At 39.6% G+C, this 72,089-nt stretch overlaps 1 protein-coding gene across 1 annotated transcript; it reads right to left on the bottom strand.

Annotated features, from left to right (window-relative positions):
* Positions 1-54,745: 54,745 nt before the first annotated feature.
* On the bottom strand, positions 54,746-55,953 carry LOC135715460 (uncharacterized). Its single transcript, XM_065238731.1, has 2 exons — positions 55,203-55,953; positions 54,746-55,131 (listed from the first exon to the last, which is right to left on the bottom strand). Exons 1-2 carry the CDS (start codon positions 55,951-55,953, stop codon positions 54,845-54,847), a joined length of 1,038 nt encoding a protein of 345 aa, XP_065094803.1. The 3' UTR covers positions 54,746-54,844.
* Between the last annotated feature and the right edge of the window lie 16,136 nt (positions 55,954-72,089).

Below are 72,089 nucleotides of genomic sequence, written 5' to 3'. Positions count from 1 at the left end.
TTTGATTATTAGATCCTACGTTTGGTATCATCACGGTATTCTATCGCTAGGACAGCCATGTTGCTGACTTTTTATGAAGGAATTTGGAGAAACCTGTGATCATTGCTATAAAAAAGGCAATGGATTATATCCTAAACAACATTGACCGATTGTCTTAGTCGATTTTCTCTTTGCATGCTTATGGCGATGTAAAAAAAAATGTCAGGTTTTTTCAGCACACAGTCGATGAAGAGAATCAATCAATGTTAGTTAGGATCTAACTTATTTTTCGGCTTGAATTGACACTTTCACAACCCAAGCAACACGGCTTGTCATAAAGAAGTTAAAAATACTTTTTAATGACTTACGTAAAGAATCAATAATACTGTAATATACGTCATTTAATACATTTATATAACCTAAAAAGCGCAAGACGCGGAGCTTATACAACTAAATACTGGTACTTAAAACATGTTTTGGAAACATCATAAAAACCAGCGGCAAAAAAAAACAATAAAAAAAAACTTGAGCATGGGATTCGATCACTGATCCTTGGCGTGGTAGACCTTTTACTTCCTGACTAGACCAACTCCGCTTGATGAGAGGTTTGCTATAAGTATCTATCATGTTCTTGCCAATGGCATGAAAATTATATTCTCGTTCAACACGCTTTCGATCCGTCATAAAGATGGTAGATGTTTTAAAGTATTTTCAACTCCTTATAAGTCAACCTGCACATTTTCAGTTATATTAATTTATGAGATGTCATAAACAAGTGTTTTCCACTTTCTTTATAACAAACCTCCGAATACCTCATAAGAAACTGTCAATCACTGCGTGAAGAGACAGTCCGGCTCAATGGCGCCGTCAATGTTTACGTCAATCTGGAAAGTTCAGAATCTCTTCAAGAACTTTATAATTTCAACTAAGATAAAGTTTGTATACGGCAAGTTTTATAGTGGTATTAAAACAGTAGGATGCACGTTTAAATAACATTTAAAGATAAAAACAAAAGAAAACTATTTTGGAAAATGTTGAATCTAGGAAGTATGAAGAAAACATCTATAAACCTCATATATAACGTGGGATGTTTTCTGCATCACTTATAATACATTTATATAACAAGCCGTTCTAATTATTTTTCAAAAAGATGTTTTATGTGTTACTTGAGAAGTGACAGTTTTTCTAACAGAGCAATACTTGGTCGATCCTGTTGGGTCGCTTTCGAGTACCATTTTCACTGGGTTATCGTGCGGCATTCTTACGTGCCCAGCTCACCGTAATCGCCCATTTTTTGCATTGTAGACGATTAATGGTTCTCCCAGCAGCTGGTGCAATTCTTTCATCTGCACTCCACCGGAGATGGCCCACAACACCTTCCGTTAAAAATCACCAAGGGCTCGTTGGTCCTCCATGAGCATAGTCCAGGTCTCGAGGCCATAGAGGAAAACCGGTCTAATCAGCGTCTTGTAGATAGTCAATTTTGTCCCTCGGCAAATTTTATTCCAAGTCGGCGCCGGTGGTGTAGTGGTAAGCGTGACTACTTTCTAACACCTCGATGGGTCTGGGTTCAATCCCAGCCGAGGTCGGTGTGATTTTTCTGAGGCATAAAAATCTCTGGTCACGTCTTCCTTCGGAAGGGAAGTAAAGCCGTTGGTCCCGACCCATGTGTGTTTGAATGGGTGTGTTATCCTACGCCGGTGTGGAAGCTGCCTTCCTGCACATTCGATTGTCGTCAATGGATGGCAATCGATGTCCGTCGGTGATTGGAACTAGATTACGGAACAGAGACCAACGTTAAATAAAGGAAAGAAGAAAAAAAGAAGAAATTTTATTCCAAAGTAGGCACGATTCCATACCATAATACGTCTATGAATTTCTCTGCTGGTATGATTTTTGGCGGTCACTATTGGGCCCAAATACACGATCTCTTCGACCACCTCGATTTCGTCACCGTCAATCTGAACTCGGGTGGGAGGCTAACATTGTCTTCCCTAGAATCTCTTCCTTTCATATATTTCGTCTTCAATGCGTTGATGGCATGTCCAATCCGCCTAGATTCAGCCTTCAGTCGCATGTACGTCTGCGCCATCGTCTCAAATTTCGGTGTCATAATGTCGATGTCATCGGTGAAGCCAAGAAGCTGGATGAATTTCCTGAAGCCCGTGCCACTCGTGTTTATCCCACCTCTTCTGATCACACCTTCTAACATTATATTAAATAACAGACACGAAAGTCCATCACCTTACCGTAAGGTTCAAAGGGACTCGAGAGTGTCCCCGTTACTCAAACAAATGCACATCCATCGGTTTTACTCTTCCGTTTTTGACAACATTTGAAAGAGTAAAGGAACCAAACAAGTCAAAAGTAGGTAAAATTGAACTGCCCACAGGGTACTTTTTTCTTACTGTGATAATGTCTTACATGTTGTGACCTCCCGGATCTTCCACCCTCTGAACTGCCATCACTGGTAGAACGACAATTTACACTCTCGGGATTGCTTGATTTGTTGTTCTGCCTTGGCTCTAACTTGTCAACTCTTTTGTGAGAGTGGAATTTTGCCCGGAGATGTTTTGGTCTTCTTTTAGTTTTTGTGCACACGTGAAAAATCAAACGGATGCATTTCAATTTAATCGAATGAGATTAGATACTACAGAATTAGTACATTTTGCATTTTAAAATATAATAATTCGTAGTTTTTTTTTATATAGGGGATTTTACGTATTCTCGGCAGTCTAAGCTGCGTTCGCACTTCTATTAGAAATTTTTCAGCGTCACGCACACATATGTGTTTGATTGTTTGTTTACATTTATCTGCTGCTTGCTATTCTATCCATTACAATCGACAGAATTGTCCAAAATCGTTTGAAAACGTTTTTACAACGCTCCAAACTTCTCAGGTGAGTGTGACTATTGTCGGCAGCCTCTTTTTCTTCGGCAACCTTTCAATTTGAGCTGTGTGTTAACCAACTGTTGTATTATCGGCAACTCGAAATCAACCGTATTTTTTAAAGCGTATATTTCATTTGAAGAAAAATCTGACATAACAGCTTTGCTCAGTCGTAAAAATGTAATCAGATTGAAGATGAAAGACTAAGGAATCGTTTAAATACATTCAGTGAAGTGGTTTGGCAAGCAAATACAGCCACATTAACATTTAAATTGTGATTGCCGAAAACTGTCAATGGGTGCCGAAGACATAATTTACCCTATATGTAGAAAAAAATACTGTTTCCTTTTTCTGGTTCTTTGTGCAAGTGCATTAGCTCTGTTCAATCACAGAGGAGCAGCTAAAAATGCATGGTATTTTTTTAGAGATTAAATATAGATAAAAAAGATAAAAAAGAGTCACTTTAAACCCAGTTGAGACACCATTCGTTACTTAATTGTATAACTTTCACATTTGGTATAACGGTTTAAATCCAATGCCGTTTTTAACTCCTGATGTTAGTTTACGTGGACGAGTTTGCTAGTTTCTTCAAATTGACGTTTGATGCAATTGTTTATAAAAGTTCTAACGATTGTTTGAATATTCATCCTTGATTTGTTTATTTCAAAACAGTTGATTTTATAGTAAGGTATCGTCACTATTACCCCCCTCGTAAGTTAATTCTCAAAGAATCAAGAACTAGTTTGTAGCATGAGTGTACATAATGTTTCAGAGCATCGTTTAGTCAAAATTGAGCGCTCTAGGATTTTGTTTACCCCTGGCAAGAAACACTAAGTTCTATAGCAGTTTATATATTTGGTTGCTTATCCAATTTTGACTGAGGGTGTTTAAACACTCCGAAGGGTATAAATAGCGGGACCTTTCAATTAGAGTACGATCCTTGCAATAAATGCAAGAATGGCAACTCTTAAAATAATCAATTACTTCATCATTTCTCAACAGTGATGGAGAAATACAACATGCACTAAACTAAGGACACGGGATATACTACCATAGATCAAATTACTGGTCACAGTGGTGTTAGGTCCCGAACAGAAAAAAAACAATGTTGGTTTAATTAGGGGTCTGTAGACCATGATTTAGACTTGTTGAATGCATTAAAACCAGGATAAAACTTGCAATTACTTGGGTAATACAACCCGGAGGAGTTATTTATGCCGCGATTCAATACATTTACGAGCACTGTGGGCACCTGGCATCCTGTAAACGATTTCTTTGTTGTCAGTCCAGACGAAGGGCAAATATTTACCCAACAAAAGAGCAAATTCGCAACAAAAATGTCGTTCTATTATTTCCGTTTCAATAGAAGAATCGTAGTGCTACGGAGTAAGGAAGGAATTATTTTCTCAAACGACCCTTCGGCCTCCTCGTTGCCGATCCCAGGAATGAAGGTGGGCGCCTACACCGTAGGGGAGGAGTCAGGGACAAACATCAAAAAGCAGTTTACACCTAAGGAAAGAAAACTCGTGGCTCAATCGTAGCCCCAACCCCGATGTGAACTTGTTGCGGCAAAGAAGGTCAATGGACGCGCACTGTGTGGAGCAAAATTTAATTATTTTTTGCCACTTTGAGGCAAGCTTAGAAATTGGAAATTAATTACAATTCACAGCTTCACTGCCTCTGCTTTTCGAGGGTACTTCATAATGAAATGTAAACAGCCGGGCTATGATAATGGTATATTACAGTAATGATTCGATTTTGTCAGCCTACCTTTTCGAAATTCTGATCTAATCTGCCCATAATTGAGGAATTGGCTAATATGCCATTTATGTTAAAATCGAGAAAATGGTGTTACTTGATAGATGGCACTCTTGTCAAGTTCTCACTGCACAAAATTTCCAAATCAAAATAATTTACGAGGATAACGACTTGAAAAACTAGATGGCTAATGTGCAATTTAAATAATAAATTGTCTAATGTGCATGATGAGCCTGAAACCGAGCGCAGCAACCATTGTGTTTTAATAGGGAATTTTATGAGCATCAAGTAAGACGGTCTTATAGTCAAATGGTCAGAGGCATCAGTTTGTGAATGATTTAAGTTTAAAAACATGTTAAACTTTTATAATTATTTTTTTTTAAATCGATGTGAAAGGTTCAGATATTTTTCACAAGAGTTTTTATTGAAGTGTATCATGGAATTGATATTTTCATTTATTTATAACAGATTTATTCAGGCATAATAAATGGAAAGTGGAAGGGAAATGTAAATGGTAAACATTTCAAAAATAAACATATAAATATCAATTTTATGATTCTTCATCAGATTTTTCATAGTGGGTTGTAAGATTATATCAGTACATTTTTCGCGGGAGGCAACAACGGTACAATTTTCTTTAATTATACCTTGTTTACGTGTAAGCTTGATTCCTTTTGTTAACAGTGTAGCACAAACGTTCTGCGATCTTTCAGATGGTATCTGAACACTTTCACTTGTGGTTCCGTATTGTTAATTTAAAGCCATATATAGCAGGAATTCACATCGCGATACATGAGAACGTATACACGTTACACAAACAGATGACCATTTGACAAATTTCCTCGGCTTTGTAAATGAAAAAATGGCTACTGTGATTAAACATAAGCATTTAAGGTAATTGGCTCAATTTTTCATCGTTTTTATTCAACGGCATGCTTCCGGCATAGGAAAATATACTTATGAACATTTCAAAAGCTAATTCTATCTAGTAAACCTTATTCAACCCACAAAAATGTTATAGTTGCATTTTTCTCGATTTCGTGTTTCAGACACATTAGCCAATTCCTCATTTATGGGCAGTAATGCTTTCCAAAACTCATACGCTTTTTTAGCGATCTTAAAAGCTGTTCATAAACTACGTGGACTGTTTTTGAGAGGTTTTAGAATCCCCTCTCCCTGAATCGTAGACAACCGCAGAAACCCCCCCCCCCCCTCATCTTACCCAGGGTTGCCAAAAGTTAATCTGTGTTTTTGCACAAAAAAATCTTTGCATCTTAGTTTTTGTCCAGAAAATTTGTGATGATAATTTAAAAAATTGATTTGAAAAGTGATTGACCTCTGACAATTCCCATTATCCTTTTTAATACCGCAAAAAAAGCGTGATAAGTGAATAAGTGAACACAATGTTTTGTTTTTGATCATCTTAAGTTTATTTTTTTTAAATGTTTGATCATATTTTAAAAATCTGTGTGAACTGTTTAAATCCTAAAAATCTGTAATCTGCGAAATCAGATTCTTGGTTTTAAAAACTCTTAAAAATCTGTTGAAATACAGAATTATCTGTAGTTTTGGTAACCCTGCCCTTACCTTATCTTGAAGATGAATGAAATACAGATAAATGTCTGATGTTCGAAGGGGCTGCCAAATAGGGTAATTACTGTATAAACGCCTAAGATTTGATACTCGGGGACTCTGCAAATTAATTGGATTTTGCCAGGATAGCTGTAGGTAAACACTATCAATGATTTAACGTGAAAGCTTTGATTCAGATGAATCATTAAAAGTGTACTTTCAGATTCAATTTCCAAGAGAACTTTTGAGAAAATTAGTGACAGGCCTGAGAACAAGAGTAAATGACAATGAATGAAGCAAATTTATGATAGGGGCAATTACAGGCCCATAAGGACCAACCCTATCGATTATTATATGAAAATGTGATTATGCTAAACTACAATTCCATTCAAGAAACATACTGTTAACTTACAGTTCGCTTTCAGTTGTTGTCGAAACTGCCAGCAGCAGTTACACCTCTCGGATTTCGTTATTTATTCAGCTTCAAAAACATTCCCTGTTGTTTTTTATTGTTAAGGCGAATGAGAACGACCGAAATTTGAGTTTAGTTAACTCATAAATCACATAAAGTACAGGAATTCAGCGATGAGTAATTTTTCTTCATGTTTTCCAGGTTTTTCCAGGTTTGTCCAGGAAAACCTTCCAGAATATGTGAAAAGAAAAGATTGGATTCACTCAGTCTATTCGTACTACTCCTAGACTGAGTAAAATTTTCGTCAATTTTCCTCGTTTGCCGGCAGATTTTTGAGATTTTCCTCAGAAAAACATAAGGCAAATTTACTCATCGCTGAGTACCTGCACTTTTAGCGATTCTGAGTGAACTAAACTCAAATATGGGACGTTCTCTTTCGCCGTGTAGGTAAGAACTTTTTCTATCTAACTGCAACATGAGCATGATTGACAGCCCGTGGATGCTATTCCGTTATTGCCAGATCAGCTATAATTACACAAAGAACACAACAGATGATGCTTGGGACGAGCAATATTCCGCAATTCCAGTGCCGGCCGTGTCCGAATGCAGGTTAAGAAAGAATTGGGTAGGAATGTTTTGACGTGATACTTGCTTTGTTGGATGTCGAGAAATCCTCTGCACTTGCCCGAGAAATCACTGGGATGTAGAATAAAAGGGTTGGGTATGCAGCAAGGTTTGTTTTGGCAAATGGTTTGTTGAATTACAGAGATGTGTTCGATTTTAATTATTCAATAATTCAACTTTTATGCAATGTTCATTATTTTAGTTAGTATACGTAACATGGGAACACAATATAAAGTCTTCATTTTTTTTCCTTTGGTTTGTTTTCCGTCGATCTTGTTTTCCGTGCTGAGCACCAATGCTACCGACGCCAGGAAGGCAGCTCCCACACCTGGACTCTACCTATCGACCCATCACAACTCATGAACCGGGGACCAACGGCTTTACTTCCCTTGATCAGAGATGTTATGCCTCAGAACATCCCGGCCGCGCCGACTGGGATTGAACCCAGGCCTGCTGGGGTGAGAGGTAATCACGCTTACCACTACACCACCGGCGCCGCTGCTGTAAAGTCTTCACATTTTTCGCAACGAATAAAAATAGAAACAACTTTACTTTCATTTGATCTAGAAACGAACCTTGCGAAACATGTTTTCCAGAATTCCAAATTATGTTTCAAAATGAGCAAAAGCTAAACTTAAGGTACAAAAAGAACGCGCGAAAAGTTTACAAGAATGTTTTTCAAATGGAACAAACTCACCACACACTTTGAACTCATTTGATTCAGAAATTGTAGGAATTGAGCCAGAACCCGTTCAACATATACCAAATGTATACATTTTGTATAAGGAAAACCAATGTCAGTGAATAGATCTGGCAAACTCATTGCCCCCCCCCCCCCCCCCCGAAATCCCCCCTGCTCCCATGCAACGACGAGTTTAACATCACAAAAAAGCGGGAGAACTAAATAGACGACACGCACGGCCGGACCCGCTCTCCAAGACTCTGAATGCAAACGGGCCTCGAATCATCCTCCACGTTAACCACCGCCAAACTGACATGAGTAATCATCATTTCGCACACACTTTCTTCTATTCAATGCCGCATTGTCGCACAATGATTAACTTCCATACCGTTTCATTTTTTCTTTGCTGGCACTTTCACTCCGATCAACCAAAGGCCAAGCAAGGGCATGATCGAACCATCGCAAAAAGCGAACAATAAATCATCGTAGCCAAACTCGTACCGGGTAACAAAGGGAAGCGAGAGCACACCAAGCACCTCAGCAACAAAATAAAACCTATTTTCAAAAACTTATTAAATCAAACCAAATGATCGCGTACGCGACTAAAAACTAACACAATGTGACCATCACCAAACAAAACCCATTCCAAAAATTAAAAGCAACTCGATCAGATACGACCAACCCCTTTTCCATATCACTCCACTTATTCCCGGCCGGCACCCTCATAACCATCGCTCGCTCCAACCAGCCAAGAGCCAAGTCCAAACACTGCATGACCGAACGGGTACGCTCCATGCTTCTCAAGCACATACCACACTACCATGAAAACAACATCGACTCATCACACAAATGAAACACACTCGCAGCAGCAATTCAAGAACAAATTCGTTTGCAAATACCCAATTCCATAAGATCAAACCATCACCACGGGGCTTGCAGCTAATAAAACCGTTCCACAAAAAACTCATAGCTCATTCAAGAACAAAATGTAGCGAAAAACTAATTTAACTTAACTAAGCACGCATCAGACCCGGAGCTATTTCAAAACACGACCGATCACTACGGCTTTACCCACAGCGCCTTCAGAACTTTTTTTTTTATCTAACTACGAGACAAAAATAGCAACAAATGTGTTTGCATAGCCATGGGTAGCAAAAGAGAAAGTTGATGAAGACCAAAATCGGATAGGACCTTTTGTAAGTTCATCGATTTAGTCTAAAGACGCTATTGTTCTGGTGCTTTATTGCCTGCAGCTCGGTCGGCATTTTTGTCATTGCCGTTGGAAGACAAAGGATATTATGATGACTGTTGATCTGAACAATTTATTTGTTTCGACTTTACCAAATGGAAGCGTGTGACCTGGGGCCATATTTCCAATTACGGAAAAGCACTGGATGCGAATGCAATTGGTAACGGAACAACTAATCAGATATCGGAGTATATTTCACCTTTCTTAAAGTTCAACTTGGAATGGAGCATGTTTCATTATATATTTAGAAACAACTCTGAATGGTAAATATTCTAATAATAAATTACATTTTATGTTGCTTTTTTTTTATGTGATTACCTGCCACCAAGCAATAATTCCTGAAATACAATTTCAAAATTGTCATATGTTCAATATGCATGTTTAATTTAGGTGCCATTTGTTTGTATGATAACTTTTATTTTTTAAACTTATTGCATCAAAAATTGGTTTCATTTGGTATCGTAGGAGAATACATACGACCGTGCAACTTTGATGTTAAGTGCATACATTTTTAAATCCAATGAGAAGCAGCAAAATGTTACCACAAGCTTCACGGTTTATATAATCATCATTTACATCGTGGCCAAGAAAATGATGCGTTACAAAATTCGTCAAGATACTTTCCTTTATTTAACATCGGTCTCTGTTCCGCAATCTAGTGCCAATCACCGACGGACATCGATTGCCATCCATTGACGGCAATCGAATGTGCAGGAAGGCAGCTTCCACACCTGCGTAGGATATCGCACCCATTCACAACACACATGGGCCGGGACCAACGGCTTTACTTCCCTTCCGAAGGAAGACGTGACCAGAGATTTTTATGCCTCAGAAAAATCTCACCGACCTCGGCTGGGATTGAACCCAGACCCATTGCGGTGTTAAAAAGCAGTCACACTTACCACTACACCACCGCCGCCGGCTAGTCGTCAAGATACGTAAATTGTCAATTCATACAAATATCACTGGATAACTGTCCAATATACAGTTTTAACGTGTGAAATGCAGTGTCTCTTGAATTATGTAAGTGTTGCTAGACGTTTGTAATCCCATCAAATTTAAAACATTTATTCCTTGAAAATATAATTAATTTTGTGAAGCACATTTTAAGAAATATGGTGTTCTTATTTCATCCGCGTAAATATCGAAGCAGCAAACCGTTAACTACTTTAGAAACTAACACCATACTCAAATATACAATTCTTTGCTTCAACGATAACCACTCTAAGGCATCCAGCATCAAAACTGAGAAAGCGAATTTACTACTTCTCAACATCTAACGCATTATTTAACTCTGCAAGTGCTGTAATCTTGATATTTGTGTTGCATTGGCCAAAAATAAAATAGAAGGGCAAAAGTCTAGATGAGGATAGATGATTGATTTGCATAGCTGTATTTTACTGGCAATTGTTAAATCGTTTTTCAATCGACATAGAATTCCATACTTCTTGGCAATTTTCTTGATGACATTGTCAATGTGAGAGTTGAACTTAAGTTTGTCATCAATAATCACGCTATATAAAATATCGAATCTAACGAACACGATCAATATTTAGTCTCACCTTCAATTACAACAGAGACGTTCTCATTTACTCGATTGCGTGAAATTACCATAAATTTAGTTTTACTTGAATTCAATTTCAACTGCTTATACTTCAACCATCTACTTAGAGAGCTCAAATTTTCTTTCAAGTACAACACCAATCGTACACTGGCAACACTGTCCAACACCACTCTTTGTTTGTTGTCGTCGCAGATTTTAATTCGCCGTTTTTCGTTGTTTTTTTCGCGCTGTTTACTATCGGACGCGCTCGTTAGTGCAATATTTGGTCAAAGCATATCGGAATCTAGTGTTGCTTACCTAGTTGTGCCACAGTGTTTTATGCAATTGTGTTTTTGTGAAATACGCATTGTATCATCGTAATCGCTCATACCTACTTACTCGCTGTCTCTCTTCCGAAGCGCCATCTACCAGTAAACTTTGGAAGCTAGCACATCTCAGTAACCTGAGCGTTGCATACATCTAGGCGCTTTCATTCTTACTTGGATCACCGTAATATTGCGCTGCATTAAACAACGGGAAGAGATTTCTCATCGTCATAAGCGCTTGTAATACTTGTTCGGAGCCTATTGACGGTAATGACAAATACGTTCTCTGCAGTGGAGTCTGCAACAGACTGTTCCACTTCAATTGTGCTGGGCTCAACGTTACCAACTTCAAGGCATGGTCATCCAATGTCGGTCTACTGTGGTTTTGCTATGCTTGCAGAGCTAACTTTAACCCAACAATCGTTGATCGTGAATCGCACATACTCAGAGCACTGCGTGATCTCTCAATACGAGTAGACTCTATTGACCTTCGGATTGGACAGTATGCTGAAAATTTGAAGACCATGGACAGCTTGTTATCATTTCCACACCTGAGAAGGGAATCGAATGTCGATTTGAGATTCCATCAGCATCCAGCTGGTGCTCCCACTGATTTTTACCACAGCATAGATCGGTTAAATCTGAATAGTTCGTTGCATTCTAGGCTAGGGAATATTTTCGGTGAACATGACGAACCCATAACTTCAGAAACCAGCGCTGCTTCTGTTGTAAGGCGTACTGCTGCTCTCACCACCACCACGACCGCCATTCCAACTGCTATCCTTGCCACAACTGTCACTAGATCGAATGAGAATGTCACTTCTGTTGCTACCACTAACAGCTCTACTGCTACATGCACCGTCGCCTCTACAATAACCATGAACACCGCTGCCAAGAACTGCACAACTGTCGCATCAATCACCGCACCTGGAACTCGAACCACGGTTACCTCAACAGCTACCTTGACAAATAACCGAGGGCCTCACGGACAATCTAACCGCTTAAGGGTTGTTATGAGAAACGAACGTCGAAGGCAGCAAAGCAATACCGACACAACCGAAGTGTTGAAACCATTCTACATTACCCCTTTCCACGTCGAGCAGACTGAAGAAGATGTTCTGGAATACCTCCGCGAAACCTTCAACATCGAAAATTCTACGGTGCGCTGTGTGAAGCTGGTACCTAGAGGCAAACAAGTCAACGAGCTAACCTACAATCTTCCTCATCTGCAATGGTGCTTCAATGAGGACGTTAATGGGTTTATACCTTCGAACGCTTCCAGTGAACAAGAATTCAATCTCACCGAATCCATCTCTGCGTCGATTCTTATTACGAATTCTTATACGAACCCGAACGGTAGACTACTAGATCTAGCAATCACGAATTCTCCAGATGTCATTGAAGAACTGCGGCCACCACTTCCACTCTTATCCACCGACGCCCATCACCCACCGTTTATTTTACTAGTGGATGTGCACAGCGTCACCATAAACCACCAAATCGACGCGGATTCGGATGCAATTGACCCAGATTTCAGGCAATGCAACTTTGATTCACTTTATGCCGCGTTTTCGTCGATCGACTGGCAGCTTCTTCTACATGAACACACTGTTGATGCAAACGTTATCTTGTTTTATGACAAGCTGTATGAGATTATTCACTCAATTGTTCCTCGTCGCCGTCGTATTTCAAGTTGCGTCAACAGGAAGCCTTGGTGGACGGCTGAATTGCGAAATCAGCGTAATAGACTGAGGAAAGCACGCAAACGATATTTCGTTGAAAAATCGAACGAGAACAGAGATTTCCTTCATCTAATTGAATCATCCTATAATGAACTTCTCTCTTCAAGCTACCAAGTATACATGCGCAAACTTGAATCCAACCTAAAACAAAATCCGTCGATGTTCTGGAGGTATGTTAAAAAGCAAAAGGCTAGCAATCGTGCACCGAATAACGTTATCTACGGTGATTCCAAGGCAAGCACACCTGAAGATGCTGCCAATCTTTTTTCGTATTTTTTTCAAAGTGTGTTCTGTTCAACTTCTCCTGTACCTCGCCCGGATTGTTTCCAACACGGGCCATCTTATGATATCCACCTTCCAATCTTCAGTTTTTTTTTGTGACGAAGTGTTAAGTACGTTGGCTAAATTAGACAAGGTTGCAAAGACTCATTTCAGCTAAAACAATGTTTTTCTAAATTATGAAATAATTAGATGCCATGATCAAATTTTGAATTGGTAGGATACAAGAAGAGGTTGCAAAGAATATGTTTGACATATTAAACCTGTTTATTTCACTTCATGAGAGTCACAATCAGCGATTTTTCACAAACTCACTCACTCACTCACTCACTCACTCAGCGATCAGCAAATCGCTGATTGTGACTCATAGAAAGCAAAATTTACAGGTTTTATGTTTCCAACGCATACTTTGTAACCTCTTCTTGTAAGTTACAAGTAAAACATGCCATCATACCATCTTTTGGTTTTATTATTCCGAAAAACATTATTTTAGCTGAAATGAGTCTTTGCAACCTTGAAATTAGATGCTTCGAAAGGAGCGGGAGTCGATGGTCTGCCACCAATATTAGTGAAGAACTGCGCTGCATCTCTGGTTGAACCATTGACGTTACTGTTTAAGTGTTCGTTAGAACAAAAAACGTTCCCAAGTTTATGGAAAACCGCGTCAATGATTCCTGTACACAAATCATGCAGTTTTAACAATGTGGTAAACTATCGAGGGATTTCTATTCTCTGCTGTCTGGGAAAGGTTCTCGAATCACTAGTGCATAAGGTCGTGCTGAATGCAGCGAAACCGATTATCTCTGAGTATCAGCCCGGATTCATACCACACCGGTCTACTACAACCAACTTACTGTGCTATACCAACGTACTGTTCCGTGAGATAGAACGTCGCAACCAGGTGGACTCTATTTACATCGACTTTTCGAAAGCGTTCGACACCGTCCCGCATGCCTATGCCACAGAAAAACTGAAACACATGGGATTTCCGGATTGGATTGCGGACTGGATAAGCTCATATCTAACGGGTCGAAAGGCATTTGTGCAAGTGAACTCGTCTCGTCCCAATACGTTCGACATACCATCTGGCGTACCACAGGGTAGCGTGTTAGGACCTTTGCTTTTTGTCATCCATATTAACGACCTGTGCCTTCGAATATCCTCTGGAAAGCTCCTTTATGCTGATGACCTCCAAATCTTCAGAATTATCGCGTCTGTACTCGATTGTATTGTACTGCAGGCTCACATCGACGTAGTGTCAATCTGGTGCAAAGAGCAAAATGCAAAACGATCACATTTAGTCGCTGTTTGTCAACGCTCACTCACCAATATCAAATTGACACTACTCCGCTAGAACGTGTGCAATTTATTCGCGACTTGAGAGTTATAATTGACTCTAAACTTAGATTCAGCGAACATGTTTCCACCATGACAGCAAAAGCTTGCTCCGTACTCGGGTTTATTCGTCGTAATTCTTCTTAACTAACCGATGTGTACGCATTGAAATCACTCTTTTGTGCTTTAGTGCGCAGCATTCTGGAATACGCTGCCCCGGTTTGGGCACCATATCACACGTCCCAGGTGATCCGCATTGAACGTATACAAAAATTGTTCATACGATTTGCACTCTGGAACCTACCGTGGAATGATCCCGTGAATCTTCCTGATTACCAACAAAGGTGCCGTTTAATCAACTTAGAGTTGCTATCAGTGAGACGGCTGAGATTGCAACAGTTGGTTGTATTCGACATCCTGATGAACAACACCGACTGTCCAAATCTTCTACAGGAAGTTATGCTTAACGCACCTCAGCGCCATTTACGAAACTCTGCCCTTATTGTCATTCCCAGTCACAGGACTAGTTATGGGTTTAATAGTCCGCTAAGTTCCTGTCTTAGAGCTTTTAATGCTGTTTGTGATGACTTCGATTTTAATTTAACTAGGCTCTGTTTCTATTGCTGTATCGTTTTCTCTATAATCGACACGTGAGATGCACGTAAGCGAACCTTCGCACGAATTCGAAAAGTTTTTGGTCGTTTGTCAACTCCAAACGGAAGGAATCCGGGTTGCCTTATTCCATTTTTTTTTTTTTTTTTTTTTTTTTTTTTTTTTTTTTAACTCTTTATTTGTTCCAAATTCAAAATAAATTACATTTCATTTTAACCTAGGTGCTCCAGTTACTGCAGTAACGTACCAGCCTTAATTGTTATGATATATATCTAAGTGTTTTTACATTGTTCATGTCTTGGCAATTCAGTATTTTAAACAGGTTTTTTAACCTGCATGTCAGTATAACAATTGATATCTTAAAACTAAAAACTAAAACTAAATCTTATCTAAGTATAAAGGGAATTAATCGTTGCAATTGAGGATTGCAACGATTTTTGCCTGAAATTATTAATTATTTTGTTGGACATTTGTGCTAAAGTCTCAACATTCGAAATTCTATGTACTTCGGTAGTACTGTACCAGGGAGGCAACTTCAAAATCATCTTCAGAATTTTGTTCTGAATCCTTTGAAGTGCTTTTTTCCTGGTAGTGCAACAACTAGACCATATTGGCACAGCGTAAAGCATGGCCGGTCTAAAAACTTGTTTAAATATTAGAAGTTTATTCGTCAGGCAAAGTTTGGATTTCCTGTTTATAAGAGGATTTTGCCTTATTCCATGTTTCTCGGGAATGACTCGGCTAATAGCTAAAGAGCTTTCTCAAACAACTCGGGAGTTCCGCAAAGCAGTAACCGCTACTGTTTTCGATTTTTTTAAATGACGTCGCCTTTCTGATACCATCAGGATGCGAAGACAGTAGGATTTATGCCAGGCTACTATTGTAGAAAATCGTAATTGATGATTATTGGGCGGAACGCGTCGGAATGTTTAGAAAAATAGGGTGCACGCTTGATCCAGTTTGGGATACATTGTTGACTGCTTTCGGGAACGTGATTTAACTTGTTTAACCAGGGCTTAACAATCGTCACATCGGTCATAGCTTGTTATGATAGCCTGAACAAATGATAAGACAATCTTATTCAAATGTCGTAATTATACCTCCGACCAAGGCAAAATGATTTATATGGTTTTTATAAAACTTGACGATACCAATACTAATAAGGAAAGGAATTTCACATTTCCTTTTTCCAAGTCCTTTTCCTCTCCTTCCCTTCCCTTCTTCTCTTTTCAGAAAGCGAGTAGTGGCGCTATAACCATATGCCATATAGGGCTAGGACAAGAGTTAGTGCTCAGGTCCCAACCGCTAGAAGAAAATGGAGCATCACTTAACCTTTTTAGACTAGATGCTCCCAACGACAAATGATTTATAAATAACAATACAACGGAACGTACGGTACGAGAGGTCCACGTTTCTTCCATTTATTGGATTCTGAAGCATCGTGTTTAAATCTTGGCTCTAGCTCCTGCGTTTTTTTTTTTTTTCCTTTGGTTTGTTTTTTTCCGTCGATCTTGTTTTCCGTGCTGAGCACCAATGCTACCGACGTGTCAGGAAGGCAGCTCCCACACCTGGACCCTACCTATCGACCCATCAACTCATGAACCGGGGACCAACGGCTTTACTTCCCATCCGAAGGAAGGCGTGATCAGAGATGTTATGCCTTAGAACATCCCGGCGGCGCCGACTGGGATTGAACCCAGGCCTGTTGGGGTGAGAGGTAATCACGCTTACCACTACACCACCGGCGCCGTTGATTGGCTCTAGCTGGATCACTAGAATTGAATCCGTTCAACGCAAGTTTGTCCAACGGCGCCGGTGGTGTAGTGGTAAGCGTGATTACCTCTCACCCCAGCAGGCCTGGGTTCAATCCCAATCGGCGCCGCCGGGATGTTCTGAGGCATAACATCTCTGATCACGCCTTCCTTCGGTCCCCGCGGTCGCCGTTGGTCCCCGGTTCATGAGTTGATGGGTCGATAGGTAGGGTCCAGGTGTGGGAGCTGCCTTCCTGACACGTCGGTAGCATTGGTGCTCAGCACGGAAAACAAGATCGACGGAAAAAACAAACCAAAGGAAAAAAAAAAAAAAACGCAAGTTTGTGAGATATGCTCTTCGTTTCCTCAACTGGCGTGACCCAAAAACCTTGCCACCGTACGAGGAGCGTTGCCGTCTGCTGGGAATCGAACTATTAGAGGTGAGACGGACGGTCGCTCAAGCTATGTTCGCTGGAAAGCTGCTTACAGGTGACATTGACTGTCCAACACTGCTGTCACAGCTAAATATGTATGCCCCTGAGAGGCCTCTTCGTCAACGCGACTTTCTGTTTTTGGAACCACGGCCCTGAAATTATACACAACACGAGCCAATTCGAGCAATAAGCCGACAATTCAACAACTTCTTTTATATGTTCGACTTCAATGTATCAGTTGACTTGTTTCATCATCGGTTACTTGGCCTTGACCGTAAATATTTAGTTTAAGTTTTATTCATTTAGACAATAATTGACAGTTGAATTTTTCAATATACAAATAAACAAATAAACAATACATTCTGATTGTCACACCTTTGATCTGACAGACAATTACTTTACTGTAATAGAACATTTGCATTATCCGTGATAAGCTTAGATTAAGTAAGTATAGTGCAATTGCAATACAATACACGAGCACACTTACCTACACAGAAAACCGGTAAATCGCCTACCACAAATCCCATATTTCATGACCCACACTCTCTTATATCTACCTGCCTATACAAATAAACGGTGACTTTGTATGCAACACTACAGAGAAACAAATAAAAATGAACGAAAGCAATGTCACAGATAACTAGACAATCCCACTAGCATGCCGGGCGAAGGAATCGCAAATTAAACGAGATCCAGCTGCAGTAGTAACTGTTATCCACTAAATGATCAATTAGGAACAATTCTACTATCAGTTCAGCTTCGAACCTGTTCGGATACGGTTGTGTATAAGTTTATTTCTGTTTTGTGCGTGCGTTCGCTGATTTTGCCAGAATAGCGCTGGCACTCTGCCTCCCGGACGGTTATACGTGTGTGATTGGTGGTTTTCTCGCTTTCCGAGAAGTTTTGGAATCGAAAAAGAAAACGTGTTGCATCATGTTTGCAGGCATCAGAAGAAGTGTCGCTATCTGCGTTGTTTGTTTTTTTTCTTCGCTTGTGCTCCCGGTACAGAAATTTGTGGCGTCGCGTGTGATAGTTTTTGATTTCAGTTTGTTTACGCGTTGTATGATTTTGTGAGCGGTCGCTTCGTGTTCGCGTCATGAAGCAATCGACTACATTCAACCAAAGGATTGATCCCCGTAGGGCGGGTCTATGATCGGAGCTACTACACCAAGCGTGACATAGCTGCTTGCAAGGGATTCAGTTGGACTGATTTGGTGAGATTGTTCCATTTTTCTACTTTTGTCTATTTAAACTTAATTTCTATGAATGCGTATCGTTTGGAATCATTTGATTCGGATGAGACTCTTAACTTTTATTTGTTTACATTGTGTTTCAATTGGTATTCTTAAGAACTTCTCAAAATAAGGTTTCAATATATAAATTGAGCAGATCGACTAGCCTGGTGGCTGCCGCTTTTGCTTACTGAAAAGAAGACCGTCGGGGATCCACATTGTAAAGATTCCCTATTTTCAGCTTTTTTACAGGCTGGAGTTGTTGTTTGAACCATTTTGTTTATCAATTTAATTTATCTGTATAACAATTATTCACAAGCATTCTTCCAGGTCAATTCAAGAATAGTTTGATGATGATAAATCTTCCTAATATTCACATTACAGTTATGACCCGATCCTGTCAATCTCTCCGCGCATCAGACTGTTATTTTTCAATAATTCCACATAATTGTAATTTCATACCTTCCTCCTTCAAGATGAATGTTTAAGATACACATACTTTGCTAGCTGACAAAATTTGGTCATTGCTGTATAATTATTCTCTTTTTGCAGCCTTCATTCAGACTGGATCTATTGATTTAAATTATTTGAGTTTTCTTCCAGCTCTTTGATGACGGAACATCACTAGATTTATACTGTAATGATTCACTCTTACAGCTTTCACCCTGGTTTTGTCTGTTGATTTGATTTGTTTGAATTGGTTTTCAGCTCTTTGGTGTTGGCAGTCGCGGGCGATCAATTTTGCTCATGCTCATGCTCTAAGTTCATTTTCAGCATTTCGATGATGGAACGTCTTCAGATTTATATTATAATGGGGCTTATTACGGATGTCACATCACGGTGAAAAGTTGTCACTTGTCGTCACGGTGAAGTGATTCCCATTTGATTTGTACGGTAATCACGGCTCTTATTCTGAGTATCACTTTCTTATCACCGTGTAGTGACACCCGTAATAAGGCCCAATGATACACCATTTGGTTTTGGCTTCGGGCAAATCCAAGTATAATGCATGATAACACTGATTCATTTAAAACCATGGTCGCATCACTTATCAAGGTGAATCATGATCCAACAAACCCAACTTACTAACAAAATCTCCTTTTCTGTGTCTTTTGTTGGGGTGCAGAGGTAAACACGGCCCACAAACAACAAAGGTCACTCTAATATTCCTTCCCTACTCCCACCTGATTGCAAGGACGTGGCCGGCGCCGTTATTGATCTACAACATATAGAGTCACTGAAACTTGTACAATGAGAATGGACGGTCACTCCCAGCCCCATTCAGTTGATTCATTGTACAATTTCACTGATTCTGATCAATCACGGAGTGCAGTCAATCTAAGCTAAGCTAGCTATTGGTTTTCCTATTTGTATAGTGTTTATAGTACTACATATCTTTCATTATTGACTTTACATAATTTAATATTATTGTAAATTACATTTTATTATACTTAATTCTTAATGTTAGCTATTATGAGCGGCTCCAGGGAAGCATAGTGTCAGCTTGAAAAGAAATCTGAATCGTTCATTATCTGTTTTGTAAAAATCTTGTGTTTATTGTATCTTGTTACATGGCATTATAAAGCATTTTCAATATTACATTACATTTAAATAAGTATTAACCCGGTTACACACATTTCAGGTCATCCAGGTCTTAAATAAGATGGGATCCGTTCCTTTTATCAACAGTTGTGATATTGCATCATATGCTGAAAATATATGAATTATCGCGTATTTCTGTTGTTCATTACATACCAGGTGAGGGCTTAATCATGTTTTGCCATCTAGTGTTTTGGTTTTGAGATGCTCGATAACCTTAGAGGGATCGGTTTTGCTTAATGAGCAGAACATCATGGGTTTAATCCCAAGCTCTCCCACAACATAACACAACACAAACATATCAAGTATCATTCTAGCTAAAAATATTTATTTGCATAATATAACCTGGAAATTTCAGGGTTACATCTTCCTTATTGGGAGCTGAGGAGACATAGAGCTGCATCATATTGTATGTAAAATAATTATTATTTTCATTGCGGAATACCAGTTTTTTTTATCCATATAAATGTATTTTCATTATTACGTATTTTAATGTTCTGATATATTTCATTTCTCCATTACATATGTTTACTATATATATAAATAAATACTGGGTTGGGAGGGAGCATCAGGGTATCAATTGACCTGAAATTGGACGATGGAGTGGTATGACAACCGGAGTCTAGAAGGGAATAAACACTATCATTTTCTTTATCCTACCGATTCGATTGTGGTGGTGTGAATTCTATTTCAACAGTTTCAGTGAGATTGACGCACCCTTCTTAACAAACCATCCTGTAGGAAGCTTAATAAGTATTGCGAATTGCGTTATTCGATTTGTTGGATCGTATCGTTGGAAGGAGATTCTTAAATTCCCGTGGATTTCGCGTAAGTGCCTCTGCTTACGGGTCCACACCACCGTTTTTGGCCCTTCATACAGCGATATTGTGAATTCAGTTCGGTAGCTCAAATTGATCTTGCTATTAAGTGGAGCTGCATACAAGACAAGATCTTCGAAGGGATGGTGGCTACCTTACATACATACATACATACAATTAGGAACAATTCTACTATGACCCACATCACAATTTCACACTAGATTATAGATTATTTATCACAGCACTGCAAAATAAACTACAACGTTCACCATTACACACAGAGATGTATAAGATCAGTATTCTTTCTACCAAAGATTAGGTAGTTATGAACTGGGAAAAATGAATACCGGCTTAATCTTCATCTGCAATGGTACCTCTCTGTAAATGAAATCGAGCGCTTAGGAGTTCAACGGTTCTCTTCAATTCACTTGCGTCGTCACCTAGCGCAAAGTCAGCGTCCTTTTAGTATTTAACTCAAAATGAAGAGAGCTTTTTGTAATCTGAAATAAATCGTCGAAAAAAACTGCGATTGAATTTTCGGTCTCTGCTACTCAATATAGTGCCATTCAAAGGCCAGGAATGCAGTTTCCACATCTGGGTAGATATTGCATCCATCAACACATGGGTGGCGATCAATAGGTTTACTTGCCTTCAGTAGGAAAGCATGACCAGAGATTTCTAGCCTCAGAAAAACCTCAACTACCTCGGCTGGGATTTAAACCAGACACACTGAAGTGAGAAAGCACCACCGTTTATCACGCTTACCACTACACCACCGGCGCTGTATTACGAAGTTCGAATGTCGCTGTTTTTGCTCGTCTGTATTTAAGTGTTCATTACACCTCCTACGCTGAAAAAATTAGGTACTGCATATATTAAGCAGAACACATTATTTTCATGAAATGCTTTAAAGACGTACGTCATAGAATTCATAAATCAACTCTCCAGCCGCCTCACTCCGTGAATTTGAGACATCGATCTCACTAGGCGGTAAAATCTATAAACTTCTGAAAATGTTTACTTCTGCGGAGCAAACAATCGACTCAAGTTTCAGATTCGTATGTTCGCAGAAATCAAAATATTTTAAGTTGTGAAACTGTGAACTGATACATATGAAAAGTATCACATGAAGCACCATCTTACGATCACAGCAACGTTCGCTTGGGAAATCGTGGGAGAATGACAGTATTTATCTTCGAAAACTTCTTGTGGAAGTTAACATTATTCCACCACGGTGCCAGGATGTTGCGTTCCCCGTAAATCAACCGTCTTCAACTACATAAACTGCTGTCGACCATTCACCCACCCACCCACTTAACATCTGTCAATCAGTTATTTAATTTTCGTCGGAACCACTCGTTGATGTTTACCTTTCGATAATAACCACGACGCCAACGAGAAGCTAGCCATAGTGTATGAAGCCACCTTGTACCACCCAGACGAGTTGCTTTTTGATGTTTCGTAATTTTTAATTAGCAATTTTAATTAACATTTTAATGGGTCCATCCATTGCACTAAAGTTAAAAAAAAATCATCAAAAGAAGTGGCAAATAAAGTTCCAACGATTTCGCTACTCTGTTTCAGTAGCTGTGGTAGCATGCCGGCATGGCCCTACGAGAATCAGTACAGGTGAACACGGGAACTGTATCTTTTGCCATCAAAAGTTTAATTTTGCCTTCACAAGTCATAAGTACATGCACTTGAAGGTTTTTGATTTAAGTATATTGGGTTTATTTTTGTTTATATCAGTACGTCCGCGGATGGGGCCTAAGATGGTCTTAGCGTAAATGGCAAGGTAAGGTACCTGTAAATTTATGTTCAGACGCTCTACTGTGCTCGTAAGTTGACGGATGCCACACGGACATTCTCTGCTCAGAAAACCACATGAGCGTGGCCGGCGCCGTTGTTGACCTTGCAAGTACTGATTCCCCGGAGTTTGCTAACCTCAAGACCAATTAATTTGGTTCTTTGTGCACATTTAGCTGGAACGAGTAAATCCCGGAGAAGCAACTACATACTACGGTCTTTTAAGATCATGTACTGGAAATTTCGACTGTTTGTAGGTAGAATAATTAGGTGTAATTAATTTATTTGGTTGAGGCTGACCAGCCATTCCTCGAATTTCCGAGTTATTGTCCATTGTCAAGTGTTAAATGTTCAGTTTGTAGAACCTCTGGTTGGATGCTGGGTAATTAGGCCGAAGGTCATCAGGCCGAATGATCACTACATCGAATGGTCACTATGCCGAATGGGTACTAGGCCGATCTGGTTGACTAGAAAAAGATTACAAACAACAAATAACTAAAGGGTTGGTTGGAAATGCTAACATGAAGCTTTAGTGTGATGATTTATTAGCTAGAGAATGATCTTTAGAAGAGGGTAGGTGGATAGTTCCGTTAGAGTACGGCAGTATGAGTAATAACTAAACTCAAAGCACCAATATAAATTCCAACGTGTGTTCGACTGATACTTTACTTATATTAAAAAAAATCTAAAGCAGATTTATATACTTCTTCTTCTTTTTATTCTTCTTCTTTTTTAATCCTCCTGATATGAGTCGGAACAAGTTGTGGTCTGCGGAGACGTACCAGTCCACGGCTAAAAGTCTCCTTAATAAAGATATAGGGGAAATGGATGTAATGTAGGCCTAAATGCCCCAGCTGGTTGTAAGGTGCGATCAAATTAGGGACTTAGGAGTAATTCTTGACTCGAAGTTGACATTTGTAGGTCATGTGAATACCACAATCCACAAAGCAAATAATATGTTGGGATTCATAAAAAGATTTAGTTATCATTTTAAAGACCCATATGTATGTAAGTAGCCACCATCCTAGCTTGGGTCTTGCCCTGCATGCGGCTCCACTCAACAGCAAGATCAAATTCCGTCATCATTCTGAATTCAACATACTGCTGTATGAAGGGCCAAAAAGGGTTGGACGGGCCCATAAGCAGAGGCACTTACGCGAAACCCGCGGGAATAAGAGAATCTCCTTCCAACAATATGATCCAACAAAATGAATAACGAAATTCGCAATACATGTTAAGCTTTCCACGGGATGGTTTGTTAAAGAAGAGCGCGTCAAATTCATTGCAACTGTTGGAGTGAAATGTAACTATCTAAAATGACAGTACACATTCCCTCCTAGACTCCGGTTGGCACTCCACTCCATTGTCCAGTTACAACTTCAATGATGCCCTGATGCTCCCTAAAAAATATAATATAATAAAATATATAGTAGAATGAAAAATATAATAAAAAATAAAGATGTTTTATTAAATACAAATAACCTAGATTATTGGGTCCTATACACACACTTTTTGTTTTATGTGCCATGAAATGACATAATGCATAATTGTATGTTTTGAAAATATAACACTGAAGTATTGAATCAATAGACCGAAAATCGAGGTTATTTGGACATGAGATATTATATTTAAAAGGATACTACCAAACCGACTATCAAACGCACTGCCCACAAAAGCAGACACGTCCCCTCGAAAATGCAATCGAGGAATGTACAAGAACAATCCTCAACTGGAACGTACTCACCAAATCAATATATCAGGGAGCGCATTCCCGATGTCGTCAAACGGCAAAAAAAGGGAACTCGGTGAGAAAATTTGTTATACGGAATTTTCACTGAAAACAACCGCGAATTTCACCATCTAACTGCGAAACACGTTCAGAAGCACTTTTGGTACACTTTCGATATCAATTTCTTTCGAAAAAACTTAATTATTTGTTTTTTTTTGCAAAAATAGTTACAAGTGAACCAACATCAACACCGATCGTGCCAAGCTCTTTCACGCACCTTGCAGCGCGTACATAAACTGAAATGAAACATTATCACTCGCGATGTCGCGATGCCACAAATATCTGGTCCGAGAAAAAAAATCAAACAACACAGAAAGCGCCAAATCTTCTGATGCTTGCAAACATGATGAATCACGTTTTCTTTCTCGATTCTTAAACTTCCCAGAAAGCGAGAAAACCACCAATCACACACGTATAGCCGTCCGGGAGGCAGAGTGCCAGCGCTAAGCCCGCAAATGCAACCGAAACTATGAAAGCGAACGCACGCACAAAACAGAGAACAAACACAACCATATCCAAATGGGTTCCGTGCGCGACTGAGTTATCATTTTAAAGTCCCATATACCATCAAAACACTTTATATAGCTTACGTGAGATCAATTCTCGAATATTGCAGTGTGTTTTGGGCTCCATACCATGAAACTTATATAAATCGTATAGAATCAGTTCAAAAACAGTTTTTGTTATTTGCTCTTAGGAAACTAGGCTGGACTTCTTTTCCCCTTCCTTCTTATGAGTCCCGTTGCATGTTGATAAACATTGAAACACTTAAGAAACGAAGAGAAATTTCCATGATTGCCTTTGTTAATGATATTATCTTACAACGCGTAAATTCAGAAAAAAATATTAGCAAGCTTAAATTTTTACGTACCATCACGCATGTTAAGAACTCGAAATATATTTCAACTGTCACCTCACAGAACGAATTATGATAAAAATGGACCAATCAACAGAAAGATGAGAGTTTATAATAATTATTGTATGCGTATGGATCTAACGATGTCCAAAGATACAGTAAGGAGAACACTAAATGCTAGGCTTTCATCTCGTTAAGTTTAAAACAATTTTTATTTTTTAGATATTTGTATATGTAATTTACATTTATTGACAATTTCAAATAAAACGTTTGAATTTAAATAGCATGTAAGGCAACAGAACTATTGTAAAACGGTCTACACTGATTGACGACAAATAAATTATTTGGGTCCACACATAAATTCAGCAATCGAAAAATGATAAGAGATGAACTAGCCTATGGCTAAAAATCTCTTATATAAAGTTTAAAAAAAAAGCAATCGACAAAATTTTCAATGGCAACCAAAAATATCCATTAGTACCGTCCCTATGACAGGTTTATCAAGATAAAATTGATAAATAGAAGATTTTTAGCGATGGGCCCATATAAGATCCGTAGGCCAACATTAGAGCCATTTCCCCTATATATAAAAAAATAGTGGTACATTTAGTACCGATAGAATATATTACAACCTACCGATTCGAGTCTCATCATCGCCTACTGGTCACCATAGCTGGTCGAACGCCAGACGAATCTAGAACCACACTAACGTTGATACTGGCGACAACGCTCTGATGAGACAACGAAACCCAACCCTCAAGCTCCTCCCGTGATCCTATCCTTAAACAATGTACCTCTCTAACCTCGGGTAAGCCGCGAGTATTCGACGCAACTTCTACTAGACGTAGAAATAAGTGAATTTAGCTACAAACAATGAACAATGGATGATCGGCTTAAAAATGGAATCGATCAATGTTACTTAGGACCTAATGCAATGTTCAGCTTGAATACACATCCTTGAAATGTTTGCCGAATCGGAAAATTAATTTCAATTGTGATGAGGTTTTTGAAACGACGTATTGATCTTTTAACAACAGTGAAGAGTCATGAAGTACTCCAAGATCTTTCACAGTGCTCTCACGTTTTAGATAGGTACCACTTAAAACGTAGTCGTGGAGGGTCAGTAGTTGTTTACGCCCAAAGGAAATAACAGAGCATTTAGAAGCATTTAAGACCATACTATTCGTCTTGCCCCAAGCTTCGAAGGCCTCTAGTTGTTCTTGAAGAAAGAAAGCGTCACTTGGTTTGTTGATAGCATAATATAGCTTGAGATCGTCAGCGTAACATTTTTTGGGGCATTTAAGGACGTTGTTAACATCACTCATGTATAGCAGGAAAAAGAATGTTTCAAGATGACTGCCTTGTGATACTCCGTATTTAATTAGAAACGAAGACAAAACATGATCACCAAGTTTTGCGGACATTTTCCGTCCAGTAAGGTACGAGCGCAGCCAACAGTGAAGGTTTCGTCAATTCCTAATCTGTCAAACTTGGCCAGGGCAATTTCATGATCCATTTAATCGAAAAGCCGACAGATCTGTATAAATCGCATTTAATTGCAACCCTTTCTCCATTTGGCGAATGACGAAAGAAATTAATATCACAAGGTTGGTGGTATTCGACCGTTTGGGAACAAATCCATGATGATCTGATGAGATATATTGTGAGCATTTCTGTCATAAGAAGTCCAGGACAATCATTTCAACAAGTTTTGACGAAGTACACAAAGCGGCAATACCTCGATAGTTGGAAACAGTATGCTTGCAACCCCTTTTATGAACCGGGAAAACGATTAAGTTTTTCCAGCAGCTAGGAAAAACACCAGAAGCCAACGAAGAATTAAATATTGATGCTCGCGGAGATGCACCTGCATGGATGAAATTTTAAGAACAATGACTGGAATGCCATCGGGGCCAACAAAATTGGTTGTTATCGAATGGTGAGGACCAATGGCAGGTAAAAGAGGTACATTTACAGTACATTCAGTTTTTTATATACCAGTGGCTCTTAGGTAACGGGCTTTCGACGGCGCAGTTTTTACTTTGCTGAATGTTTTCAATGCTTGCCTTTTAACGAAGACATCATATCAAGAAGACTGGCAACTTTGCCAGAATACAAGCGACAGATACAGTAGCGCTGCGCTTGAGTGAAGGTAGAAGCAACGCATAGAAAAATGAGCAAATACACAAACCTTTCTTCTGAGGATGTAATCTTTGCTATCAAATTCGTTCGAAGCATTTACCTTTGACGGGCACATGACGCGATTGTACCTGTCTCATAGCGTTTGAATGGGAAAATGGAAGAGTTGCCAGTCTCCTTGATATGTTGTCTTCGCTTTTCAAATATCTTTGAAAAATAAAGTTGTTAGATAGTTAAAAACTGAAGTTTTCAATTAGTTGTTTTGGTTTATTGTTTGATATTGCTTCTCTTGGTTGGTCTATGGACTAAATTCATTATAATCTCCTGCTACTGCAAGGGCTCGTTCCGCTGGATCGTTAACAACACAAAAGCAATCACATCTTGTTTTCGCAGCAAGAAAATTAAACCTGCTGTTCCAGTTCGTGTGATCTTCCTCATACAGGAAACTACAATCAAGGCGCAAAATTTTTAAGAACTGCAACGAATTCTCTGTGACGTAATATTCCAATCCTTTTCCAGTCGTAATTTTTGACGTAGGACTACGTCTTTGATTTCTATATGGGGGTACACTTTGTGAAAACCGAAAATGGAACATGTAACAAATGAAGAAATATTTTGAACGTTAATAAATCAGCTGCCCCTGGTCCAATTTCAATAATTTTATCACCAATCGATCAGAAATATGGCTACGCATCGATAACAATGCTTTCGAATGTTGATTTTTAACAAGAAACTATTGAAAAACTGGTAAATGTCCAGCATTGTCCAAAAGCGACGAATTAACTAATAAATCCACCAATTACCTAAATGCATATGCTGCTTCCCCTGCACATTCGTCAGAGAGTAGTAAGTAGACGAAACAAGTCGAAGTGGCATTCGCCTCCGATCCTCGGACACGTGCGAATAGGGAGGATGGAATTGCGTAATATTTTGAAGACTCATCGCCATATTCAGAACCAAAAGCAAATTCTTCGAGATAACCACCATCCGTCGTCTGGCTCGCCGTGGCGGTGTCTGACGTATCTCCGGTCTGATTTACGAGGTGTGCTGAAGGTGTTCCTGAAAAATGAGATCCGTGATGCTGTCACCTACACTAAACACGCCAAGCGTAAGTGGCCATCGATGTCATCTACGTTTTGTGACTTTGACAACAAAACGGCTCTTTTCAGGGCCACCAAGCTTATTACAGTAAAGAGTAGGAATAGAATTCATCTGCCTGTTTGTCCGTATTCAGAACCAACGACCGCACAAAATGCTCATGTAATCAAACTGGAAGCAGGGGTACACATTATTTTGATCAACCTTGATCAACTTTGAATCGCCATGGCCGGATATTTTCGATGGAAGAAGCAACAATCTAGCATCTAATTTGACGAAGACGGCAGGAAGCATTTGTGAAGCCGAGTTATTTACGAAAGAGAGTGTCGATGAAGAGAATCGATCAATGTAGATAGGACCTATTGAAAAGTGACGCGAGACTTGTTTTCCGTACTGAGCTCCAATTCTACCGACGCCAGGGAGGCAGCTCTCACACCTGGACCCTACATATCGACCCATCAACTCATGAACAGGGGACCAACGGCTTTACTTCCCTTTTTCCTGTGAATTATTATTAAACAAGCTTCAATTAAATAAAAAAAAGGTTTTTTTCTCATACATTTTTTAACCGCTTTACTACCAGTCCCCAGAGAGAGAAAAAATTCAAATTAGAGAAAGAAAATTCTCTCTCACGAGCTAATCTCTCAACATGCCATGTATTTTGATGACACTCGATTTGTGATTTCCCTTTCACAGATTACAAAATAGAGTAACTGACACTACAAAACATGTTTGGTACCTCTATATATGCATTTAGATGAACATTCTAAGTCCCTCCTTTTTTACATATTCTGCACAAAAGAAACTTTCGGCCCCGCCCCATTCATAAAAATCAGCGGGAAATCCTGTGAGGGGTGAGCTGTTTTGTGTGCAGAATGTGTAAAAAAGGATGGACTTCGGATGTTAATTACAAAGGTACCAGAAACGTTTTGCGCTGCACTGTCCTCTGTGAAAAATTAACGGAAAACAGATTATGTGTTGTTTCCGATAGATGTCACCGCCAACAACAACAGTGACGTCTGATGGAAAATGAATGCAGAAGCTTGACAAAATGATTAATTCAGCGCCAACGTTCTCGTTCGTAGCTCTTCTTCGATGTGGTTCACGCTTATGTAGAAGAAATAACTCAACCAGATCTTGCACATTTTCGACGGTTCTAAGTTTTTTCCTCTTGTAGCGTTCGTGTGGCGTTGCCATGTTCAATGAGCTTGGAAACACTCCTAACAACGTTCCGTTTGAGCTGGTGCGGAAGACCGGAATGATTCCAAATCGCAACAACCTCGATAGCCACAAATTGAATGCTTTGTCCGTTTGAAAGTTGTTGCTTTTCATGCTGGAATCGAAAGTAGATGGGCAGATGCTTCCTCGCAATACCGGTGATGATATCCGACTTGAGCTTGGTTTTTGGGGACACGATTTTTCTTTTTGAGTTATGCTGGCTACGACAATCAAGAGAAACTAATAAAATGCTTGATTCCTTTCCGCTTATATGTCCTCCGATTGAATTCTAGAAACTTCAAAACAAATGTTACCAGCACGATTCAGCATGTCAAAAATTAGTGTGGCACATGCTGACATGCTAAATCATGCATGGAAAATGATAAATTTTCCATACATTTTTGTAAAGCATTCTTATCATTATATCAGAAGGTTGAAATCACAATTCCAATTGTTTATTGGGATGAAAATGGTTCTTTCTTAGGCTCATATTGCAACATGGTAATGTGGCTTCAAAAAAAAACATGATTTAGAACTCTACTGATTCTAAACATTGGGAGAAGCCAAGCATTCCATAGAATCTTTTCATTATATCAATTTCCACTATTGTATATGTAGAATATCGATGTTAAAGCCTGGATCACGTATAAAAAATTGAGTGTATTAATGTTCACTAGTGTACATAAAAAATAAAATCAAAATTAAACTTTCTATACTTTTTATTTTGACTTGTGACAATACTGCATGAATCCGACGACTTTTATCGCCCATCCCAGTGTTGTTAGGTCTTAGAATCAATCCGTAGAATGATGAACTTTCAAGTTCACTATAAATTTACGGATTGACCCAAAAATCCAACAGAAATTTAAAAAAAATCATAATGAAATTAAACTCCATTTGCACAGTGCACAATCACCGTTAGAAGTACAAGCAGGGTTGTTGGCATTATCATTAATTTTCATAAAACATTGACATTATAAATTCATTTTAACCCAAAGCCGTATGCGAAAAAAAACAGGTACAATTATCCCTTGAGCATCGGAGATCATTGTTTTCTTCGAAGATGGTTGGACTTTTTCCACCGCCACAATATGCTGCTTGTTCCAAAGGTCAATTGTCTTGCAGTATGAAAGCAGTCCGACCGTCGTCGACAGCAATTATGAAATGGTGGGCGGGTTCTGAAACAGAATCAATTTGGATATTAATTTTTTTTTCGACCCAAAAGTGCACAAAAAAGTTGGAAGAAACTTTTGTCGCATTTTGCTTTCGTGTGAAATGGGTGGTGGGAGCACACTTTGCCATGTGATGCGACAAACGCAGTTACATTTACTGTCGAAAGAACCCTCATCCAAATCCCAACACCGGAGACTCCGAAAACAATGATCAACTGCAGTGCTTTCAAATTAATTAAGAAATGACAGATAATTTCTCTAATTTCACGTGATTGCTTTCTCTGCAAATGATTCATCTTATTCTCAGATTGAAATTGTCATTTATGTTACATTCAACTTACGCAATACGGCAATGTGTTGATTAATTGGAAAGAAATTTGGCGTGTTGTTCCTTCTGAGACGAAAACAAGAGTATGATTAATTATCGGCTTCTCGGCGTAAATATTTGACCTACAAATAAATTTTCATTTTGACACATTCCCACAGTCCCATAAATGCCGAGGTTGAAGAAACTTGTCCCGCGTCGTGTTGGAAAACTTCGGCACCCTCGTTCCATCATCATAACTCATAAATTTTGCACTCATTTTGCGGTCGTTTCCTGATGTACGACATTTCGACATCCCGGCAGCATGTTTCCCAAAATGTGGAACCTCAAATTCAAATGCCAAAAATTTGGGTGAATCTGTTTTGTGTACGGAACCGTACGTTTACCGCTGAAGCGAGGAATGGTGAGTAAATATTTCACAACATTTGAGCCTAGACAAACAATAACTATGAAACCAAGCTTCTATGCCCACTCAGGAAAGTGGGATATGTTTGTACGATTGTGTCTATGGCTATGTCTATACGCTGATGAACGATACACCGGAGCATAAATTAAACCGAGCAAACATCACCGGGTAGGGGCAAACGTGACTATACGATAAGTTGTGCACCGTCGTTTTCCCGGGTTCTCTGGAAGGCTTTTGCCCTATTGTATGGTCTAATCTAGCATGCATAATAACTCCTACCAACTGCTGATGGAGTCAACAGGGATGCCCGAAATGAGCTACTGTTTGATTTGCTTTGATTGAAATAACTAATCATATCTAATAAGTTCACACGAGCGGCTGTCATTGGATTGCGTTTGGATAATGCTGCCCCTTGCCCTTCGAAGTGAATGACGATTAATACGATGAGTTTCAGGCTTATAATACATGAAAATACTGAAACGAACCAGCCTAAGGCAGAAAGTCTCCGTAATAAAGCTTAGATTGATTGCACATATCAATGGTTGCTACTCCGTGATTTATCAACAACGTTAAAAACTTGCTACAAGCTGCTGCTTTACTAATATAGATTTGTGATATATGATGACTGGCCTACATATCTCTGCAGTCGCCAAACCCACCTTTTTCTGGCATCGAAAATATCGGTAATATATACCGAAAAAGATGTGATAAAAAATGGAATTTGTTTTGCAATCAAGATTAAAAACAACTTAGGGTTAACTACCCCATTTCCGGCCTATTAAGCACAACCCGCACTTAGTCTTTCTTAACCCTTAAATGTGCAATGTTGTTTTAAAACAACATACCGGAAAACGATCCAGATAACTAAATTTTAAAAGTTTTCCAATAAATGATGCATTGCAGTAGTTATTAAATCTTCAAATGAGAAAATAATTAAACTGGAAGCACTGTGTCAAAGTTTGTTGTTCAGATTTTTACTGTCAAAACATGAGAAAGCGAATGCCCACGATAAGTTAGACATACGTTATTTTAGCTCAAATATTTCGTGCGATAAATACAGGTAAGTGTTTAAAAAATGTACTAATCTATAGTAAATTATGTTATCTAAAGCAAGATAACAGTTTTGCGAAAGAAACAATGAAAAATGTGTTTTTTTGTCATAACATTGTATGTTGTTTTAAAACAACATTGCACCTTTACAGCATCTTTTAATTCCTTTTAGGTAAAAATGGCATGTTCTATAGAGGAACAGATTCGACGATATTTGGAGAATCTAGTCAGTCAGATTCAGACTTTGAGGATGAGCATGAGCACTATACATCGGTACACAAACTTAAAGGGTGATACGGTCAAAATTTGGTCAAGGGAAAACGCGTGTAAATCGGTGAAATCGTTTATTTAAAAAATCAAATTAAATTTCTTTTTCAAGTTCAATTAGTATAAAATTCAGGAAAAATATTCAGTTAGGCTTCCGCTTTTCCAAATCCGAATTGCTTGACCCCTGCCATCAGATTTTGTACAGCCACTTTGTCCACCTTCTTCGCCGCAGAAAGCCAGTTTGCCTTGAACTGCTGCTCGCCCTTAGCAGTTTTTTTGGTCTTCTTTAGGTTCCGCTTGACAATAGCCCAGTATTTCTCAATTGGGCGGAGCTCTGGCGTGTTGGGAGGGTTCTTGTCCTTGGGAACCACCTGCACGTTGTTGGCGGCGTACCACTCCATGGCCTTTTTACCGTAATGGCAAGATGCCAAATCCGGCCAAAACAGTACGGAACAACCGTGTTTCTTCAGGAAAGGCAGCAGACGTTTATTCAAACACTCTTTCACGTAAATTTCTTGGTTGACAGTCCCGGAAGCTATGAAAATGCTGCTTTTCAAGCCACAGGTACAGATGGCTTGCCAAACCAGATATTTCTTTGCGAACTTTGACAGTTTCATGTGCTTGAAAACATCTGCTACCTTTCCCCTTCCTTTTGCCGTATAAAACTCCTGTCCCGGAAGCTGCTTGTAGCCGGCTTTGACGTAGGTTTCGTCGTCCATTACCACGCAGTCAAACTTCGTCAGCATCGTCGTGTACAGCCTCCGGGATCGCGCTTTGGCCGTCGTATTTTGTTTATCATCGCGATTTGGAGTCACTACCTTCTTGTAAGTCGATAGTCCGGCTCGTTTTTTGGCTCGATGCACGGTTGTAGACGATACACCCAGCTTATTTGCGGCATCTCGGAGAGAGAGGTTAGGGTTTCGCTTGAAACTACCGGCAACTCTCTTTGTCGTCTCAGCGGCTTCCGGTTTTCGATTTCCCCCCGATCCAGACTTCCTGGCTGTTGACAAACGTTCCCCAAACACTTTAATTACATTTGTAACGGTTGATTTGGCAACTTTAAGCGATTTTGCCAACTTTGCGTGCGAGTAGCTCGGATTTTCGCGATGCGCGAGCAAAATTTTGATACGCTGCTCTTCTTGCTTGGACGGCATTTTGACAACTGAAGAGTGAATTCCAAAATCAAAATAGGAGCAACATTCTACACACACACACCTTCAAAATGAGGGGTGTTCAGGTTTTTTAAATGCAAAATTGAAAGAAATACGTCAAGTTGATATTGACCAAATTTTGACCGTATCACCCTTTATACAAGATCTCGATGACTCCAACTCAGAATTTGACGATGACGACGCACAGCCTGTCCCGGAAGAACTTTCAGATGACGAATTCAGTTCAAATGAACAAGCTGAACCCTCTGTGAAACCTTTGAAAAAGACTATTGCTAAACCTGTCTGGCAGAACGGAAACATGGACTTCGATCAAGATAAGATAATTTTCCAGGGTGATGTCAGGTTACCCGATGAGTTGTTGGAATGCGATATGCCATACGATTTTTTCTCGTATTTCTTCACAACGGACCTGAGGGACAAAATCGTCGACAAAAGCAATATTTATGCAGCTCCAACGAATATCTCCTATCCGGTATGCATCGCCAGAACCGAATTGAATACGGATCTAATGTGGTTGGCTCTTTATAGAATCCCTTAGAGAAAGTTCCGGCAAAGTACCCATGGAACAGAAGTTATCTGTCGATGAGCAAATGTGTGCTACGAAAATGGCTCACTAAATGAAGCAATATTTACTTAATAAACCACACAAATGGGGCTTCAAGTGGTTTCTTCTTTGTAGCATAAATGGCTTTGCTCATGACTTCGATTTTTATTCTGGTAGCAGTAAGCATATGAATCTGTTACCAGGTGAGCCAAATTTGGGTGAAACCGGAAATGTAGATTGATACGATCCATGTCGCGCAACGTAAACCATGTTTTGTACTCTGGTAACACATCTTGCCAAAGAAGGCATCCATTCCCTCGGTACAGTAAGGGTAAAACGATTGAAAAATGTGAAACTGCCAGATAAGAAGGAAATTATGAAGAAGAATAATCCTAGACGTTTTTTACAAGGAATGTATTACAATTATTGATGGTGTCCAAGTTAGTGCGATAGTTTGGAAGGACAACAAACCTGTTAATTTACTGTCCACACATAAACGAACATCCATACAATGTCCGAAAGCGGTAAGGGAAAACAATATTTTTTTTAAATCAACAGTATGGAATCTGTTAAGTGAATATATTCTTAAGATTGTAGGGGTGCATATAACAATAATATCAATAAATGAGCTACCCAAGCAGCACACTTCCATCGAAATAAGTTGCTGCAACTTGATTGTGACTGGAATTGGTTGCACACAAGTAACCACAATTGTTCAGTGACAAGTGTGCTGCTAGGGTAGTAATTACAATGATCCTAACACTATCACGTTCTGTCATGACAAAAAAATCAATAATATTTGGAAGAAAATCTCTATCACTGGTTTCTCATACGATAATAGTGACAGAAGTATCTCTGTAAATATTGACTGAGATCTTTGATTGAAAATAACATTTGCCAGCCCTGCTATTGGTACATTTAAAATCAAATGTTATGATCCATTTTTCAATGCATGGAAAATATAAGGGTACATTCCCAATAGAAAAAAACATGACATAAGATGCATCTCGAGTTTGCTTATTTATTCTTGGTTTATATTTAAAATAAAGGGCGAACACGAAATTATTGCGACACATTCAACAGGGCATAACTTTTTTACCATTGGGTAAAAATCAACCAAATTTTGCACACTTTCTCATTGATGTGTATTGTGTACATGCTGTCAAACTCGAAGTCGTGTTTTTCGATTCAACGAAAATGGAGGTGAACCAACGCGAGTTGAGGGAACAAGTTCTTTCCAAACACCTGGAATTTCCTGACCTGTCGCACCGGCAGTTGGGAAAAATGTTGAACATTCACCATTCCACCGTCTCCAGAGTGTTGAAGCGGTTCCAGGAGCGGTTGACGTTGGACCACGGCAAAGGAGCTGGAAGAAAACCGGGACCGGAGAACAAAAAGACCGAGGGAAAGGTGAAGCGGATGATTAAAGCAAATCCCAACGTCTCAAGCCGGCATGTCGCAGAGCTACGTCCAGAATGCAAAGAAGAGAGCTGGACTACATACATACAAGGTACAGAACTTCCCAAACCGCGATGAGCGGCAACAATCGACGGCTAAAACTCGGGCACGGAAGCTCTACGAGAAGATGCTGACAAAATATGGCTGCTGTGTGATGGACGACGAAACGTATATAAAAGCCGATTCCGGGGTTGGAGTTTTTCACCGGCAAGAGCAAGTTCGATGTGGACGACAAATTTAAGAAGAAGAAAATGTCGAAGTTCGCCTCCAAATATCTCATTTGGCAGGCCATCTGCTCTTGCGGACTGAGGAGTGAGCCTTTCGTGACAAAGGGCACAGTAAATGGCGAGATTTACAAATCTGAGTGTCTCGAGAAGCGCCTTTTGCCGTTCTTGCAGCAGCACGACGAAGCTCCGCTATTTTGGCCAGATTTGGCATCATGCCACTATTCTAAAAGTGTCCTGGAGTGGTATGAGGCCAATTCTGTCCATTTTGTTCCAAAGGACATGAATCCGCCAAACTGTCCGGCGCTGCGCCCGGTGGAGCAGTACTGGGCAATAATGAAGCGGGAACTTCGGAAGAGCAAGAAGACAGTCAAAGACGAGAATGACATGTTAAGAAAATGGAAAAAAAACTGAGAAACTGGTACCGGATGACACTGTAAAGACTTTGATGGAGGGCATCAAGCGAAAATGCGTTCAATTTTACACTCAAGGCTCCATCGATTAACTTTTCTTTTGATTTTTGAAGTAAATATATGTATAAAACTACCCTAAAATTTTGTTTGATTCTAAACATTATAAGCAAATTGGCATGACATTTTCGGTGTCGCAATAATTTCGTATTCGCCCTTTACTCGTTCCCAACGCAACTCAAAATTTTGGAATATTTCATTCAAGTTCACAGCAAACCAATAGGGCTCGACAAAGTTTGCTTTTTTTTTAATCTTTACATTTCTAAGTTTCCGGTTTCCGAATATCACGAAAAGCGAAAACTCTTCTCTCGTGTCTCTTCGTTTATAACCTAAAACAGTATCCCGTGGACGAATTTTACATGGGCTGAAAAACCCCTGGCTTAAAACAACGACCATCTTTCAGGTACCCACGTGCTGTTCATTCGTTGTGCAAGTGCTCCTGTAGAACCGTCGGTATCGGTAGTAAAATGGGATTAAAATGGATTTCTCGCTGACCTGCTGTTAAATGGCTAGTAAAGTATTAGCTTTCCGACACCCTTCCGTGCAACTTTATTTCGGTCCTTTCGGTAGAGCAGCCGCCACAGACGCTACCGCCATCGAGGATCCGTAATTACCACCGCGGCCACCGAACATCGCACGACATCCGTGCGCCCCTCGGCTACCGTTTCGCAGTCGTCAGAAGTTCAGTCATCGCTCAAACACATCAACACACACACACACACACACACACACACACACACACACACTTATTATACACTGACCAATACGATGAATTACGAAAAAAATAATGAATACACATACATTAATTCCAATTAAATTACGTTTACGTTATTATTTTGCACCAAAAGCCCTGTGGTGATTGATCCGCTCTGGGTTACGTTATCCGTTATGTTTCACTTTGCTATCGAATCGACCTTTGCGTTCACTTCTACTTCGTTAAGACCGTTATTATCACAGAATTGGCGAGTCCGCCTGACCGTTAATCCCTCCAGAGTTTGTGACTATCTACCGGTCATTTCTAGTGGTGCCGGTGTTGTAGTGGTAAGCATGATTGCCTCTCACCCCAAAGGTCTGGGTTCAGTCTCAGTCGGCGCCGCCGGGATTTTCTGATCACGAAATAAAATCTCTGATCACGGAAGTAAGCCGTTGGTCCCCGGTCTATGAGTTGATGGGTGGTTGATATGTAGGGTCCTGGTGTGGGAGCTGCATCCCTGGCGTTGGTAGCATTGCTACTCAGTACGGGAAACAAGATGGACGGAAAACAAATCAAGGAAAAAAAAATTCTGAATTCCCTTCGTTTAATCACAGACAAACAGACGTAACACTTCATTGTATATCTTCGTTCACGCAATTGACGGTTGATTTGAATATTATCAGTTCCGTGAACTACTCGCCGCAGCGCTGGCATCGGATCACTTTGACGTTTCTATACATTCTATAGAACTTTTATGAAATATTGTTTGCGAGCTAGTGAGCAAGCTTGTTTTCCGCGAGAAGCCCGATACACCCAACCGGTGGATGTAAGATTCGCTTACAATTATGTGGGATTCATCATCAGAGGATGTAAGTGGAGACCGCATGAACCGAGGATGCAATATACCTAGCTGCGGTCCAATGCAAGAGAATTGGAGACCGAAAATGTGGAGTGTATTAGTGAGTGAAATGAATAATGTCGAAAAAAATTGGAAAAAGGTTGCCGACTAGGACTCGAACCACGAACGTTGTGATTATCAGACCTTTACTTTCTCCACTGCTCTTTCCACTAGAAGCAAACAAGAAGCGCTCATTTCCTCTCACACTTGACTTCGTATGCTTTTTCTGCTGGAGAGATTCGAGGCAAGTGTGTACGTCGTTCTACAATGTTCTACAATGTGCGTCGTTCTACAAGCTTACTGGTATAGTCGAAAGCGTAGATAGAACACGAAATGAAAAAGACAAAAAACCATTACATCGCCTGTAAGGTCAACTTCTAACATTCGCTGCGATGTTCATGAACAGAGGATGATAGGAAACGGAACTAACATTCATTGTAATAGATTTTTGGTTTGCGTGTAGATACGACTGAGGTCCTGTGTTTTGAGATACTATGTTTTCAAGAAAAACTTTGTCAAAGAGTTGCGTCTGTTTGTCTGTGGTTTAATGTTGAGCTACACACTTATTTTTTTTTTTAAATGCGTTTATTTTTCCAGGCTCATTTGCCGTAGCTTTGCGGAGCCGATATTCATTGTTTGGATGACAAAATTTCTTAAAACTAACGTTAGTAAAGCGGGGGCCGATTACTCGCGGCTATCTCGAGGTTAGGGGTAACAAATTGTAACAAATGGATGGCAGGGTAGGGATTGAGAACACAAGGTTTGGAGAGCAATGTGCTTTTTATCTCGAACTAAGCGACCAACTGACGAAAAAGACAAACATGGGGGTACACCGATGGGCAGCTAACAACTTGGGGGAACACAAGATGACACTAAATACTAAATCCTCAGATCGATCCGTTTTAAAAACACATAAATTAAATTAAAATATTCGAGATCTCGGCTCGCCAAGATGTCTCTAACGGGCCGCATAGGTTGTTTTCCTCGGGCCCTGAGGGATGCGGATAACTCGGATCTAGCAACACAATGTAGGGTGCATGACCAAAGCACGTGGTCGATATCGTGATAGCCACTACCACAAGCGCACAAATTGCTGCCTGCGAGCCCGATTCGGAAGAAATGCGAGTCTAACGAGTAGTGATTGGACATGAGCCTTGATATGACACGTATAAAGTCACGGCTCATGTCCAATCCTTTGAACCATGGCTTGTTCGACACCTGTGGGAGAATAGAATGTAACCATCTTCCCAGATCACTCTCATTCCATTTTTGTTGCCAGTTGGTGAGGACGTGCTGACGGGTAATTGAGAAAAATTCCGCAAAGGCGATTTGTCGATCAAAAATATCGCCTTCCATAGCGCCCACCTTAGCTAGCGAGTCCGCTTTCTCATTACCCGGAATTGAGCAATGAGATGGGACCCAAGCTAAGGTGATAGTATAGGAGCAGTTAGATAAAGTACTCAATTTTGCTCGGATTTCGGTCAGGAAATACGAGGAGTGCTTCACCGGCCTCATTGATCGAATAGCCTCCAACGAGCTAAGGCTATCAGTAAAAATAAAATAGTGATCAGATGGTAGTGAGGCAATTTGCTCTACAGCGTAAAATATGGCTGCTAGTTCCGCAACGTATACGGAACAGGGTTTTTGCAGTTGATATGAGGCGCTATGAAATTCGTTGAATACTCCAAATCCAGTGGAAGCGTTTATAGTTGACCCATCTGTGAAAAAACTCTTATTGTTACTAACATGGTGGTACTTGTTTGCAAAAATTAAGGGAACAACCATCGATCGATGGTGATCTGGTATTCCACGGATTTCTTGCAACATGGTCAGATCAAAATTTACAGAGGAACTATAAAAGTCTTGGAGGCAAACACGAGAGGAATTGAATGAAGAAGGGCCAATCTCCAGCGTCATGTACTCGTAATAGAGACTCATGAATCTTGTTTGAGGGTTTCTGTCGAGCAGCTTCTCAAAGTTTTCTATTACTAATGGGTTCATTACTTCACAACGGATAAGAAACCGGAAGGACAGTTCCGCGAAACGATTTGTCAGTGGGAGAACACCCGCGAGTACTTCGAGGCTCATCGTATGCGTCGAGTGCATACAGCCAAGCGCGATTCGGAGGCAACGGTATTGAACCCGTTGCAGCTTCAGGATATGTGTTTTCGCCGCGGATTGAAAGCAGAAGCTTCCGTACTCTAGAACCGACAAGATGGTTGTTCGGTACAACCTGATCAGATCTTCCGGGTGTGCTCCCCACCAAGTTCCAGTGATTGTACGAAGAAAATTGATTCTTTGTTGGCATTTTTGTTTCACATACGCAATATGTTTTCCCCATGTGCTTTTGGAATCGAACCAGACACCTAAATACTTGAAAGATATACTTTGAGTGATTGTTCTACCCTTTAGTTGAAGCTGTAACTGTGCAGGATGATGCTTCCTAGAAAAAACAACCAACTCAGTTTTCTCCGGAGAGAATTCGATACCCAGCTTCATAGCCCAAGTAGACAAATTGTCTAAGGTATCTTGCAATGGTCCTTGCAGGTCCGGTGCACTTGGCCCTATAACGGATACAACGCCGTCATCTGCAAGCTGCCTTAGCGAGCAATTTTCATCAAGACAACCATCAATGTCTTTTACATAAAAATTATAAAGAAGGGGGCTTAAACATGAACCCTGGGGGAGACCCATGTAACTAATTCGTGAAGTTGTCGAGTTTCCATGAGAAAAGCTCATATATTTCTCAGACAACAAGTTGCTCAAATAGTTGTTCATAATTGGTGAAAGCCCACTATCGTGGAGTTTATCCGAAAGGACATCGATACAAACAGAATCAAAAGCCCCCTTAATGTCCAAGAAAACTGAACCCATTTGCTGTTTTTGCGCATAGGCCAGTTGAATTTCAGTTGAAAGCAACGCAAGACAGTCGCTCGTTCCTTTGCCTCTCCGAAATCCAAATTGCGTATCTGAAAGTAAACCATTCGACTCGACCCATTTGTCTAGACGAAAAAGAATCATTTTCTCCAACAATTTCCGTATACAGGACAGCATCGCGATGGGACGGTACGAGTTATAATCCGACGCGGGTTTACCGGGTTTTCGAATGGCGATAACTCTTACTTGCCTCCAGTCATCCGGAACAATGTTGTGCTCCAGAAATTGATTGAATAAGTTCAACAAGCGTCTCTTCGCGACATCTGGGAGATTTTTAAGCAAGTTGAACTTGATTCTATCCATTCCTGGAGCTGAATTGTTACATGAAAGGAGAGCAAGTGAGAATTCCACCATCGAAAACGGGGAATCTATTTCGTTATTATCCGACGGACGATCACGAACGTTGGTTTGAACCGACACCGAATCCGGGCAAACTTTCCGCGCGAAGCTGAATATCCAACTGTCCGAGTACTCCTTGTCTTCGTTAATCGGTGATGACGCGTTTCGCATTCTCCTGCCGACATTCCAGAGTGTTCTCATGGAAGTCTCTCGCGACAAACCATCGACGAACCGACGCCAGTAACCGCGTTTTTTTGCTTTAATTAAGTCCTTAAAAGTTTTCTCGAGGTCGGTGTACCGCTCGAAATCCCCGACCTTGCCGTGTTTGCGGAACCGTTTAAACGCGGCGGACTTCTCGCTGTTCGCGTCGGTGTAATCCTTATCCCACCACGGGGTGGGAGGTCGCTTGCGGACGGAAATACCCGGAACACGTTTCGTCTGTGCTCGCAGCGCAGAATCGATGATAAGACGCGCGAGAAAGGAGTACTCGTCCAGCGGAGGAAGTACGTCAACCGATTGGCTGGCATCAAGAACCGCGGTCGCGAATTTTCGCCAGTCAATGTTTTTTGTAAGATCGTACGCGATGTCGACCGAACGAGTAGAAGATGAACCATTGGTAATAGAAATTTTGATTGGCAAATGGTCACTACCGTAGGGATCTTGAATTACTTTCCACGAGCAATCCAACGATAGTGAACTCGAACAAAGTGAGAGGTCTAATCTGCTTATTTTTGCTGGAGGTTTGGCTACTCGTGTTGCTTCCCCGGTGTTCAGAATTGTCATTTTGAAGAAGTCGCACATGTCGTATATCAAGGTTGAGCGGTTGTCGTCGTACAGTTCCCCCCAGCCTGTACCGTGAGAGTTAAAATCTCCCAAGATCAACCGTGGCTCCGGCATAGCCGTGCAGATATCCGAGAAACTTTGACGAGAAATCGCAGTTCGCGGTGGAAGATATACTGAGGCAATACTGAGGCATTTACCTCGAATATTAACCTGACATGCAACAACTTCAATGCCTGTCACCGAAGGCAGATCGATTCTGTAGAAGGAATGGAGCTTGTTGATCCCCAGAAGCACCCCTCCATACGAATCTGCGCGGTCAAGGCGAATAATGTTGAAATCGTGGAAAGCAAGATCGTTGTCTGAAGAGAGCCATGTTTCACAAAGGGCAAATGCATCAGAAAGTGAGTTGTTAACTAAAAATTTAAATGTGTCAAGTTTTGGCATAAGACTTCTACAGTTCCACTGAAGAACAGAGATCATATCCCTGACCTCATTCGGAGAATTATCCATCGAAAGATATGATCGATGCAAGGAAGGACCACCTAGAAGCTAGTTGCTTCAAAAGAGTTTTCACCATTGGCAGCACTAAATTAATAATGCTCCTCGTTGAGTCAGAGACATTGAATATACTGAAGAAGCTATCCACAATACCAGAAAACGTGAACATGGGGGCATGTTCTTGCTGATTATTCAGCTGCTTTTCTGGCCGAAAAACTGGGACATCTGGGGTTTTAGATGATCCTGGAAGTGACGGAAAGTTCTTGTCATAATTACAAGGTTTAAAACCCGGTGGAATGGGTTTCGGTGTATTTCCGTTACCTCTTGAATTTTCCAAGGTGGAAGGGTGGTCCGTACGAGTGGCCTTACGAGGCTTTTCGGTGGTGTGTTGTTTTGCTCGTTTTCTCGTATTGCCTTTAAAGACAAACGGACTACCCTCACCGCCCTCTGAGTCAGAGTCTAGATCATCAACTGGCAAAATGGAGAACGTGTTACTGTTTTTTGGTGTGGTCTGAGAAGATGAAGCGGTATTCTTCAAGAGTTCTGCAAGTGTTCTCTTGGAGCGAGCTTGCAGAGACCGCTTAAGTTTTTCTCCCTGCTGTTTATACCTCGGGCAGTTAGTCAGGGTATGCAGGCTCTCCTTGCAGTACACACATTTTGGTGGAGCACCGCAAGGGCCCTCTTGATGTTGCTCGCCACACTGATCGCAGCGTGGTTTGTTCGAGCAGTAGTCCGATGTATGACCAAGTTGTTTACATTTCGAGCAGTTCATTACCCGAGGTACAAACAGGCGTACAGGCAGCCGAACCTTGCCAATAGCGACATAGTGAGGTAACGCTGAACCCGAAAACGTCACACGAAACGAGTTTGACAAGGAATAAGTTTTTTTGGAGCCTACTACGGATACTGACTGCATTTGAAGGCAGTCCAATATCTTCACCTTCGGCAGAGCACGGTTTTTAAAGATTCCGAAGGAATCGGGACCCAAGAAATCATCACTAGTCAAACTCGCTTCGGTGACCACTCCTTCAATTTCTACCTCACTACTGGGTATGTAGACTCGGTATTCCAATGAAAAAAGCTCGCACGCAACAATTTGGTTAGCCTGCTTCCGGTCATCAACGGTAACGCGCAGTTTTATTGGTGTTACCTTGAAAATATCGGTAACGGCCGAAAAATGTGTTGTTAGATCCTTAGAGATCCTCGGAATGTTCAAAGGTTTTTGTTTGGGCCGGAAAAAAACAACCCATGGGCCTTTCGAGGCTTCTGGGTAAGCCTTTAGGCGGGGGAGCGCAGAGGTTTTTGGGGGCAATGGTGTGGGGGGTGCAGGTGGACGAGGAGGAGATGGTGGGGGAGAGGGTTGTGGGCGATACCTTTTCTTGGGATATGCTCCAGTATTTTTGCTGGAGAGCGAGTCAACTGGAACGTCAAGGGTTTCCATTTCCACAACTTCCTCGAGACTTTCGTGTGAGGTGGAATTAAGAGTTTCGTCGTCTGAGATGGAAAGCGACCATCCCCCGCCTTTATCATTTTCATCCATTGCGGTTAAATATCGCCGCAATGGTGTTTTTTGTAAAAAATTTTACAAATAATTGCAGTAATTTCAAATAATATAAAAAAAAATATATATATATATATATATATATATAGTTTCACTCTACTAACGAGTTAAAATCAAAAAAAAAAAAAAAAAAAAAAAATAATGATTATATACTATTTACAGAGTTTTGGATCACCCTAAGTAATACAAAAATAATAATAAAAAAAAAATCAAGAAAAAAAATCAAGCGAAAAAAAAAATTGGATTTTTGGATCACCCTAATTAAACACCAATCTAATATTGGACCAGGGAAACAAGGAAGATGCTATACTGGCGAGAACAATACAAACGACACGATTTATACCTAACGCACTGAGGCGGCAGCAGACTGGAGAGATATAATTGTTTGATCCAACGGCTGCAGAGTCAATAACCTCGATGCTGGTGTGCCTCGGTCGACTCGGTAGGCAATATGACGCTCTTTCGTTGTTGCTATCGATGGGGTGATGTACCGATAGTGGTGATGATTTTGCTGATGATGTTGCGATGATGCTGGGTTAAAGCTGGACCGTAATGAAAGCACTCGGCATATCATTAACGGCTTCCTCACTCGCGCACTAGTCGTCTAAACACTATGCCAATTAACTTTGGCGAGAAAAAACCCTCGCGTGGGGAAAAACTCAAAACTAAATGATAGTGTCGTACAACGAGACCGATGCGACTTGATCGGCTCAGCGTGCGAGACGGAATGTGAGCTACACACTTAGAAATAACTAATTTTACGCGTAACGGAATCCATCTTTGACATAAAAGATCAGACGTAAATAAATACTTCATGCACTGTTCGAAAAATTCAAGTAAATTTCTGCGAGATATAGCGCACATAAAATTAACGCTAGATTTGGCATATTTCGTGTAAATTTAACCAAAACATCGCAGAAATTAGCAATATTGTATGCAAGCTTGTAAACGATTTCGCTGTTGAGTTGTTAAGTGCTCCGAGACTGAAAAAAAATTGTTGCTCGACGAAAAGTACGTTTCGCATCTGTTATGACTCAATTTATGGTCCAAATTGACGCTCGTATATGTCTCAGAGCACGTAAACTTACCTGATTTTTTCTGAGTTTGTATAGTTGACATAAACAACGAAATCGTTTACAAGCTTGCACACAATAGTGTTAATTTATGCGACATTGCGTTAAAATTTACACGAAATATCGCGTAAATTTCGCCAAATCAAGCGTTATTTTATGTGCACTACATCTTGCAGAAATTTACATGAATTTTTCAAACGGTGTTCTATAAAATTGTATTGCATTTGATATTCCAGGAACCGTTCTGATTCCCTTAAGATTCTTGCTCATATAATTCAGCTTAGTCGGATAAACGCAAAATAACACAACAACTCTTGATCTCGAAAGTGGCGTATAAGTGGGCGTTTGCAAAATAGCAGTTGCATTTCAAATGACGTTTTTTTTTTAATTTTTTGATCGACCTTGGTTCCCTAGTTGTGTACATGATTCGCACTTGAAAAGGGCTTAGGTATGCAAAAATGATACGCATCAATAGAAAAACAAATATCTCGCGATTTGTTTGATCGAGATGGTGTCTACGGTGAAGTTGTATTGTGCCTTTCAAGAAAAAATATAAAAAATTATTTTATTATTTGCAACAAAAAAACTAAATTTAATAAAAAAAAAATTAAAATAACTCTATTTGCATATTATTAAAAAAAAATTATATTTATATTGTAGAAATTTTTCCAGAGGAAGTCGACAGACAAGTCAGCAGTCTTGGGAACTCGGATGAAACTTCCAGGAGAAATCATTAGAATCTTCCGGTGTCAGTCAGAAGAAACTTTTGGGGGATGTCTGCATAAATCGATGGCGGAAGAAATTTTAGGGGGAAGCCAATTGCACACTTCCAGAAGAAGTTGCAAGAGTCTTCCTGAGAACGTTAGAAGAACTTGCCGGATATGTTGTACAAAAAATCTTTATAAAACTTGGACAAGCTTCCGTGGAAAGAAAAAAGAATGTTCCGGGAGAAATTACGGGAATAGTCAGAATTTGTATGGAAGTAGTCGGAGGACACTTTCAGGGAAGTCTGAATAAACCTCTTGGGGAAGTCAGCAGTAACCGGGGAAAGTAAGATTAAAAGAAATCTTGGGAAGTTGGAGGACACTTCCTTTAGTAGTTGAACAATTTGAACAAAAAGATTCCGATGAATCATGCAAAGGACATTCGACAGCATCTTCCAGTAATACTATCCTTTTTTGGGTGTTGGGATTAGACTTTCGGGTTTCCCCGTTAATTAATTCCATTAATTCTGAACTTTACTCTGTCGACATATTCTGTCAGCTTCTTCCGAAAGTATTTTCCAACTTTTGCGGTGCTACTATGTTAGACGAACTTACATTCAGTTTATTCAGCGTACACGAATCCTAACAAATTTGTCGAATTTAAACAAATTTGGTTGAACAAAACCATGCAAAACAACTTTGTCCAAGACCATAAATTGATTCGAATTATGAATAAAAAGTTATTAACCTTAGATGCTGGCCCTTAGCCAAGTGATGATCACAAAGAACGTGGAATGCTGTAAACAGGACAGTGAATACCTTAATTTTAAATTGAAACTCAATTTTAGTAAGTGACAGGGCTACACGAAGATAAGAACAAATTAACCATTTTTAAATTGAGAATGACTTGATACGTCGTACCTTAAAAAAACGAAGGTAATTAATTTACTTTGAAATTTAACCATAACGTCATAAAGCCACGTATGATTTGTTTTTGTGCTTTACCCACTCCTTGACGCTGATCATTTGATACCTAACATAAATTTTCCAGTGCCACATGCGGACTGACGCACGGAATTCACGAACCCGTACCCTCCTCCTCCTCCTCCTCCTCCTCCTCCTCCTCCTCCTCCTCCTCCTCCTCCTCCTCCTCCTCCTCCTCCTCCTCCTCCTCCTCCTCCTCCTCCTCCTCCTCCTCCTCCTCCTCTACCGCGAAACCCCTTCTATGAGTGATGGAAGCGTTTATTAAATTTCACTGCTCAGTGGAAGTTTGTGGTTACCCTCCTCCCCCATCCCCCTGTCTGTTGTCATTATTTTAACCTGTTGGTTCCTATGTTTCCCACATAACTGACATATCCCGTTCTTGTGTACTTGCAAGGGTGTTTAAACGGAAATCTGAATTACTTTACACTGAATGCCGCAAATTGCGTGCCCAACAAAGGTAAAAAAAAAATCAAGCAACGTAATTCATGCTGACGTATGAAATATTGATGTAAAAGTAAACAGCAAATACAATATTACATCCATGGGTTTCTATGTACATTGTACAATGGAATGATCTATTTGCAGCAGTTTTGATGTAATATTCAAAATCTTTTTTTTTTTGGTGTGTATATTTGTCACGGGGGGTGGAATTATTGTTTGATTACGTTTGATGTGTTACTCAGTAAACCGCGAATGTTTTTATTTGTGTTTGATTATTTTAATTGATTTTGATTTTTTTGATCTAATCTATTGGTGCAATTGAATAGCAAATACATTAATTATGTGCATGAGCAACTTTCATTACATTTCTAGATAAACATTTCAAACGGTCCTATCTGCATTGATCAATTCTCTTCATCGATTTTCTCTTTCGTTAATAATTCAACTGCAAAACCTTTCCCTGTTGTATTTGACTTTTTGGACGCTAGATAAGAACCCCCTTTATCAAACTATGCGATACAATTAGCGCGAAATCTGTTTGCATAGCAGTGATTATAAAAAGAGAAAGTCGATGTAGAGAATCGATCAAACAGTTAGGACCATTTGAAATGTTCATCGAGATTTATTTATAATTCTTCTGGGTACACAGATTTTATTTTTTCACCGAATGGAGTCGTTCAGTTAAGGGGGGAATACACTTTGATTTTTCAAAAAAATGCATTTTTGGCTTAAAATGTTCCTTGGGATGTAGTCCGCCAGAATATTCCTAACCGCTTTACGAAGCGATTTCCTAAAACATGTACCGGCGCGCTGAGAGAGCAATTTTATCTTTCAACGCGTTTATCTCGAAATGGGGTTTTTTAAACTGGCGTGGGAAATAACTCAAACCAGTTATAATCAAATTTGGTTATCGCCTAAGTTTTCTTGTTCAGAATTAAATTCTGTTTAGAAAAACGTATCCACATTTTCGATTTTGTCAAAAATGGATTTTTAATCCACGATTTTGTAAGCATTTTTAGGGTGAAAAAATGGATTTTTTTTTCCTAAGGCCACAACTTTTGGAAAAATTAATTTAAAAAAAAATCGGAATACGTATTTCTAACCCAATTTTCATTACTAATCATGATTTTTGTTCGATTTATGTTCCAGGATCACATGGAAAGGAGTATTTTCCCACGCCATTTTCCGACTTCCGCGCGAAGACGCCCGCGCGACCTGGTGCACCGGCCACGGAGAGACGCCAAATTTGTAAATTTTGTAGTTTGAAGGATGACCTCCCTGAGTGTTTTATTGCTTAAATAAATTAACGAAAATGCCTTACTTTTTGGACGTTCAAAGTGTACTACCCCCTTAAAGAACTATCTCTCTAACAAGTCTTTTGTTCTTTGAAAAGATGTAAATAACATCACGCACTTTGAAACCCGACGATGCTAGTGGTGCCGGTAATAAGCGTGACTGCATTCTCACCCAGTGAGTCTGAGTTCAATTTCAGCCGAGGTTATTGGGATTGTCTTAGGCAAAAAAATCTCTGTTTTAGATTTTTTTCGGATGGAAAGTAAAGCCGTTGGTGCCAGCCTATGTTTCACAGCAAAAAATAAATTTTTATTTCATCCAAGAGGATGCACTCATGTAATTTTCATGGCAGCAAAAATAAAAAAATACAGTAACAGCAGCGTAATGTCAGTTCATGCACTGTATTACTGAAAATTTGGTGCTTTTTGGCAAGTAATATTACACCATATTTTTGACACGATGACACTTTGATGTGATATCAAAATTATGTTTTTGCTGTGTATGATGGGTACGATATCTAGGGTCCAGATGTCTAAGTCAACTCTTTGCCGTCAGTGATTGACTTTCAATTGCAAAACAGATACCGACGGAAAATAAACAAGAATGTACTTTAAACTGGCCACATTGAGTTTTGAGCTAAAATTGATTTCCACACAGCAGAATAAAAATAATTTTAATATCACATCAAAGTGAATGCACTTCAATCGTGTCGAAAATATGGTGTAATATTATTTGCCAACAGTGTTCACTCGGCTGTCGACAAAAGCAGGCCACTCTCGATGTGTGCTACGCGATCGTCTGTTTTCTCGGCAGCAACCATTGTGTGGTCCTCCTCATTGTTCTTCATCAGCAGTTCTTTCGGTTGATTCGTCGTCGACTTTGGAAAGCAACCGTTTCGTGATGAGTGTGTGAGTGCTGACCACGTTTTGCGTCCATTGCTGCAATGGACGCGCTCTGACCCTCGTTGGCGTACAACAATTTGCCATACAATGAAACCACTGGAAGCGGCTCCAGTTCTGATGGAGGAGGCATTTTGGATAGCGGAAGATAAAGTGTTTATTGTTTTGTACCTTTTGACAATAGTTTTAAGATGTATTGTATAGTGACCAAGAATCCTCGGCTCTGTAAAGTTAATTCGGTTGAGCCTTATCAAATAAAATAATAAAAAAAAAAAAAAATTATTTGCCAAAAAGAACAAAATTATCATTAATGAACTGACATTACGCTACTTTTAATGCATTTGTTTATTGTTGTGGCCATACAAATTACATGAGATTTTAGACATGATTGAAGAGCATCCTTAGAACATGATTAAAGTGAAACATTAAAATTTATTTTTTGCTGTGCAATGCTTAAACGCTACAATGGTGTAGAATGATGTAGACCGTTTAAAAGATTCATGAGTTCCTCTTTAAGTCCATTAAATTGTATTGTTTTTGGGCTACTAATCTGGTAATCTGGAATAAAAAAAAAAATCAAGTCCATAAAATTTGAAAAACATAAATCTGTGTTTCAAGAGCTTTTAAGTGGGTCAAGGACTGTGAACATGGTGACTTTTTAGTGCTTTTCTTACCACCTTCCAGGTCACCAAAAAGTCGCTGTTTTCACCAAAAAAGTATCCAAGTCACTTTTTTCTACATTCCTGCTTGAATGGTAATGACAAATTTGATCCATAAATAAATAAAAATGGTTATTGTTTAGTTAATAGTTGGAAGTTCATTAATCTAACGAACGGAAAAGTACATAGAAGAAGCCAAGACGATACATCATCAAAGCACACTTTCATTTCCGATCCTGCACCTTTGAGAGGTCCAGCTTCAAGTTTCAACTGCAAAATTTAATAATCAGGGTAACCAGTTAACCGGGAATTCGTGAAAACCGGGAAATGCTAGAAATTCGATGTCACCGGAAAACATCCGGGATAAAACCGTGAACTGGTGGTTGGTGGGATTTTTCTGAGGCATATAAATCTCTAGTCACGCCTTCCTACAGAAGGGAGGTAAAGCCGTTGGTCCCGGTCCATGTGAGTTGAATGGGTGCAATATCCTACGCAGATGTGGAAACCAGGGCTCTACAATTTCGAAGCTCTAAAATGAACTCGTGTTTTGTTTCTCTCATACATACGTGTTCGACGCTTCATTTCTATAACGCCTAGCTAGACTATCAGCAAGAAACGAAAATAAAAAAGAAGGACGCTTGGAAGGAAAGGCTGGCTGTGGAACTTCTCGTCGTTGCTTTGCTCATCGCTTTCAATGTAAATAACGTCGATTTTCTAGTTAAACGAACTTCATTATGGCTTTCAATCCCCTTTCACGAACACTCTATCGCCGCTCTTTCAATTTGTTTAAAATGCGTTATGTCCCGTTTTCGATCATTTTTTTTAGATAAATATATGGATGGAAGATAAATTAGAAATATGACGTGTAATCTTCAAGTGTTTTGACGTGAGAAATGCTTTAAATGTGTTATTTCATTTTCCGTCATATACGTCATGAAACCTCTGTTGATGTGTTTCATGAAAGAGAAAACTATCAAAGTCGAGCGCTCTTTCGCTCATCCATTTCGACGAAGCTTGAAAGGAAGACCAATGGAGCGACGGGAGAAAGAGAGACAAGCGATTGAACATTTGTTTGTGCACGCCGACTGAGGTTCTAGAATGCTGCGAAGCTGTTCGACTTTAACAGAAAAAGAAAGCCAGCAGTCTCTTCGTCGCATCGATTTGGTCGATTGAAGCTGATATTGTGACGCCCTGGTGGAAACTGTCTTCCTGCACATTCCATTGCCATCAATGGATGGCAATCGATGTCCGTCGGTGATTGGCACTAGAATGCGGAACAGAGACCGACGTTGAATAAAACAAAAATCCGTGATGCCAAATTCGGAAAAAATACCTATGTACTTCTTCCTTTAAAAAAAAAATATCCAGACATTTGGACTAGACTCGATTTTCAGAATAAAATCACTTTGAAGAACTATTATGAGAATTTTTGATTTTTTTTTTGTAAGCTATTTTGAACAGATTTTAAAATGGATTCTAGAGATAAAAGTTAAACACCAAAATTCCTGACACGAAAATCTTGTTGGGATTGAGAAATGCGTTTTATTTTTTATAGTTCAATGCAACAGGTATACATTGAAATAATGAAATTGGGTTGTTAGCAAGGGGTAAGTCACTCGGCACAGCTGCTATTGTATTAACGCTATTTACAGTGTGCCGCATTCTTCCGGTATTGTGCCGAACGATTATATTTGTACCCTGATTTGTGCCTTTATATATTTGAAGTGTATGAGTGGTCAAATACAAATTGATCTGGTATATCTGGCAACACTGCTTCTGTAAGGAAGATATTGACAGCTGTTTATTTACTAAGTACAAATTCGCTTCAAGATTCGCTCGTGCGGTGGAAATTGTTGGCCTTGAATCTTGTTAAGGAAGTGAAAGAGTCGTTTTTTCTGTAATCGTACGTACTACCGCATTTGTTCATCCTCATCTGATAAGCTAATCCGTATATTTTTATCTAGATTTTCTCACGAATTTCTTCAAATTTCCTGCAGCACACAAATCATATGTGAAGGAACGGCGGAGACAACGAAAGTAATCGGGCTTCGATCCGACCCATCAGCACCGGATCAAACTGATCGGTTGAATTTTGCTGCTGGAAAATTTCCTGCTGGAAACCTCGAAAAAGTAATTCTTCTGCCAGAACGACTGCTACAAGATGGGATCGAGCTGTATGCAAGGTTGGCACATCCTTATGGAGGACTCGCACAAGCGCTACCGGTTTCGGGACGATGTGAAGATGGCTCTGCGACGTGGCTTTCTGGACATTGACGAGGCTATGCTGAACGACAAATCGCTGAATGAACGGATAGCCGGATCGACGGTGGTCACCGTTATGATAAAGAACGATAGGTTCTACTGAGTGTGCTAGGGATTCGCGGGCGATCGTGTGCATAAACCAGAAGCTTGATGTGCTTTCGATCGATCACAATCCGAAAAATACCAGTGAGTTGGAGAGGATAAAACGTGACGGAGGTAACGTTGAGTATAATAGGGGGCTATCCATATACCACATTGACAGCTCATGGGATGGGTGGTGGAGTTTATCGAATGTCCCGGTCCTTACAAATTAAAAAAAAATTAGATGGATGATTGTCTTCGCAGCAGGAGAGGGTATCTAAAACCTGTCATAACGTGTCCACGTGAAATATGGACAGCCCCTAGAGTGAATCAGGGCATTGTGGGCATATCCGAATGTGAAAAAACGAGTGGCTAGCGAGGGTTTTATGTTTATGTGACATAATTTGGGACGTACTTCCGATCCAATTGAAGAAGAAGTATACATAATAGTAGACGAAGAAAACTTTCCTTATAGTGATAGCTTATTGTATTTTATATTTAATCATATGTGCGTAGGTACGACAATGTATCATCCGACAGCGAAAGCTTGTTGCTCGGCGCTTTGATGTGCGTAATATAGTGGTCAATATCCGATTTGTGGTGGTTTTTATTGTTCAATACTAATCCTCCAGCTTGGGATATTGAATAAAAATTTCCTAAGAGAAAGATTCCCCTTCGCTCCACATTCGTTGGGCATTCTCTAGGAACAGTGGTAAGTGGACAATTTTTAGATTTTCCTGCAGATAAAAAAGGTATTAGCAAATATCCTATGTGCGTCAGCTATATTTACCTCTCTGGTATTGAAAGTTAGTTACATGACAAACTATGCGACCATGTAGTGCTATCCAATCCCCGATAGTTATTTCATGCTGCATGCAGTTAGCGTTAACTGATCCTGTTGGTGCAATCATTCTAATACGATGAAACCGTCTCAAGCGGTCGTTTGATCTTTTAAAACGACCTGATGACAGCATCCAAAGCATTGTCGATTTTTTTATGCTCATATTTTTACCGTTTACTCCTTTTACGTGGAATACGTTACGATTATTACCGGAAGAGCATTGGCGTAAAAGTAGTTCTCCACCAGCGTTAGCAAATATCGTTTCAGCATCTTCAATTATGTGTTCTCCTATTTCATTTTCATTTGAAGAGCTTTCTTCAACTGCAGAACCTGCGGTACTCTTATTTGCAGTTTCATTGACTTCATATTTATCTGAAATATTATCGAGAAAATCACCTACACAAACTTTTCAATATGTAACTGTGTTTTACCTTCGCATTCTATGTTAATGAAATCACTGTTCTTAATTGAAACAAATTCAAATTCGGCTTCAGTTTTAGAATTTCTAATTGTCATACTTTCCCCGAAATCAATATCTTCCTGTTCAACACCTAGATGGTTTAACAAATGTATTGCATCGTTTGCAGCTTTCTCGATAGCTTGGCGGATTTGGATATCATTTGGAAGGTCATGGATCGGCGTTTTCTGTGATTTCAGCTGTTTCTTCTGCAAGCACGGAAAGTTTAGCTCTGTTTTTCTACGATGCACGATGAATAATTTCATTTGAACTTTTTGCATGCGCTGCTCGACTTCTTTCATGGTGAAATTAACTGCGGTGTGATTAACAGTTGTCATTGACCGAAGCTCACGAAATGCAGTTTCACATGGTTGACTTGATAAATGATTGATAATGAATTGTTCACTTCTATTGGCTTTCCGGCATCTGACAACGAATTTTATTAAGCCATGCGCATTTAATTCTAAACAATGATACACATTTGATGTAGGGCACTGTTTTAGTGTTTTCTGATGCTTTAAGCAAATTCGTCGCCATGCACGAACAAATAATAAGGTAGTCCTGTAGAAAGAAGTTAGTTGAAACATATTTGTGTCATACTGGGTATCATCATTTTGTAACAAACCATATTGAAGTTATGCGTTCTGTAGGAGACATTTGTTGATCGTTAAATGCTAAATAAGCATTACGCATTATTCGTAAATATGTAGCTGTTCCGATACTGCCAGGTACCACTGTGGTTAAATGATCAATTAGATTCAACGACATAAGTTTCATTGACGGATCAAATTTCATTCGGTCCGCCGCATTCAAATCAGAAGGATTTAGTTTGTGTATAACTTTTTGTCCGTTTTCCATCATTTGTTTGAGGACTGCAGACGAAATTACATAGTCACCTGAAGTCGAAGATATAAATTATTAATTATATAAAAATTGTGATGACAACAAGAATGAGAAGCATCTTTACCTAAACGCATTTGTTTTTTGGGGTCTAACAAGGTATGACGAAATTTGTTGACTAGGTGAATACTATCCTGAATGCAGATTGGTTTATCATCCATATCTATGACAAAGTGAAGGCCGTATGATTCGCTTGGACATCCATTTGGTATTTTTGTTCTTTGTCGCATAGCCATGAGAAGCCGTGGATCGCCATCGGACGCGTTCGATATGACGGTTATGCCAACTTTCAGCAATTCAGTTTCTATAAATGCCCACCTCGACATACCTTGGTCATGTGTAAATCTGTTATCACTGCACGTGTACAGCACGCAAAATGGCGATGCTCCGACAGCCATTGGTGTTGCTAATACAACATATAAGTATTCACCAACAGAAAAACGATCAAGATCGTTTATGATCTTTTTGATTGAACTGGCTTTGAAAACATCTTGTTCAGGCATACCAAACTTGTTTAAAGGAGCCACTAGGCCACGAATTGCATCATTTCTTGAATCATATTCCGGGTTTGGTGAAAGGGTTGTTCCATCTTCACTCAAAGCTACTACTAATGGATAGTTGTGCGCATTTAGATACTTAAGCAGGGGCATCACCATTAAGACTCCTTCTTGAGTTTCTGTAGTGTGCCTTGCGATATGTCGTTTTATTGTTTTTGAACTAGGAAGCTGCATGTTTGCTCTTTTAAATTGATAACTGCTGTTTCCAGCAGTCATCAATTCATAGGCAGCTGCATCGAGCTCAGATTCTGTATACCGCATTCCACGTGGCATACACAATTTTGACCGTGCATTCAGCTCAACGTGAAGATCAAGAAGTGGACTTGACTTTTTTCTTCTGTCGGTCGCTTTGTTTGTTGTGTTGAGACGTTCGACCGGTTCGTCCCAACAACTTAGTTTTCCGCAAGGTTTTCCGAGTAATCTGCAGATCCTGTCAATTGATCATCATAAGAAAGCATAACTTAAATTTGTGAATTAAATTATTACTTTCGACCGTTGCATTGTTCTCATGCTCGTCTTGGTTCATGTGTTCTTCTATGCTCTCGTGCTCTATTGAGTCCTCGTCAAGGTCCTCGTACACTTCTTTCTCCTCGCGCTCTTTTTTGTCCTCGTGCTCTTCTGTGAACCACTGTTCATTTGAATTTTCGTTCTCTTCTTTGTCGTCGAACTCGTCTGTGTATTCATGCTTCTTTGGGTCCTCGATCACTTCTTTACCGTTGTCAATAGCAACCCAGGCAGTGCTCCCGGTTTATTTTAATTATAATCTGATACATACGAAAACGTGCCGGTAATGTGCCCCAACTATGCAAAATCTATTTTCGGCACATTGTGCTGAGTGACTGACCCCTTGGTTGTTAGTGGAATGCTAAAATAAAACGGCAAAAAAATGTTATCTTCCATTTAATTCCACTTAATTAATTTAGGTTTCCATGAAAAGCTATACGTTAGTAAATAATATGCTTACTGTACGACTATAGTTTCAGTATTCCTTCTTACCATAGGCCATTGCTCGAACTTTTCTTCATACACGGACCATCATCTTTTGCACGAACCCTGTTCCCACTTGTTTAGCTGCCAAATTCCATTTCCGCTTAAAATCCTTCAGATCGCTTGCCAGACAACGAACATTTTGGGGAATCTTCCGGTCAATTGAGGTATGAAATTCCTGTCCAGGAATGTGATCAAAAACTGCCAAGAGCGGAATAATCGAATAATAATAATATTAATAATAATCGAATCGCGACGTGCTTGCTCCAGTGAAGCCATGATGTAAACAAATGAACTTATCCTGATAATTAATGCCTACTATGATTCTATACATTCTTAGCCAAGTAACGCTTGGTAGATTACCTTTTCGTGGTGCGTTACTGGAATTAAGATCTACCACCGAAGCCTGGTTCGAACTACTTCAAACTAGGGAAACAGAATTGTTTTGTTATCAAAGGTATGCCTTGTTGATAGTGAAAAGACTCGGCTTTGTCCACCGAGGATGATCTTGAAACAAGGAAAAAAGGCGTCATGTAGTTATTTTTCATCTACGTGATTCCTAATCTTTTATTCGCTCTTCTCTAGTTTAAGGTGGTTAAGACTAGGATTCTGATGCATGGACATTTTCGGTATTATTGCTTGATTTTTTTGCTAAGGAATCCGTTTTTGACTGCAAAAGAAGCACGCCTTTGGAGGGTGTTCCAACACTCCAAAGGGTTTAAAGAGCGGGACCTTACAATTAAAGTCGGATCATTACGATAAAGGCAAGAATGACAACTGTATCAAAACCGATTACTTCATCATTTCTCAATAGTGATGGAGTAATACAACATGCACTAAACAAAGGACACGGGGTACCACAATAGGTCAAATAACTGTCCCGAACAGAGGAAAAAAAAACATTCTTAGCTTGATGCAGTGAAGTTTTGAAAAAAGTTACTCAAAAAATGCCGTTTTCCATCCAATTATAACCCTAGTAGCACGCTTGTCACAAATCAACTGTAGAAACTTATATACGACTTATTTCAGTCATAAACAAGTTGCTGTAACTCGGGAATTCTTTCGAAGGTACAGTGATATTTTTTTTTTCAAATTTAATATAATATAACTAAACCTTAAATTACAACATTTTCCAACACTTACACTGTACACTCATAACTGATTGTCTCAGAATTGGGTCGACCAAATTTTTAAATTAAGTGGTCGTAGAACCCTTAGGGGCTTCCTTTAGCTCAGTCAGTAAAGGCGCAGCTACAAAGCAAGACCATGCTGGAGGTTCGATTCCCGGTCCGGTCTAGGAATTTTTCGGGTTGAAAAATTTCTCGGCTTCCCTGGGCATAGGACATGATTGTACTTGCCACACAATTATACTAATGCAAAAATGGTACAGGCATCGGAAGCGCTCAATTAATAACTGTGGAAGTGCATCTAGAACACTAAGTTTAGAGCACGCAATAAGCTAATATGCGATATGCAATAAGTTTGAAATGCAAAGAAGAAGAAGAAGAAGAACCCCTATTCTATACCCACCCAAGAACCTTTTGAACGTTTGGTGGAACAATTTACAAATTTTTGAAATCAATAAAATTGTAATTTATGTCATCGATCATCAGCTTTAGGTCTCCCACAAAAAGGTAGATCTGAGTAGTATTCCAAGGCAACCCTGAATAGGATTTAAATTAAATTTTATCGAAATTTAAAATTAATTAAAAGTTTCATTAAGGAATTATGAGAAAATATGGACGGGAAGAAGGATTATACCAAAGCAATACAAAAGAGAAATTAAAAGACATTCTTCCAATATTTTCGAGAAGATTCGGGGAGAAAAATTCAAAGGGTTTGTTTTTCTTCTGTTCGGGACATAACACCACTGTGACCAGTAATTTGATCTATTGTAGCATAGCCAGTGGCCTTAGTTTAGTGCATGTCGTATTGAGAAATGATGCAATATACGGTTTTGATATAGTTGTCATTCTTCATCGCAATGAATCGATTCAAATTGACAAGTCCTGCTATTTTTACCCTTCTGAGTGTTGGAGCACCCTCCACAGACGCGCCCATTTGTCAGTCAAAATTGGATTCTTTAGCAACAAAATTAAGCAATGACATCGATAATCACCATGCATCAGAACCCTAGTCTTAACCACTTCAAACTAAGGAACAACGAATAGAATATCAGGAATCACACAGATGAAGACTAACTAACTCATTTTTTCCTTGTTTCAAGATCATCCTCGGTGGACAAAGCCGTGTATTGTCACTATCAACAAGACATAAAAAATAACAAGGATTAAGATGTGTTCCTTTGATTACTGAAACATCCTGTTCCCCTAGTTTGAAGTAGTCACAAAAAGGTGATACACCCACGTTACGGAGGATTACCATTAAATCTGAGTATAAGTCCTATCCAATAAACATTGAAAGCTAAATAAGAGCTTATTCAGACAAAAATATGCTTCTTCATCTTATAAATGGCTTATTCAGCTTTTAATCAGCACAAATTGTATGTTGGGTACATGACCTTAAATTAATTTGAACCATTTTGACGGCCATATGAATACTCAAGTAACCATTAAGTAGATATTAAGCTTGAATATACTTACATTGCTTGAGTATAGTTAGTTTGGGTATCCGATGTAATATAACTACTTGAAACTAATCCCTTTCGTATTTATTTCATTTTCTTTTCGCACTTTGCATATAACACCATCTCATACTAATGCCTACATTGATTCAATTTTTTTTAAAGAAAGTATCACAACACAGGTAATTGCTATTAGTATGTTTGCAGACTAGTGGTGGACATGAAGATCCAGTAGGGGTGGGGGGTGTTGGTCGGGCAAATGTGTTATATCCTTGAAAATGGTAAGTTCCAAATTTATTTTTGTCGTCAACGTAGTCGTCGTTGTTAAGCATTCGTATGTTTAAGATTAGCCATCAACCGCAGAATCTGTATGAATCATCGCGTATCTCTGTTGTTAATTACGTATCCAGTGGAAATTTAATCATATTTTTTCGGGGAGTGTTGTAGTTTAGAGATGCTCTATTACCCTGAAGGGATTGTTTTTGATTACTGAGGAGAACATTATGGGATGTATTATAATCTTATATTCTACTTATTTTCATATAAACATCTTAATTCATAGGGCGTCGGGGTGATGCCTGATTGAAGCGATTTCGATGGAAGAGTAGAATTGCCAACTCCCAGTTGTTAGCATTTCATGAATTGAATTTATGCTCTTTTCCTCACTCATAGGGGGGACTTCCCCTCAGATAATAGATTTTTATGTATCGGGTTGGAACATTTGTATATTTTGGAAGAATATTCTTATTGCTACTGTGGATCACTAGAGATGAACTAGCCAACGGCTAAAAATCTCTCTAATAAAGTTAAAAAAAATAATACTGTGGATCACGCGTAGGTGTCCATCTGCTTACGGGTGGTCCCTCTGTTTTTGGCCCTTCATGCAATGGTAAATCGAATACATATAGGTATCGTACTTGATCAAGTTATACGCGGTGGAAAGGGTATTTGACATAATTTTCTTGTGTTTCTGTAACCAGAAGCTCTTGGATTTCAATATGGCATTATTCATCGATTTCCGGTCTCCATACGTAATCCTGATTCCGAAAATACTCATATTGGAGAGTATTTGACTGTATTTCCCATATTTTCTGCAATAAGAAGCCACCATATTGGGAATCAAGATGGCGTCAGACATCGTTCTTGTATTGAAGGGTATTTGATTGTATTTCTAAGTTTTCCAGCAACCGGAAGCCGCCATATTGGATTTCATGATGGCGTCGGACATTTATTTCCTGTCTCTAGACGTTATCCTGATTTCGAAACTACCCATGTTGAAAGGTGTTTGACAGTATTCACAATTTTTCTATAACCAGAAGCCGCCATCTTGGATTTAATGGGTGGTGTCGGACGTTGATTTCCGGACTCTGTACGTCATCCCAATTCCAAAAATATCCATACTGAAGGGTATTTGCCAGTAGTTTCCAGTATTTCTGCAACTGGAAGCTAAAATGGTTTCTGACTTCGATTTCTGGTCTCTATATGTCATCCTGATTCCGAAAATACCTACACGCAAACCAAAAATCTATTACAATGAATGTTAGTTCCATTTCCTATCATCCTCTGTTCATGAACATCGCAGCGAATGTTAGAAGTTGACCTTGCAGGCGATGTAATGGTTTTTTGCCTTTTTTTATTTCGTGTTCTGTCTGTGCTTTCACCTACACAAGCAAGCATTTGCCTTGATTTTTATGTATAACATGGTAGAACGACGCACACCCTTGCCTCGAATCTCTCCAGCAGAAAAAGCATACGAAGTCGAGTGTGAGAGGAAATGAGCGCTTCTTGTTTTCTTTTAGGCTATCCTTATTCAGAAGCATGGAGAGTGCAGTGGAGAAAGCACAGGTCTGATAATCGCAACGTTCGTTGTTCGAGTCCAGTCGGCAACCTTTTTCCTATTTTTTTTTCGACATAATTAATTTACCTCACTAATACACTCTACATTTTTCGGTCTCCAATTTTCTTGCATTGGACCGCAGCTAGATATATCGCATCCTCGGTTCATGCCGTCTCCACTTACATCCTCTGATGATGAATCCCACATAATTGTAAGCGAATCTTACATCCACCGGTTGGGTGTAGGTTATTGACAGTATTTTCCAGTTTTTATATAAGCAGAAGCCCCCATATTGGTTTTCAAGACGGCGTCGAACATCGATTTCCGGTCTCTAAACGTCATCCCGGTTCCGAAAACACTCATATTGAAGGAAATTTGGCAGTATTTTCCAGATTTCCTATAACCAGAAGCCGCCATATTGGATTTCAATATGGCATCGGACTCGAGGCGTTACCCCATTTCCAAAAAATACGTAAGTTTAAAGAAATCTTTTCTTTTAAATATTAGTACCGGCATCTTGAGATTCAAAACCCACAAATTTCAGAAAAAATCCACAAGCTAAAAAATTAAAATAAATCAAATTTCCAGTGGAAGCAGATGGAAACTGTTTTGGAGGGGTTAGAAAAAAGCGAACAGACTTCCGACACCCAAGTCAGAAGAAACTATCAGAAAAAGTGTTGATAAACATTTAAAAGAAGTTGGCAGACATTTCCGGGGCATGTCAGAAGGATCTCTGGAAGAGCTTGGAAGAAGTTTTCGAGAGAAATCATTAGAATTGGCCGACGTTAGTCAGAAGAAACTCACAAAGTTAGTTTAGAAAAACCGGAATTAACTTCCAGGAGAAGTTGCAGGACCCTTCGGGAAGTCATAAACACCATCCTAATAGAACAGCTCAAATTGCTGATCGCAGTGGTGTTAGGTCCCGAACAGAGGAAAAAAAAGTTAATCTAAATATTAAAGAAAAATTGTTAAATTTATTTAATACCTTAATTATATCAAATTAAATACTAACAATTTGAATTCCAATATCTTCACGATTGCAAAGAAAACACTTTGTCCTGCATTTTGAAACTTCTGCACATAATTTTCAACAAAAAAAAATGTCATCAATGTTTTTCAAACAATAGGATTGAACGAAAAATAGTCCTTTGCAAAAATACAGCGGGAGCTTTGAACCCTAACCCCCCTTCACAGCGCCAGTTAAAATAGTGCATATCTTGCCCCAGGTGACGATCCTGTCCCGCCCTACTCTATGTGTAATCTGAAATCGATTTATGCAAAAGTTCCATTGATTTGTGTAACAAAATACCCCAGGTATTAAACGTGGCATTTGCACACAGAAAAACGTTGATAGTTTCGTACTGTTATATTGATTTATTGGGGCCTCCCGATAGCTTACCTTGTAAAGGAACGTCAAGCCATCTGAGTGAGTTCGATTCCCGGTCCAGTTATACAATTTTTCGGGATGGATAATTTCTTGGCGTCTTTGGCCATAGAGTATCCACACAAAATACAAATGCTGAAATGGTACCTGAATGCAATGCTTTCAATTAACGACTGCAGAAATAAGTACTCATAGAACGCTCAACTAAGGCTGAACATTAAATTCCAGTAGGTGCGTAATAGCCGTTAAAAGGAAGACCATGATGCGATAAAGTATAGTACGACTACAGGCCCAGCATGACTCTGTTGCGAACAATGCATGGACCGGACACATGCCAAGCCACCTCGGAACGTTGAAATAATTCACTAACCAATACGGAGAACCGATAGCAAATCAATTAGACTGCCGATACCTGACTTGCATACCCAACCATACTCACTTGCTTTCATATCGGTACGGAACGAACGATACTAGAAGTTATTCATAGCTGCTACAGGGCAAAGAGCATTACGTACAAAAAAATGCTTAATTAGTGTGAAACTATTCTAGAAGCTAAAAATTAATTGCTTCTCGTTTTACGTGCTTCCGTTGGGTTTTGACGCCAACGTTGAGAACAATCAAGGCTTTCAACGGTGGGAAATGAGAAAATATATAAAATGAATCAGTTGCACGCATATGAATTAATTTCAAAAAAACCCATAGTCCAATTTTACCTTGTTGGTTTTGCATGGGCAAGTATAGGGTCAAAGTGAGAAGTACAGTGAACGATCGAAATCTCACAACAACCGAGTAAATTGGCGGATTGAAGCAAAATTTAATAACAGATGTCTCCACTGCTGCCTGATGATAATGACGACTTGTTGACAAGAGTCACAGAACATACATGCAAACATTGATTCGTTAGCTTCGGCTATACGCTGTATAGTATTCAGTCTTTGAAATGAGAAAAAAAAAACTTTCTGATTAGATTGATGTAAATCTTTAACATAAAACGGAGGATTTTCATTTCACGACATCTTGAATGCTCTGTCAAAGTCACTCTAATAATAATTAGTATAGTGGATATTCAGTGTTTCAGCCTGGCAGTCAAAACAAAACAGCTATGCTCTTATGCTTTCATCACCGAGGTTTTGGATATTGGTTCCTTCTATATTGGTGTGTCAGTTTTGTAGGTTTTATTCTTGTTCCTTGATTTGTTTTCCGTCGATCTTGTTTTCCGTGCTGAGCACCAATGCTACCAATGCCAGGAAAACAGCTCCCACACCTGAACCCTACCTATCGACCCATCAACTCATGAACCGGGGACCAACGGCTTTACTTCCCTTCCGAACGAAGGCGTGATCAGAGATATTATGCCTCAGAACATCCCGAGTGGTGCCGACTGGCATTGAACCCAGACCTGCTGGGATGAAATGTAATCATGCTTACCACTACACCACCGCCGCCTCTACTGCAACAGGTTGAAAAAACAATTTTTTTTTATGCCATCAGCCGCGTTTGTTGCAGACAAACATTAAAAAATTTCTTGTTATTGATCACCTATTATTATGTGCCTCGTATGTCGTATGTAATTTGGCCAAGATGAAGATATTTTTTAATTCCTGAGGCATTCCACGAAGATTCGCAAATTGATCCTGACCGATCATTTCCAATTAAGCTGAAACTTTGCACAGTTGTTCCTTTTTAGTAAAGATGCCAATTTGTTTTATCAGTTCTTCAAATTGAATCATGACTACTTTTTGAAAAGGGCCTGTGTAAAAATAGTACTAATGTGTTTAAAAATATATATTGCCGAAACGCTTTGTTCGATTGATTTGGTGTTCTCAGCAAAGTTGTAGATATTATTTTGGCAATTGTGTAAAAAATAGACACTGTAAAAATTTTTGTTTGTTTGAATGAAAAAAATTATATTTATTATTAAAAAAGTTAATTTATCAAAAAGTACATTTTTTGAAAATTTTCGTTTTAAGCCTCATTGAAGCTCATAGGGTATGCTACTAACTGGCAAAGTTATGATTTTTTGAAAATTTCACGATTTTTACATTTGCATTACAAACACATGTTTTTTAACCGTGTATATTTTTTCTAGAATCGAATTTTAACTTTGCACAACTTTCTCCAAGACACCATAGCAATCAAGCAAGCCGTTTTTGCAATGTATTAAAATGTTTATTTTATAAGCGCTTTTCTACACAGGCCCTATTGGAAAAGTAGCCGGGGTTCGCTATTACAATTTGTTATAGCGAATCCCGACTACTTTTTTATTTTAAAATTTCAACTTAAATCCATAAAATACATTTTTCTGCACTTTTTTCCTTATTTTTTATTCGGAAACCTTTTAGGGACAGATGATACATAATTTATTTTCATTGTAAAACACTTACTTTCTATTTTTATTTACATCACTTCTTAAATACATCGAATACTTTGGCATCATTATCATTACAGTTTGAGTAACGTTTGGCTTTAATTTTATTTTCTGAAACAGGAATGAAAGAATGAAGCTTTTGAGTTCCTTGAATTATTGTTGCATTATTATATTGCTCGTTGAGGTGTGAAGCCATACTTTCGTATTCCTCTGTTGTGGCAAAACTAAATGATAATTTTGTTAATTCTTCTTCTTTTCTATTATTTGCCCAATTATAAAGCTCTCTTGCATTTGTTATTGGATGTTCACGTTCTTTGGCCAAGCTTGCTCTAGCGAAGGTTCGCTTCCGTGCGTCTCACGTGTCGATTATAGAGAAAACGATTGTAATTTCGATAACTACGACTCACAAAATTGAACAGTCGTTTGTAGTACGGCGAGCGAGAGTTACAATACTTTCGGAGGGCGGCAGAGCGTTGACGTTTTAGCACGCGTAGGCGTGGGTTAGACCATGCAGGCTTTAGCGGAGGTCGTCGAGCTGGGACAATGCGGAAAATAGCATCTTCCATTGCAGCACTGAAAAAATCCACTGCATCATTCACGCTAGCGGCAGTTTCGATAAATTGCCAATCAATTTCCGCAAGCGCATTGTTCAATGCAACATAATCGGCCCGGCGAAAGTCCAAAGAGTAGCACTCAGATGACGGCGTAAAAAGAATCGGCGCAGGTAAACTAAATGACACGACGAGATCGGGATGATCGGCATCTAGATCAATCAGTGGCTCGACGGGCAAGGAAACAGAAGTGCCCGGTAGTGCGGAATCATTTGCCAGGACAAGATCTAGCAAACGTCCATTTCGGTTCGGAAAAGTATTCACTTGTGTGAACCCGTAAAAGTTAAAACCGTCCAAAAGAGCACAGCAAGCAACCGGCATATGCGAAAGCAGTGGATCAATTAATGGTGTGCCACTGTCTGTAAAGCGCCACTGTAGACCAGCTTGATTGTAGTCACCAAATACGAAAGCGGGAGAGCAGGGACTTAATTGTGACGAAATTGACCCTAACGATTCCACATGCTCACGGATGATCGTGCAGTCGTTTTTGCGGTCGGGAGGCAGGTAGATTGCGCCTACACTAAGCTTGCTTTGTGGAAGTTCTACGACAATCCACAGCTGTTCCAGTTGACTGGAAATGGGTGACGTACTTACGTAGCTGGCTAGTCTAGTAGATACTGCAATCAGGACTCCGCCACCGCGCGATTTTTGACTGTTTAGGGCAGACCGGTCAGTTCTAAAGACGGAATAGAGTGACCCGAAAAGTTGCGATGAGTAAATTCGGTCGTCCAGCCACGTTTCCGTCAGCACAATCAAATCATATTCGGCCTCTGCAACAGCCAGGAAAAACGAGTCGATTTTAGTCCTCAGCCCACGCACGTTTTGGTAGTAAATCCGGAGACCATTCGAGGAGCAATCACGGGCACTAGAAATCGAAAGGACATCAGGTACCGAAAGTTCGGAATCACTAACATACTCGCCTGAGGTTGCAGGCCGGAAGCCCCCGATACCATCACCGACCACAGGACCGGGACGATGACGATGGCGGATGTCTGCAGCAAGCGCGACTGGGTCGGGAGGTTCGGAAGCTTCCTCAGTGCCTGTTTTAGGGTGTCCCGGATCCGAGGAAGAGCAGGTGGCGGCATAAACCTGCTGGTAGTTGGCAGGACGGATGCATGGACATGATGTGGCTAGTGTGGAGATCGCAGAACCGGAAACACAGCTAGAAGTTGAAGCGGTATCAGGCAAAGGAGAAGCTGAATCGTCAATATACTTGCCAGTAATAGCTGGTTGGAAGACCCCCGACCTACATCTACACTCAGGGCCAAGACGACTATGCAGAGCGCTGGCTGGAATAAGCGCGACTGAGGCAGAGAAATCAGGGGCTTCCACAGTACTATCCACGATGCGTCTCGGTGGTGATGGTGGTGGTCCAGAAGCAATAAAGGTAGCAGCATTATTCTTGGAAATCGTGTAAACATCATGAAGCGTTGCACTGGAACACGGAAACTGATCAGGAAAATGACTGTAACTAATGTATGCATACTTGCCTGACGACGATGCTCGGGAGACCTCACCACCGAACTCGACCGCAGGGCCAGAACGACTCTGATGGCAGGAAATAGAACGGCTTTGATGGCGGGAAACAGCTAGCGCGACTGGATCGAGTGGTTCGAGGTCTCCCATAATGCGACAGGCAGTGCGTTCTGGTCTACAGCGCTCCAATTCACAACGCAAAATCCAATTCTGAATCAGCAGACTGGGTCTAGTCCGGAAATGGGAGTTGAAAACTCGGAAGGTCCCGGAATAGGAGAGATCGTGATGGCAGGCGTGTTCAAACGAGGCAACCACATGTTTTTTGAACCATCTTCAAATTTACGGAACAAAATTCCTTTCGGCCATGTATCCGATCTAAGAGCAGCTTCGCGTAGTTTGGGATCCATTCCGACTTTGTACGAGATGAAGCTCATACGGCTGATGTCGGATCCTTTTTTGACTAGTGGCACAACCTTAATCGGATCTTCACACTGTACACAACCTTTGACCAGCTTCTCGATTGATTCAGATTCACGCTAGGATGAATACGAGAAAGGTACAGCCAAAACAGCTCGCTGGGTTCAGGGACAGTAAGGACCTCGGTAAAGGCATTGTCGCCTGTTACTGCTTTAGAACCACCAACAAGTGGTTTGCTGGTGAGCGAGTCTTCATCGCGGCGCCGTTTTAATGGCGGTTGACGCATGAAATCGGAGTTTGTCGGAGTTGTCAATGCGATTCGTTTCGATAGCTGAGCGATCTGCTGTTCTTGCTTAGCCATTTCCTTCCTAAGCTCAGCGTGTGCGATTTCCTGTCTCTCGGTGATAGAATTAATCACACTGCCAAACGACGAGACGGCAGTTTTGAACCGAGCACATTTCATCAGCTTGGCGCACTCGTTACACATCCAAAACAGGTTCGGGCTAGTGTGGACAATATTCAAAAAAGCCTTATTCAGCTTTGTGCCGCCGCACTTTAGGTGAATCATCCTGTCGCAAAAAGCCATGCAGGAGATGGATTCTTCATCGCCTTTAACTGGTTTAGCGCATTGGTCACAGGCGGAAGTCATGCTGACTCAGTTTCCAAAAGTGATTTAGAAACAGCGGTGGAGATGCTCTAATACGCAAAGAGGAATTGGATTCTGAAGATCGCCCAATGCTAGTCTGATATCGACAATAACACAACAGTATACACTACAATATGTCCGATTGAATAACTTTTTCACTGTTTTCACAACACAAAATATGCTCTAATTAGACGATTATTGCAACGAACTGCACTTTCCACTAACAACCAGTACAATATTACAGGTATACCGAACGGAAAAAAACGAATAACGATAGCCCGTGTGATAAAAAATCGACAAATTTAGCAGTGCACAATCACGACGATGTGAATAACAACAACTATCAATACGTGAATGGCTTGTCGTTTTCCTTCTTTCTGCACAGACACATAATCTTTTTGACCAGGTTTTGCCCGGCTTATATCATCATCTTCAAAAAAAATTATGACTGCCAATTTTGTTTCATCACTTAAGGCTGTGCCATATTTTGCGGTTTTTGACGAATTACCTTCCTTTATCAACTTAGCCTCTTTTGCAATATATCTACTAGCATTAAATTGATCCATATTTTTTTGTGTTGACCATGAATAAGGCAATAATGATAAAATTAATTATTTTTCACTTCTTGCAGTGGATGCATTGGAAAACTTTTCCTTCATGTTTTCTAAAACTTCTTTGAGTTCATTCACTTCATCAGCCTCAGGCGCGAAGTTGAAAAGATTCTTTCTAATACCTTCGTTGATTTCACGGTGCTTCTTTTCGGGGTAGCGAACCTCGACTACTTTTCCAATAGGGCCTGTGTAGAAAAGCGCTTATAAAATAAACATTTTAATACATTGCAAAAACGGCTTGCCTGATTGCTATGGTGTCTTCGAGAAAGTTGTCCAAAATTAAAATGCAATTCTTGAAAAAATACACACGGTTGAAAAACATGTGTTTTTAATGAAAATGTAAAAACCGTGAAATTTTCAAAAAATCATAACTTTTTTGTTTTTAAGTTTACCATCACCAAACTTTGCCAGTTTGTAGCAAACAATATGAGCTTCAATAAGGTATAAAACGAAAATTTGAGAAATTAATTTTTTAATAACAAATATATATTTTTTTTCATTGAAACAAGCGAATTTTTTTACAGTGTATATTTTTAACATTATTGCTAAAATTATATCTACAACTTTGCTTAAGACACCAAATCAATCCAACAAACCATTTCAGCAATATATATTTTTAAACTCATTAGTACTATTTTTACACAGGCCCTGTTAGAAAAGTAGTCGTGATTCAATTTGAAGAACTGATAAGACAAATTGGCATCTTTACTAAAAAAGAACAACTGTGCAAATTTTCATCAAAATCGGAGCCGACAAATTAAAAAAAAAAATAAAAAATTCGTCAATCTGTAGAGAATTGCTCTCCTGGTTATAACAGATTACATATGCGGAATTTTACCCCCTAAGAAGGATGTAGGATTGTTTGTTTTGCCCTTCTTGTTTTACTAAATACATTATATCATTTATTTTCCTTCACCCTGGTATTGTTTGTTCCTAAGCTATTTGAACTCGTGTGCCAGCCAGGCAATACATTTAGATGTCATTATTTTTTTTTCATTTTCACAGGTGGTTTTCATCTACGCAGATGTCACAAATGAAACGAGCGCTAGTAGCTGCAAACAATTTAAGATTCTTGCCAAATACATTTCTCAACTAAAGAACCCGTCTCTGTTCCAGTCAGGTAAAAAAATCGCGATACTATGAATGTTCCGTCGTTCGTTCATCTTTAATATAGAGATTTCTTTTGACCGAAAATGTTGAAGGTTTATTGCCACTCGGTTCTTAAGAATTGTAAACCAATTTCAGTTCTTGGTATAAAGCTTATAAGATGGCGTATTGAGCAAAATCCAGCTCCAACATTCCTTTTACAATTTTGGTTGCCCTCATAGCATACTCATGCTGATTTTCCTGATTGGTAGGTTCGTAGCCGATAAAATGAAATCGTCGCGCAAAAATGTGGAGAAGTTCAAACAAATAAATTTCCTTCCACTTCAACTCCATATTGCACGAGAAAACCAATCTACTGTCGCGTGCAAGCAGCTGAGAAAATGTATGAAGCTGGGGAATGGTGGTGATGCCTTGCCACATGTGGGTTAATGCTATGTAGCTACACGGTCGTTCAGACCGACTCAAAATTGAGTCAACTCAATTTCAGCGAAAACAGGGATTTACTCAAAGACTGAGTAAAATCCTAGACTGAGTAAAATATTCATGGATTTTCCTCAAATTCTAATAGTTTATCCTAGTTTTCCACGTGTTTTCCCCGAAAAATTAAAGTAGTTTTTGAGTAAATCCACTTTTTTTCCGAAATGAAGTCGAATCGACTCAATTTTGAGTCGGTCTGAACGACCATGTTCCGGTGCCGGAGCTTGTTTGATAAGCAAGGAGGTAACAGCACGAGCAAAACGAATAGTTTTCTTTTCCTCGATCCGGTATTACCAATGTGTGTCTGTATACACATATTTCCCATTATTTTCAATCTGCAGGATGCCTTCGCCGTTGCATTCTTCAAAACAATGAAATTGTACGATGCACAAATAAATAAATAAAGCATTCTCATAGGTGTATGGTGCTCTGTACTTTAGAATGGCGTTGTATGTCACCGCGGAGCACTTTCGGTTCGAATCGAGGCGTAGCTCCCGAGAGAAACGCAGATAGATTCGGCATGAGTTTGGTTATTTATTCGAAGCAAATTTGATTTTGATGAACAAATTGCATTAATCTTGATTTGATTGGAAAATGGTTTTTGGGTTTTCTAAGAGATTTTTTTCTTATGCTGCCATTCAAAACTTTTAAATTTCATTTAAATTTCCACTGAAATATGCAATAATGTTAAGTTGCAGCACGATTGTGTTGTAGTGTTTTTTTCTGAACGTGTGAAAACTTGAACCTAAACCGATTCATTAATTTGCACGTGAGAATCTCCTTCACCCGTTTATAGTTCAACCAACATTCTCAGTGTTGATGAATGGTTCTCGCTGGCATTCAACGGTGCTTTGTTGGTCGGGAATAGATGGTTTCTTTCACGCTTTGATGGCATACAATTCGCCATTATTGTAGGTACTGGTACAGCAATGTTTCCCGTAATGACACACATTTCAAAGCTCTCTCTATATCTACTCGGCACTACTGTTATGGGTTATTATTGTGGTTGCCATCGATGGGAATAGTAGTTACCCGCTTTTGCCAGACAGTGCCGACATGAAGTGGGTGCGAATAAATGTCGCAATCAAGCCACGCCATTTTCGTCCCTTCCGCACATAGGAACCATCCCGTTGCGTTGAGTGAGAATTGTGTGGGAAATGCAAAATGACAGTAATGTATCGGATAAAGTTTGCTGTCCTATCGTGGTAATTTATCGTCTCGGCGGGAATTCCCTTTATATGCGATGGCACGATGAATGCATCACCACCGTCAGCCATCGTAAGAAGCAATCAAGGCATTGCCATATAGTGGTGGGTTATGAATCGTGAGGGCTCCGAAGTGCTTTTAAATAATCAAATAGTCAGCTCATGGCCGTAAATTTTAAAGCATCTTCTCACGACATTATTGCATTGTCACACTAGCAATTTATAGACTGCCCGGATAATAATGCGCTTTAGGATCCGAAGGTATGAATCTGTTTCGGAGATATGTAATCAAATTATGTTTAAAAATGTTTAAAAATAGCACGGTGAAAATATGTCAATTAAACAGGTAATATTTAAAGATTCACTACATTAACTCAAAAATTCAATAAAATTATGAATACATTTAGGTGGTCCAAAATATGTTCCAAACTTGTTTCAAAATCTAGATAATCATTTCAAAAGATCCTATCCTATCGGTGATTATTAAGATTCGTGAGCGTTCACTCAGAGTGAGCGCTCACGAATCGTACAATCGCTGATTCTGACGCTCTGAAAGCGAAATTCACAAGTTTTATGTTTCAAGCACACACTTTTCAACCTCTTCTTGTAACTTACAAGTACTAATCATCATTATAACATCTAATGATTTTAAATTCCAAAAAACATTTTGTATAGTAAGTGAGTGGT

This window comes from Ochlerotatus camptorhynchus, unplaced genomic scaffold (genome assembly GCF_037179485.1).
Source record: "Ochlerotatus camptorhynchus isolate MF236.1 unplaced genomic scaffold, CSIRO-AGI_Acam_v1.1 ptg000927l, whole genome shotgun sequence".
Classification (NCBI taxonomy): Eukaryota; Metazoa; Arthropoda; class Insecta; order Diptera; family Culicidae; genus Ochlerotatus; species Ochlerotatus camptorhynchus.
Note: the sequence above shows the minus strand (reverse complement) of the source record. Positions and strands in the feature narration are given on the sequence as shown.

Bases quoted from the DNA above. Each gene is read 5' to 3' on its own strand.
- LOC135715460 (XM_065238731.1), bottom strand. From the start codon at position 55,953: ATGCGGTATACAGAATCTGAGCTCGATGCAGCTGCCTATGAATTGATG. The intron at 55,132-55,202 runs GTAAAGATGCTT...CTTCGACTTCAG, and splicing joins CAAAAAACAAATGCGTTTAG to GTGACTATGTAATTTCGTCT.